Source organism: Manis pentadactyla, chromosome 15 (genome assembly GCF_030020395.1).
Source record: "Manis pentadactyla isolate mManPen7 chromosome 15, mManPen7.hap1, whole genome shotgun sequence".
Lineage (NCBI taxonomy): Eukaryota > Metazoa > Chordata > Mammalia > Pholidota > Manidae > Manis > Manis pentadactyla.
The window spans coordinates 76,465,567-76,537,655 of record NC_080033.1 but is presented as its reverse complement, the minus strand read 5'-3'; positions in this window follow the sequence as shown (position 1 = coordinate 76,537,655).

Below are 72,089 nucleotides of genomic sequence, written 5' to 3'. Positions count from 1 at the left end.
GTGTCATCCAGTTGATCTAGAAAACGCACAATAGAAAGCATCAAGAACACTGACTGGAAGTGATGCAGGATCCCCTTTTACCTGCTTTTGTAGAGCAGCTGAAAGCAGGGTTTCCAAGCTTGCAAGGACGGGAGCTCCCTCAGAACACTAACAGCAGTACTACCGTATGATCCAGCAACCACACTTGTGGGTATTGACCCAAAAGGACTAAAATCGGGCTCTCAACGAGACACCTGCACTCCATTGTTCACTGCAACGTGATTCTGAATAGCTAAGAGGTGGTAACAACCAAGATGCCCATCGACATATGAATGGGGAAAGAATATGTGGTTTATACATACAATGGAATCCAATTTATCCTTGAGAAAAGGAAATTTTGCAATATGCAACAACATGGATGAACCCCTTGAGAACATTAAATGAAACAAGCCAGTCACAGAAAGAGAAATACTGCATGAATACACTTAACATGTAGTATCTAAAGTAGTCAAATTCATATAACCAAATGGTGGAATGGTGTTGGCCAGGGTTAGGGTCATGGGAAATGCGGAGTTACTAAACAAGGAGTGTAAAGTCTCAGTTAAGGAAGATGAATAAACTCTGGAGATCTGCTGTACGGCACTGCCAACAATACTACATTAAACACTAAAAAAACATCTGGTAGACGGTAGGTCTTATGTTAACTCTTCTAGCCACAACAAATATTGTTTAAAAATCATGTGGAACAGAACTGGGACTTCTAGAAAGACAAATTGTAAATCATAAAAGTAACAGGTAAAAATTATGTTTAAAGCAGTTAAAGTCTCTAGAATTATCCTAAAGGTATACAGCTTTTTAAGAAATATTCATTCAGGACAACTGAGTATTTGTCGGTAAGAATAGTGAGTTTGTGGCATCTGAGGCATGACTTGTAACCTTACCTACCAAACCCATGCACTGCGCATCAGAAGCTCTACTTGGAGTGCTCTACTCCTGGGAGGTGCAGGCAGGGACAAAGTGGGTACCTTTCCTCACAGCTCTCATACGTAAAGAGCTAAAGGAAGGTACAGTGAAAAAAGCTCATCAAAGAGAGAATACTATTGAGAGGTAGAAATTGTATTTTTTTAGAACCAAATGGAAATCTTGGAGTTAAGAACCATAACCAAAATGTAGATTTGAGCTGGCAGAAGTAACCAGCAGCCAACTTAAAGCGAGATCCATGGAGACTATGGATTTTGCAGAACAGAGAGAAAAATTAATGAGTGAAGCAAAACGAAGAGCCACAGAGAAATGTGGGGCATCAATAAGTGCAGCCACACGTGCAATGCGAATACAAGCAGGATTGGAGAAAGGAACAGAAAAATATTTAAAGTATTTAATGGCAGAAAATTCCCAAAATGTGACCAAAAAGCAATACACACATCCAAGAAACTCTATAAATTCCAAGTAGCATACACACAAAGAGCACTCCATCTGGGCACATCATAGGCAAAATACCGAAAGCCAAAGATAAAGATCTTATAGGCAAAAAGAGAAAAATAACGTGGTATACATGTACACTCCAGTAAGCTTAACAGCTGACTTCTCATCAGACATGATAGCAGTTGGAAGGCAGTGGGGACAACATGTTCTCATTGCTGGAAGTAAAAACTCAAACAAGAATCTTATATCCAGCAAATTACCTTTCACAGATGAAGGTGAAAAAAGACATCCTTAGGTAAATAAAAACTGAGGAAACTTGTTGCTAGCTGACATGTCTTACAAGGAACATTAAAGGGAGAGAATTATTCAGCCATGAGAAATATGAAGTTCTGATACACACAACATGGGTGAAACCCTAAGTTTTCATGCTAACTGGAGGAAAACACAAAGATTCACACATTGTATGATTCTCACTTATAGGAAATGTCCAGAAGAGCCGAGCCTACAGGACAGAAAGTAGATTCGTGATTACCTACGGCTAGGGACAGTTCTCCCTTGTGTCATAATGAAAATATCTGAAAATTGATGGTAGCAATGGTGGCACAGCTCTGCGAATATACCAGCCACCACTCTATTGTGTATTTTAAGGGGATGAACTGTATGACATGTGAATTACACCTACACAAGGAATATAAATGCTACAGGAATTTCTTCAGACTGAATAATTAAATTAAATGAGACAGCTATCTGAATCCAAACAAACAGAAAACACAGGGAAATGTACTTCTATAGGTAATTATAAAAGTCAGTATAATTGCATACTTTTTCTCTTTACTTAATTCTCTCAAAGAATCCTAGCATCTCTCTTTCAAAGGAGCCTATATCCTCTCTGTCTCTCTCTGTTTATCTCTCTCTCAAAGAGCCAGCATGTATTGCTCTCTCTCTCTCAAAGGAACCCAGAATCTCTATCTCTCTGTCTCACTCTGTCTCTCTCTCAGAGAAGCCTAGCATCTCTCTCTCTCTCTCTCTCTCTAAGATTCTAGCATCTCTCTAATTCTCTCTCTCCCTAAGAAGCCTAGCACCACACTTTCCCTCTTTCAAAGGAGCATAACATCTCTCTATCTCTCCCTCTTTCCTCAAATAGACTAGAATCTCAGTCTTTCTATCTCTCTCTATTTCTCTCAAAGGAGCCTAGCATCCCTCAACCTCTCTCTCTCTCTAAGGAGCCTATCTTCTCTCTCCCTCTCTCTCTGTCTCTCTGTTTATCTCTCCCTCAAGGAGCCAGCGTGTATTGCTCTCACTCTCTCAAAGGAACTTAGAATCTCTATCTCTCTGCCTCACTCTGACTCTCTCTCTCTCAAAGAAGCCTAGCATCTCTCTCTCTCTCTCAAAGGATTCTAGCATCGCTCTCTTTCTCTCTCTCCCTAAGAAGCCTAGCATCACACTGTCTGTCTTTCAAAGGAGCCTATTATCTATCCGTCTACATTTCTCTCTTCCTCCCAAAGCAGACTAGACACTCTCTCTCTCACTCTCTCTCTCAAAGAAGCCTAACATCTCTCTCTATCTCTATCTCAACGGAGCCTACCAGCCCTCTCTCTCTCTCTTAAAGTAGAATAGCATCTCTCTCCCTCTCTCTCTGTCTCTCTCAAAGAAGTATAGTATATATACATATATATACATATATATATATATATCAAAGGATATTAGCATCTCACTTTCTCTGTCTCTGTAAGAGACCTTGCATCACACTCTTTCTCTTTCAAATATGCCCAGCATCTCTCTTTCTACCTTTCTCTCTTTCTCTCAAAGGAGACTAGAATCACTCTCCCTCACTCTGCCTCTCTCAAAGAATCCTTGCACATATAACTCTCTCTCTCTGAAAGGAGTCTAGCATCCCTATGTCTCTCACTCTCAAAGTAGAGTAGCATCTCTCTCTCTCTGTCTCTCAAAGGAGCTCAGCATCTCTCTCTCTCAATGGAGCCAAGCATCTCTCTCTCTTCCTCTCTCTCAAGAAGATTTGCATCTCTCTCTCTCTCTCACTCTCTCTCAAAGGAGCCTACAATCTCCCTGTCTTTCTATCTCCCTCTTTCTCTCAAAAGAGTCGAGCATCCCTCACTCTCTCTAACGAGTCTTTCATCTCTCTCTGTCTGTCTCTCTCTCTCGCAACGGAACCTAGCATGTATCTCTCTCTGTCTCTCTTTCAAAGGAGTCTAGCATCACTCTCTCTATCAAAGTAGCCTGGAGTCTCTCTGTCTCTCTATATCTTTCTTTCTCTAAAAGGAGCCTAGCATCTCTCTCTCTGTCTCTCCCGGGCTCTCTCTCTCTCTCTCTCAAAGAAGCCTAGCAAATCTATCCCGCTTTCTCTCTCTAAGGAGCCTAGCATATCTCTCCCTCCCTCTCTCTCAAAGTAGCCTAGCATATCTCTATCTCTCCCTCTCTCTTTGTCTCGAAGCAGCTTAGCATTTCTCTCCCTCTCTCTCGCTCTCAACAGTGTCAACCTTCTCACTCTTTCTCTCTCCAAGGAGTAAATCGTCTCTGCCTCTCCCTCCCTCCCCGTGAAAGTGTACTAGAATCCCTTTCTCTCTCTCTCTAAAGGGATTCTAGGATCTCTATCTTTCTCCATCTCGATAAGATACCTACAATCACACTCGCTCTCTTTCAAAGGAGACTAGCATCTCTCTCTCTCTCTCAAAGGATTCTAGCATCTCTCTCTTTCTCACTCTCACTAAGAAGACTAGCATCACACTCTCTCTCTTTCAAAAGAGCTTACCATCCCTCTGTCTAACTATCTCTCTTTACCTCAAAGGAGACTAGAATCTCCGTCTTTTTTCTCTCTTTATCTCCAAGGAGCCTAGCATCCCTCACTCTCTTTCTGTGTCTCTCAACGGAGCCTTGCATGTATCCCTTTATCTCTCTCATTCAAAGGAGCCGAGCATGTCTCTCTCTCTCGAAGGAGCCTAGCATATCTCTGTTACTGTATATCTCTCTTTCTCTCAAAGTAGCCTAGAATATCTCTCCCTCTCTCTCTCAAAGAAGCCAATCATCTCTCTCTCTGTCTCTCCCAAAGGAGCCTAGCAACTCCCTGTCTTTCTATCTCTCCTTCTCACAAAGGGGCCTATCATCTCTCAGTGTCTCTCTGTCTATCTCTCTCTCTAAGTTGTCTAGCATGTATCTCCCTCTCTCTCTCTCAAATGAGTCTAGTATCTCTCTCTCTTTCTCAAATGATCCTAGCATCTATCTCTTTCTCTCAAAGGTGTCTAGCATCTCTCTCTCTTTCTCACAGTAGTCTAGAATCTCTCTCTAAGAGTTGCATAGCATCTCTGTCTGTCTCTCTCTCTATAATAAGCCAAGCTTTTCTCTCTCTCTCTCAAATTAGTCTAGATACTCTCTCTTCACTGTCCCGCTGTCTCTCTCTGTAATGAGTCTAGCATCTCTCTCAAAGGAGCCTAGCATCTCTCTGTCTCTGTATATCTCTCTTACTCTCTAAGGAACCTAGAATCTCTCAACCCCCCTCTCTCTCTCTCAGAGTGGCCTATTATCCCTCTCTCTCTCTCACAAAAGAGCCTATCATCTCTCTCTGTGCATCTCTCTCTGTTTCTCTCTCTGTGAAAGGAGACTAGCATGTAACTCTCTCTCTCTTTCAAAAGAGACGAGCATCCCTCTCTCTCTCGAAGCATAGCATCTCTCTGTCTCTGTATATCTCTCTTTTCTCAAAGGAGCCTAGATTCTCTCTCTCTCTCACTCTCTCTCTCAAAGGAGACAACCATTACCCCCTCTCTCTCTCAAAGTAGACCAGCATCTCTCTCCCCCCTCTCTCTCTCAAAGAAGCCTAGCATATCTCTCTCTCTGTCCAAGGATTCTAGCATCTCACCCTTTATCTCTCTCCCTACGAAGCCTAGACTCACACTCTCCCTCTTTCAAAGGAGCCTAACATCTCTCTCTCTCTCTTTCTCTCAAAGGAGACTATAATCTCCCTGTATTTCTATCTCTCTCACTTTACCTATTATCCCAGGTTCCTGGGAATATGTCCCCATGGGACCATCTATGGGATGTCCAGATAGAAGGAATATTGGAAAAGCTTCCCACATACACCCAGAGAAATCTACCACTTCTCCCCAGAGTGGAGCTAAAGCCCCTGTGAGGAAGGAGCTATGGGGGAACACAAGGAGGGTAAAAATATCCACACTTTGGTAGGACGCCCAGGTCCTAAGTCTGTTCAAACTCACATTCGAATGTGGGGCTTGGTGTCATCCTTGATAACACAGCTGCCAGAAGAGTCATCCAGTTGATCTAGAAAACGCACAACAGAAAGCATCAAGAACACTGACTGGAAGTGATGCAGGATCCCCTTTTACCTGCTTTTGTAGAGCAGCTGAAAGCAGGGTTTCCAAGCTTGCAAGGACGGGAGCTCCCTCAGAACACTAACAGCAGAACTACCGTATGATCCAGCAACCACACTTGTGGGTATTGACCCAAAAGGACTAAAATCGGGCTCTCAACGAGACACCTGCACTCCATTGTTCACTGCAACGTGATTCTGAATAGCTAAGAGGTGGTAACAACAAAGATGCCCATCGACATATGAATGGGGAAAGAATATGTGGTTTATACATACAATGGAATCCAATTTATCCTTGAAAAAAGGAAATTTTGCAATATGCAACAACATGGATGAACCCCTTGAGAACATTAAATGAAACAAGCCAGTCACAGAAAGAGAAATACTGCATGAATACACTTAACATGTAGTATCTAAAGTAGTCAAATTCATATAACCAAATGGTGGAATGGTGTTGGCCAGGGTTAGGTCATGGGAAATGCGGAGTTACTAAACAAGGAGTGTAAAGTCTCAGTTAAGGAAGATGAATAAGCTCTGGAGATCTGCTGTACGGCACTGCCAACAATACTACATTAAACAGTAAAAAAAACATCTGGTAGACGGTAGGTCTTATGTTAACTCTTCTAGCCACAACAAATATTGTTTTAAAAATCATGTGGAAGAGGACTGGGACTTATAGAAAGACAAATTGTAAATCAACAAAGTAATAGGTAAACATTATTTTTAAAGCAGTTAAAGTCTCTAGAAGTTATCCTAAAGGTATACAGCATTTTAAGAAATATTCATTCAGGACAACTGAGTATTTGTCGGTAAGAATAGTGAGTTTGTGGCATCTGAGGCATGACTTGTAACCTTACCTACCAAACCCATGCACTGTTCATCAGAAGCTCTACTTGGAGTGCTCTACTCCTGGGAGGTGCAGGCAGGGACAAAGTGGGTACCTTTCCTCACAGCTCTCATACGTAAAGAGCTAAAGGAAGGTACAGTGAAAAAAGCTCATCAAAGAGAGAATACTATTGAGAGGTAGAAATTGTATTTTTTTAGAACCAAATGGAAATCTTGGAGTTAAGAACCATAACCAAAATGTAGATTTGAGCTGGCAGAAGTAACCAGCAGCCAACTTAAAGCGAGATCCATGGAGACTATGGATTTTGCAGAACAGAGAGAAAAATTAATGAGTGAAGCAAAACGAAGAGCCACAGAGAAATGTGGGGCATCAATAAGTGCAGCCACACGTGCAATGCGAATACAAGCAGGATTTTAGAAAGGAACAGAAAAATATTTAAAGTATTTAATGGCAGAAAATTCCCAAAATGTGACCAAGAAGCAATACACACATCCAAGAAACTCTATAAATTCCAAGTAGCATACACACAAAGAGCACTCCATCTGGGCACATCATAGGCAAAATACCGAAAGCCAAAGATAAAGATCTTATAGGCAAAAAGAGAAAAATAACGTGGTATACATGTACACTCCAGTAAGCTTAACAGCTGACTTCTCATCAGACATGATAGCAGTTGGAAGGCAGTGGGGACAACATGTTCTCATTGCTGGAAGTAAAAACTCAAACAAGAATCTTATATCCAGCAAATTACCTTTCACAGATGAAGGTGAAAAAAGACATCCTTAGGTAAATAAAAACTGAGGAAACTTGTTGCTAGCTGACATGTCTTACAAGGAACATTAAAGGGAGAGAATTATTCAGCCATGAGAAATATGAAGTTCTGATACACACAACATGGGTGAAACCCTAAGTTTTCATGCTAACTGGAGGAAAACACAAAGATTCACACATTGTATGATTCTCACTTATAGGAAATGTCCAGAAGAGCCGAGCCTACAGGACAGAAAGTAGATTCGTGATTATCTATGGCTAGGGACAGTTCTCCCTTGTGTCATAATGAAAATATCTGAAAATTGATGGTAGCAATGGTGGCACAGCTCTGCGAATATACCAGCCACCACTCTATTGTGTATTTTAAGGGGATGAACTGTATGACATGTGAATTATACCTACACAAGGAATATAAATGCTACAGGAATTTCTTCAGACTGAATAATTAAATTAAATGAGACAGCTATCTGAATCCAAACAAACAGAAAACACAGGGAAATGTACTTCTATAGGTAATTATAAAAGTCAGTATAATTGCATACTTTTTCTCTTTACTTAATTCTCTCAAAGAATCCTAGCATCTCTCTCTCAAAGGAGCCTATATCCTCTCTGTCTCTCTCTGTTTATCTCTCTCTCAAAGAGAAAGCATGTATTGCTCTCTCTCTCTCAAAGGAACCCAGAATCTCTATCTCTCTGTCTCACTCTGTCTCTCTCTCAGAGAAGCCTAGCATCTCTCTCTATCTCTCTCTCTCTCTAAGATTCTAGCATCTCTCTAATTCTCTCTCTCCCTTAGAAGCCTAGCACCACACTCTCCCTCTTTCAAAGGAGCATAACATCTCTCTATCTCTCCCTCTTTCCTCAAATAGACTAGAATCTCAGTCTTTCTATCTCTCTCTATTTCTCTCAAAGGAGCCTAGCATCCCTCAACCTCTCTCTCTCTCTAAGGAGCCTATCTTCTCTCTCCCTCTCTCTCTGTCTCTCTGTTTATCTCTCTCTCAAGGAGCCAGCGTGTATTGCTCTCACTCTCTCAAAGGAACTTAGAATCTCTATCTCTCTGCCTCACTCTGACTCTCTCTCTCTCAAAGAAGCCTAGCATCTCTCTCTCTCTCTCAAAGGATTCTAGCATCGCTCTCTTTCTCTCTCTCCCTAAGAAGCCTAGCATCACACTGTCTGTCTTTCAAAGGAGCCTATTATCTATCCGTCTACATTTCTCTCTTCCTCCCAAAGCAGACTAGACACTCTCTCTCTCACTCTCTCTCTCAAAGAAGCCTAACATCTCTCTCTATCTCTATCTCAACGGAGCCTACCAGCCCTCTCTCTCTCTCTTAAAGTAGAATAGCATCTCTCTCCCTCTCTCTCTGTCTCTCTCAAAGAAGTATAGTATATATACATATATATACATATATATATATATCAAAGGATATTAGCATCTCACTTTCTCTGACTCTGTAAGAGACCTTGCATCACACTCTTTCTCTTTCAAATCTGCCCAGCATCTCTCTTTCTACCTTTCTCTCTTTCTCTCAAAGGAGACTAGAATCACTCTCCCTCACTCTGCCTCTCTCAAAAAATCCTTGCATATATAACTCTCTCTCTCTGAAAGGAGTCTAGCATCCCTATGTCTCTCACTCTCAAAGTAGAGTAGCACCTCTCTCTCTCTCTGTCTCTCAAAGGAGCTCAGCATCTCTCTCTCTCAATGGAGCCAAGCATCTCTCTCTCTTCCTCTCTCTCAAGAAGATTTGCATCTCTCTCTCTCTCTCTCTCACTCTCTCTCAAAGGAGCCTACAATCTCCCTGTCTTTCTATCTCCCTCTTTCTCTCAAAAGAGCCGAGCATCCCTCACTCTCTCTAACGAGTCTTTCATCTCTCTCTGTCTGTCTCTCTCTCTCGCAACGGAACCTAGCATGTATCTCTCTCTGTCTCTCTTTCAAAGGAGTCTAGCATCACTCTCTCTATCAAAGTAGCCTGGAGTCTCTCTGTCTCTCTATATCTTTCTTTCTCTAAAAGGAGCCTAGCATCTCTCTCTCTGTCTCTCCCGGGCTCTCTCTCTCTCTCTCTCAAAGAAGCCTAGCAAATCTATCCCGCTTTCTCTCTCTAAGGAGCCTAGCATATCTCTCCCTCCCTCTCTCTCAAAGTAGCCTAGCATATCTCTATCTCTCCCTCTCTCTTTGTCTCGAAGCAGCTTAGCATTTCTCTCCCTCTCTCTCTCTCGCTCTCAACAGTGTCATCCTTCTCACTCTTTCTCTCTCCAAGGAGTAAATCGTCTCTCCCTCTCCCTCCCTCCCCATCAAAGTGTACTAGCATCCCTTTCTCTCTCTCTCTAAAGGGATTCTAGGATCTCTATCTTTCTCCATCTCGATAAGATACCTATCATCACACTCGCTCTCTTTCAAAGGAGACTAGCATCTCTCTCTCTCTCTCAAAGGATTCTAGCATCTCTCTCTTTCTCACTCTCACTAAGAAGACTAGCATCACACTCTCTCTCTTTCAAAAGAGCTTACCATCCCTCTGTCTAACTATCTCTCTTTACCTCAAAGGAGACTAGAATCTCCGTCTTTTTTCTCTCTTTCTCTCCAAGGAGCCTAGCATCCCTCACTCTCTCTCTGTGTCTCTCAACGGAGCCTTGCATGTATCCCTTTATCTCTCTCATTCAAAGGAGCCGAGCATGTCTCTCTCACTCGAAGGAGCCTAGCATATCTCTGTTACTGTATCTCTCTCTTTCTCTCAAAGTAGCCTAGAATATCTCTCCCTCTCTCTCTCAAAGAAGCCAATCATCTCTCTCTCTGTCTCTCCCAAAGGAGCCTAGCAACTCCCTGTCTTTCTATCTCTCCTTCTCACAAAGGGGCCTATCATCTCTCAGTGTCTCTCTGTCTATCTCTCTCTTTAAGTTGTCTAGCATGTATCTCCCTCTCTCTCTCTCAAATGAGTCTAGTATCTCTCTCTCTTTCTCAAATGATCCTAGCATCTATCTCTTTCTCTCAAAGGTGTCTAGCATCTCTCTCTCTTTCTCACAGTAGTCTAGAATCTCTCTCTAAGAGTTGCATAGCATCTCTGTCTGTCTCTCTCTCTATAATAAGCCAAGCTTTTCTCTCTCTCTCTCAAATTAGTCTAGATACTCTCTCTTCACTGTCCCGCTGTCTCTCTCTGTAATGAGTCTAGCATCTCTCTCAAAGGAGCCTAGCATCTCTCTGTCTCTGTATATCTCTCTTACTCTCTAAGGAACCTAGAATCTCTCAACCCCCCTCTCTCTCTCTCAGAGTGGCCTATTATCCCTCTCTCTCTCTCACAAAAGAGCCTATCATCTCTCTCTGTGCATCTCTCTCTGTTTCTCTCTCTGTGAAAGGAGACTAGCATGTAACTCTCTCTCTCTTTCAAAAGAGACTAGCATCCCTCTCTCTCTCTCGAAGCATAGCATCTCTCTGTCCCAGTATATCTCTCTTTTCTCAAAGGAGCCTAGATTCTCTCTCTCTCTCACTCTCTCTCTCAAAGGAGCCAACCATTACCCCCTCTCTCTCTCAAAGTAGACCAGCATCTCTCTCCCCCCTCTCTCTCTCAAAGAAGCCTAGCATATCTCTCTCTCTGTCCAAGGATTCTAGCATCTCACCCTTTATCTCTCTCCCTACGAAGCCTAGACTCACACTCTCCCTCTTTCAAAGGAGCCTAACATCTCTCTCTCTCTCTTTCTCTCAAAGGAGACTATAATCTCCCTGTATTTCTATCTCTCTCACTTTACCTATTATCCCAGTTTCCTGGGAATATGTCCCCATGGGACCATCTATGGGATGTCCAGATAGAAGGAATATTGGAAAAGCTTCCCACATACACCCAGAGAAATCTACCACTTCTCCCCAGAGTGGAGCTAAAGCCCCTGTGAGGAAGGAGCTATGGGGGAACACAAGGAGGGTAAAAATATCCACACTTTGGTTGGACGCCCAGGTTCTAAGTCTGTTCAAACTCACATTCGAATGTGGGGCTTGGTGTCATCCTTGATAACATAGCTGCCAGAAGAGTCATCCAGTTGATCTAGAAAACGCACAACAGAAAGCATCAAGAACACTGACTGGAAGTGATGCAGGATCCCCTTTTACCTGCTTTTGTAGAGCAGCTGAAAGCAGGGTTTCCAAGCTTGCAAGGACGGGAGCTCCCTCAGAACACTAACAGCAGAACTACCGTATGATCCAGCAACCACACTTGTGGGTATTGACCCAAAAGGACTAAAATCGGGCACTCAACGAGACACCTGCACTCCATTGTTCACTGCAACGTGATTCTGAATAGCTAAGAGGTGGTAACAACCAAGATGCCCATCGACATATGAATGGGGAAAGAATATGTGGTTTATACATACAATGGAATCCAATTCATCCTTGAAAAAAGGAAATTTTGCAATATGCAACAACATGGATGAACCCCTTGAGAACATTAAATGAAACAAGCCAGTCACAGAAAGAGAAATACTGCATGAATACACTTAACATGTAGTATCTAAAGTAGTCAAATTCATATAACCAAATGGTGGAATGGTGTTGGCCAGGGTTAGGTCATGGGAAATGCGGAGTTACTAAACAAGGAGTGTAAAGACTCAGTTAAGGAAGATGAATAAGCTCTGGAGATCTACTGTACAGCACTGCCAACAATACTACATTAAACACTAAAAAAAACATCTGGTAGACGGTAGGTCTTATGTTAACTCTTCTAGCCACAACAAATACTGTTTTAAAAATCATGTGGAAGAGGACTGGGACTTATAGAAAGACAAATTGTAAATCAACAAAGTAATAGGTAAAAATTATTTTTAAAGCAGTTAAAGTCTCTAGAAGTTATCCTAAAGGTATACAGCTTTTTAAGAAATATTCATTCAGGACAACTGAGTATTTGTCGGTAAGAATAGTGAGTTTGTGGCATCTGAGGCATGACTTGTAACCTTACCTACCAATCCCATGCACTGTTCATCAGAAGCTCTACTTGGAGTGCTCTACTCCTGGGAGGTGCAGGCAGGGACAAAGTGGGTACCTTTCCTCACAGCTCTCATACGTAAAGAGCTAAAGGAAGGTACAGTGAAAAAAGCTCATCAAAGAGAGAATACTATTGAGAGGTAGAAATTGTATTTTTTTAGAACCAAATGGAAATCTTGGAGTTAAGAACCATAACCAAAATGTAGATTTGAGCTGGCAGAAGTAACCAGCAGCCAACTTAAAGCGAGATCCATGGAGACTATGGATTTTGCAGAACAGAGAGAAAAATTAATGAGTGAAGCAAAACGAAGAGCCACAGAGAAATGTGGGGCATCAATAAGTGCAGCCACACGTGCAATGCGAATACAAGCAGGATTTTAGAAAGGAACAGAAAAATATTTAAAGTATTTAATGGCAGAAAATTCCCAAAATGTGACCAAGAAGCAATACACACATCCAAGAAACTCTATAAATTCCAAGTAGCATACACACAAAGAGCACTCCATCTGGGCACATCATAGGCAAAATACCGAAAGCCAAAGATAAAGATCTTATAGGCAAAAAGAGAAAAATAACGTGGTATACATGTACACTCCAGTAAGCTTAACAGCTGACTTCTCATCAGACATGATAGCAGTTGGAAGGCAGTGGGGACAACATGTTCTCATTGCTGGAAGTAAAAACTCAAACAAGAATCTTATATCCAGCAAATTACCTTTCACAGATGAAGGTGAAAAAAGACATCCTTAGGTAAATAAAAACTGAGGAAACTTGTTGCTAGCTGACATGTCTTACAAGGAACATTAAAGGGAGAGAATTATTCAGCCATGAGAAATATGAAGTTCTGATACACACAACATGGGTGAAACCCTAAGTTTTCATGCTAACTGGAGGAAAACACAAAGATTCACACATTGTATGATTCTCACTTATAGGAAATGTCCAGAAGAGCCGAGCCTACAGGACAGAAAGTAGATTCGTGATTACCTACGGCTAGGGACAGTTCTCCCTTGTGTCATAATGAAAATATCTGAAAATTGATGGTAGCAATGGTGGCACAGCTCTGCGAATATACCAGCCACCACTCTATTGTGTATTTTAAGGGGATGAACTGTATGACATGTGAATTACACCTACACAAGGAATATAAATGCTACAGGAATTTCTTCAGACTGAATAATTAAATTAAATGAGACAGCTATCTGAATCCAAACAAACAGAAAACACTGGTAAATGTACTTCTATAGGTAATTATAAAAGTCAGTATAATTGCATACTTTTTCTCTTTACTTAATTCTCTCAAAGAATCCTAGCATCTCTCTCTCAAAGGAGCCTATATCCTCTCTGTCTCTCTCTGTTTATCTCTCTCTCAAAGAGCCAGCATGTATTGCTCTCTCTCTCTCAAAGGAACCCAGAATCTCTATCTCTCTGTCTCACTCTGTCTCTCTCTCAGAGAAGCCTAGCATCTCTCTCTATCTCTCTCTCTCTCTAAGATTCTAGCATCTCTCTAATTCTCTCTCTCCCTTAGAAGCCTAGCACCACACTCTCCCTCTTTCAAAGGAGCATAACATCTCTCTATCTCTCCCTCTTTCCTCAAATAGACTAGAATCTCAGTCTTTCTATCTCTCTCTATTTCTCTCAAAGGAGCCTAGCATCCCTCAACCTCTCTCTCTCTCTAAGGAGCCTATCTTCTCTCTCCCTCTCTCTCTGTCTCTCTGTTTATCTCTCTCTCAAGGAGCCAGCGTGTATTGCTCTCACTCTCTCAAAGGAACTTAGAATCTCTATCTCTCTGTCTCACTCTGACTCTCTCTCTCTCAAAGAAGCCTTGCATCTCTCTCTCTCTCTCAAAGGATTCTAGCATCGCTCTCTTTCTCTCTCTCCCTAAGAAGCCTAGCATCACACTGTCTGTCTTTCAAAGGAGCCTATTATCTATCCGTCTACATTTCTCTCTTCCTCCCAAAGCAGACTAGACACTCTCTCTCTCACTCTCTCTCTCAAAGAAGCCTAACATCTCTCTCTATCTCTATCTCAACGGAGCCTACCAGCCCTCTCTCTCTCTCTTAAAGTAGAATAGCATCTCTCTCCCTCTCTCTCTGTCTCTCTCAAAGAAGTATAGTATATATACATATATATACATATATATATATATCAAAGGATATTAGCATCTCACTTTCTCTGTCTCTGTAAGAGACCTTGCATCACACTCTTTCTCTTTCAAATCTGCCCAGCATCTCTCTTTCTACCTTTCTCTCTTTCTCTCAAAGGAGACTAGAATCACTCTCCCTCACTCTGCCTCTCTCAAAGAATCCTTGCATATATAACTCTCTCTCTCTGAAAGGAGTCTAGCATCCCTATGTCTCTCACTCTCAAAGTAGAGTAGCATCTCTCTCTCTCTCTGTCTCTCAAAGGAGCTCAGCATCTCTCTCTCTCAATGGAGCCAAGCATCTCTCTCTCTTCCTCTCTCTCAAGAAGATTTGCATCTCTCTCTCTCTCTCTCTCACTCTCTCTCAAAGGAGCCTACAATCTCCCTGTCTTTCTATCTCCCTCTTTCTCTCAAAAGAGCCGAGCATCCCTCACTCTCTCTAACGAGTCTTTCATCTCTCTCTGTCTGTCTCTCTCTCTCGCAACGGAACCTAGCATGTATCTCTCTCTGTCTCTCTTTCAAAGGAGTCTAGCATCACTCTCTCTATCAAAGTAGCCTGGAGTCTCTCTGTCTCTCTATATCTTTCTTTCTCTAAAAGGAGCCTAGCATCTCTCTCTCTGTCTCTCCCGGGCTCTCTCTCTCTCTCTCTCAAAGAAGCCTAGCAAATCTATCCCGCTTTCTCTCTCTAAGGAGCCTAGCATATCTCTCCCTCCCTCTCTCTCAAAGTAGCCTAGCATATCTCTATCTCTCCCTCTCTCTTTGTCTCGAAGCAGCTTAGCATTTCTCTCCCTCTCTCTCTCTCGCTCTCAACAGTGTCATCCTTCTCACTCTTTCTCTCTCCAAGGAGTAAATCGTCTCTCCCTCTCCCTCCCTCCCCATCAAAGTGTACTAGCATCCCTTTCTCTCTCTCTCTAAAGGGATTCTAGGATCTCTATCTTTCTCCATCTCGATAAGATACCTATCATCACACTCGCTCTCTTTCAAAGGAGACTAGCATCTCTCTCTCTCTCTCAAAGGATTCTAGCATCTCTCTCTTTCTCACTCTCACTAAGAAGACTAGCATCACACTCTCTCTCTTTCAAAAGAGCTTACCATCCCTCTGTCTAACTATCTCTCTTTACCTCAAAGGAGACTAGAATCTCCGTCTTTTTTCTCTCTTTCTCTCCAAGGAGCCTAGCATCCCTCACTCTCTCTCTGTGTCTCTCAACGGAGACTTGCATGTATCCCTTTATCTCTCTCATTCAAAGGAGCCGAGCATGTCTCTCTCACTCGAAGGAGCCTAGCATATCTCTGTTACTGTATCTCTCTCTTTCTCTCAAAGTAGCCTAGAATATCTCTCCCTCTCTCTCTCAAAGAAGCCAATCATCTCTCTCTCTGTCTCTCCCAAAGGAGCCTAGCAACTCCCTGTCTTTCTATCTCTCCTTCTCACAAAGGGGCCTATCATCTCTCAGTGTCTCTCTGTCTATCTCTCTCTCTAAGTTGTCTAGCATGTATCTCCCTCTCTCTCTCTCAAATGAGTCTAGTATCTCTCTCTCTTTCTCAAATGATCCTAGCATCTATCTCTTTCTCTCAAAGGTGTCTAGCATCTCTCTCTCTTTCTCACAGTAGTCTAGAATCTCTCTCTAAGAGTTGCATAGCATCTCTGTCTGTCTCTCTCTCTATAATAAGCCAAGCTTTTCTCTCTCTCTCTCAAATTAGTCTAGATACTCTCTCTTCACTGTCCCGCTGTCTCTCTCTGTAATGAGCCTAGCATCTCTCTCAAAGGAGCCTAGCATCTCTCTGTCTCTCTATATCTCTCTTACTCTCTAAGGAACCTAGAATCTCTCAACCCCCCCCTCTCTCTCTCAGAGTGGCCTATTATCCCTCTCTCTCTCTCACAAAAGAGCCTATCATCTCTCTCTGTGCATCTCTCTCTGTTTCTCTCTCTGTGAAAGGAGACTAGCATGTAACTCTCTCTCTCTTTCAAAAGAGACTAGCATCCCTCTCTCTCTCTCGAAGCATAGCATCTCTCTGTCTCTGTATATCTCTCTTTTCTCAAAGGAGCCTAGATTCTCTCTCTCTCTCACTCTCTCTCTCAAAGGAGCCAACCATTACCCCCTCTCTCTCTCAAAGTAGACCAGCATCTCTCTACCCCATCTCTCTCTAAAAGAAGCCTAGCATATCTCTCTCTCTGTCCAAGGATTCTAGCATCTCACCCTTTATCTCTCTCCCTACGAAGCCTAGACTCACACTCTCCCTCTTTCAAAGGAGCCTAACATCTCTCTCTCTCTCTTTCTCTCAAAGGAGTCTATAATCTCCCTGTATTTCTATCTCTCTCACTTTACCTATTATCCCAGGTTCCTGGGAATATGTCCCCATGGGACCATCTATGGGATGTCCAGATAGAAGGAATATTGGAAAAGCTTCCCACATACACCCAGAGAAATCTACCACTTCTCCCCAGAGTGGAGCTAAAGCCCCTGTGAGGAAGGAGCTATGGGGGAACACAAGGAGGGTAAAAATATCCACACTTTGGTTGGACGCCCAGGTTCTAAGTCTGTTCAAACTCACATTCGAATGTGGGGCTTGGTGTCATCCTTGATAACATAGCTGCCAGAAGAGTCATCCAGTTGATCTAGAAAACGCACAACAGAAAGCATCAAGAACACTGACTGGAAGTGATGCAGGATCCCCTTTTACCTGCTTTTGTAGAGCAGCTGAAAGCAGGGTTTCCAAGCTTGCAAGGACGGGAGCTCCCTCAGAACACTAACAGCAGAACTACCGTATGATCCAGCAACCACACTTGTGGGTATTGACCCAAAAGGACTAAAATCGGGCTCTCAACGAGACACCTGCACTCCATTGTTCACTGCAACGTGATTCTGAATAGCTAAGAGGTGGTAACAACCAAGATGCCCATCGACATATGAATGGGGAAAGAATATGTGGTTTATACATACAATGGAATCCAATTTATCCTTGAGAAAAGGAAATTTTGCAATATGCAACAACATGGATGAACCCCTTGAGAACATTAAATGAAACAAGCCAGTCACAGAAAGAGAAATACTGCATGAATACACTTAACATGTAGTATCTAAAGTAGTCAAATTCATATAACCAAATGGTGGAATGGTGTTGGCCAGGGTTAGGTCATGGGAAATGCGGAGTTACTAAACAAGGAGTGTAAAGTCTCAGTTAAGGAAGATGAATAAGCTCTGGAGATCTGCTGTACAGCACTGCCAACAATACTACATTAAACACTAAAAAAAACATCTGGTAGACGGTAGGTCTTATGTTAACTCTTCTAGCCACAACAAATATTGTTTTAAAAATCATGTGGAAGAGGACTGGGACTTATAGAAAGACAAATTGTAAATCAACAGAGTAATAGGTAAAAATTATTTTTAAAGCAGTTAAAGTCTCTAGAAGTTATCCTAAAGGTATACAGCATTTTAAGAAATATTCATTCAGGACAACTGAGTATTTGTCGGTAAGAATAGTGAGTTTATGGCATCTGAGGCATGACTTGTAACCTTACCTACCAAACCCATGCACTGTGTATCAGAAGCTCTACTTGGAGTGCTCTACTCCTGGGAGGTGCAGGCAGGGACAAAGTGGGTACCTTTCCTCACAGCTCTCATACGTAAAGAGCTAAAGGAAGGTACAGTGAAAAAAGCTCATCAAAGAGAGAATACTATTGAGAGGTAGAAATTGTATTTTTTTAGAACCAAATGGAAATCTTGGAGTTAAGAACCATAACCAAAATGTAGATTTGAGCTGGCAGAAGTAACCAGCAGCCAACTTAAAGCGAGATCCATGGAGACTATGGATTTTGCAGAACAGAGAGAAAAATTAATGAGTGAAGCAAAACGAAGAGCCACAGAGAAATGTGGGGCATCAATAAGTGCAGCCACACGTGCAATGCGAATACAAGCAGGATTGGAGAAAGGAACAGAAAAATATTTAAAGTATTTAATGGCAGAAAATTCCGAAAATGTGACCAAAAAGCAATACACACATCCAAGAAACTCTATAAATTCCAAGTAGCATACACACAAAGAGCACTCCATCTGGGCACATCATAGGCAAAATACCGAAAGCCAAAGATAAAGATCTTATAGGCAAAAAGAGAAAAATAACGTGGTATACATGTACACTCCAGTAAGCTTAACAGCTGACTTCTCATCAGACATGATAGCAGTTGGAAGGCAGTGGGGACAACATGTTCTCATTGCTGGAAGTAAAAACTCAAACAAGAATCTTATATCCAGCAAATTACCTTTCACAGATGAAGGTGAAAAAAGACATCCTTAGGTAAATAAAAACTGAGGAAACTTGTTGCTAGCTGACATGTCTTACAAGGAACATTAAAGGGAGATAATTATTCAGCCATGAGAAATATGAAGTTCTGATACACACAACATGGGTGAAACCCTAAGTTTTCATGCTAACTGGAGGAAAACACAAAGATTCACACATTGTATGATTCTCACTTATAGGAAATGTCCAGAAGAGCCGAGCCTACAGGACAGAAAGTAGATTCGTGATTACCTACGGCTAGGGACAGTTCTCCCTTGTGTCATAATGAAAATATCTGAAAATTGATGGTAGCAATGGTGGCACAGCTCTGCGAATATACCAGCCACCACTCTATTGTGTATTTTAAGGGGATGAACTGTATGACATGTGAATTACACCTACACAAGGAATATAAATGCTACAGGAATTTCTTCAGACTGAATAATTAAATTAAATGAGACAGCTATCTGAATCCAAACAAACAGAAAACACTGGTAAATGTACTTCTATAGGTAATTATAAAAGTCAGTATAATTGCATACTTTTTCTCTTTACTTAATTCTCTCAAAGAATCCTAGCATCTCTCTCTCAAAGGAGCCTATATCCTCTCTGTCTCTCTCTGTTTATCTCTCTCTCAAACAGCCAGCATGTATTGCTCTCTCTCTCTCAAAGGAACCCAGAATCTCTATCTCTCTGTCTCACTCTGTCTCTCTCTCAGAGAAGCCTAGCATCTCTCTCTATCTCTCTCTCTCTCTAAGATTCTAGCATCTCTCTAATTCTCTCTCTCCCTTAGAAGCCTAGCACCACACTCTCCCTCTTTCAAAGGAGCATAACATCTCTCTATCTCTCCCTCTTTCCTCAAATAGACTAGAATCTCAGTCTTTCTATCTCTCTCTATTTCTCTCAAAGGAGCCTAGCATCCCTCAACCTCTCTCTCTCTCTAAGGAGCCTATCTTCTCTCTCCCTCTCTCTCTGTCTCTCTGTTTATCTCTCTCTCAAGGAGCCAGCGTGTATTGCTCTCACTCTCTCAAAGGAACTTAGAATCTCTATCTCTCTGTCTCACTCTGACTCTCTCTCTCTCAAAGAAGCCTAGCATCTCTCTCTCTCTCTCAAAGGATTCTAGCATCGCTCTCTTTCTCTCTCTCCCTAAGAAGCCTAGCATCACACTGTCTGTCTTTCAAAGGAGCCTAATATCTATCCGTCTACATTTCTCTCTTCCTCCCAAAGCAGACTAGACACTCTCTCTCTCACTCTCTCTCTCAAAGAAGCCTACCATCTCTCTCTCTCTCTATCTCAAAGGAGCCTACCAGCCCTCTCTCTCTCTCTCTCTTAAAGTAGAATAGCATCTCTCTCCCTCTCTCTCTGTCTCTCTCAAAGAAGTATCGTATATATACATATATATATATATATCAAAGGATATTAGCATCTCACTTTCTCTGTCTCTGTAAGAGACCTTGCATCACACTCTTTCTCTTTCAAATCTGCCCAGCATCTCTCTTTCTACCTTTCTCTCTTTCTCTCAAAGGAGACTAGAATCACTCTCCCTCACTCTGCCTCTCTCAAAGAATCCTTGCATATATAACTCTCTCTCTCTGAAAGGAGTCTAGCATCCCTATGTCTCTCACTCTCAAAGTAGAGTAGCATCTCTCTCTCTCTGTCTCTCAAAGGAGCTCAGCATCTCTCTCTCTCAATGGAGCCAAGCATCTATCTCATCCTCTCTCTCAAGAAGATTTGCATCTCTCTCTCTCTCTCTCTCTCTCTCTCTCTCTCTCTCTCAAAGGAGCCTACAATCTCCCTGTCTTTCTATCTCCCTCTTTCTCTCAAAAGAGCCGAGCATCCCTCAATCTCTATCCCTCTCTCTACCGAGTCTTTCATCTCTCTCTGTCTGTCTCTCTCTCTCGCAACGGAACCTAGCATGTATCTCTCTCTGTCTCTCTTTCAAAGGAGTCTAGCATCACTCTCTCTATCAAAGTAGCCTGGAGTCTCTCTGTCTCTCTATATCTTTCTTTCTCTAAAAGGAGCCTAGCATCTCTCTCTCTCTGTCTCTCCCGGGCTCTCTCTCTCTCTCTCAAAGAAGCCTAGCAAATCTATCCCGCTTTCTCTCTCTAAGGAGCCTAGCATATCTCTCCCTCCCTCTCTCTCAAAGTAGCCTAGCATATCTCTATCTCTCCCTCTCTCTTTGTCTCGAAGCAGCTTAGCATTTCTCTCCCTCTCTCTCTCTCGCTCTCAGCAGTGTCAACCTTCTCACTCTTTCTCTCTCCAAGGAGTAAATCATCTCTCCCTCTCCCTCCCGCCCCGTCAAAGGGTACTAGAATCCCTTTCTCTCTCTCTCTAAAGGGATTCTAGGATCTCTATCTTTCTCCATCTCGATAAGATACCTACCATCACACTCGCTCTCTTTCAAAGGAGACTAGCATCTCTCTCTCTCTCTCAAAGGATTCTAGCATCTCTCTCTTTCTCACTCTCACTAAGAAGACTAGCATCACACTCTCTCTTTCAAAAGAGCTTACCATCTCTCTGTCTAACTATCTCTCTTTTTCTCAAAGGAGACTAGAATCTCCGTCTTTTTTCTCTCTTTCTCTCCAAGGAGCCTAGCATCCCTCACTCTCTCTCTGTGTCTCTCAACGGAGCCTTGCATGTATCCCTTTATCTCTCTCATTCAAAGGAGCCGAGCATGTCTCTCTCTCTCGAAGGAGCCTAGCATATCTCTGTTACTGTATATCTCTCTTTCTCTCAAAGTAGCCTAGAATATCTCTCCCTCTCTCTCTCAAAGAAGCCAATCATCTCTCTCTCTGTCTCTCCCAAAGGAGCCTAGCAACTCCCTGTCTTTCTATCTCTCCTTCTCACAAAGGGGCCTATCATCTCTCAGTGTCTCTCTGCCTATCTCTCTCTCTAAGTTGTCTAGCATGTATCTCCCTCTCTCTCTCTCAAATGAGTCTAGTATCTCTCTCTCTTTCTCAAATGATCCTAGCATCTATCTCTTTCTCTCAAAGGTGTCTAGCATCTCTCTCTCTTTCTCACAGTAGTCTAGAATCTCTCTCTAAGAGTTGCATAGCATCTCTGTCTGTCTCTCTCTCTATAATAAGCCAAGCTTTTCTCTCTCTCTCTCAAATTAGTCTAGATACTCTCTCTTCACTGTCCCGCTGTCTCTCTCTGTAATGAGCCTAGCATCTCTCTCAAAGGAGCCTAGCATCTCTCTGTCTCTGTATATCTCTCTTACTCTCTAAGGAACCTAAAATCTCTCAACCCCCTCTCTCTCTCTCAGAGTGGCCTATTATCCCTCTCTCTCTCTCACAAAAGAGCCTATCATCTCTCTCTGTGCATCTCTCTCTGTTTCTCTCTCTGTGAAAGGAGACTAGCATGTAACTCTCTCTCTCTTTCAAAAGAGACTAGCATCCCTCCCTCTCTCGAAGCATAGCATCTCTCTGTCTCTGTTTATCTCTCTTTTCTCAAAGGAGCCTAGATTCTCTCTCTCTCACTCTCTCTCTCAAAGGAGACAACCATTACCCCCTCTCTCTCTCAAAGTAGACCAGCATCTCTCTACCCCCTCTCTCTCTCAAAGAAGCCTAGCATATCTCTCTCTCTGTCCAAGGATTCTAGCATCTCACCCTTTATCTCTCTCCCTACGAAGCCTAGACTCACACCCTCCCTCTTTCAAAGGAGCCTAACATCTCTCTCTCTCTCTTTCTCTCAAAGGAGACTATAATCTCCCTGTATTGCTATCTCTCTCACTTTACCTATTATCCCAGGTTCCTGGGAATATGTCCCCATGGGACCGACTATGGGATGTAAAGATAGAAGGAATATTGGAAAAGCTTCCCACATACACCCAGAGAAATCTACCACTTCTCCCCAGAGTGGAGCTAAAGCCCCTGTGAGGAAGGAGCTATGGGGGAACACAAGGAGGGTAAAAATATCCACACTTTGGTTGGACGCCCAGGTTCTAAGTCTGTTCAAACTCACATTCGAATGTGGGGCTTGGTGTCATCCTTGATAACATAGCTGCCAGAAGAGTCATCCAGTTGATCTAGAAAACGCACAACAGAAAGCATCAAGAACACTGACTGGAAGTGATGCAGGATCCCCTTTTACCTGCTTTTGTAGAGCAGCTGAAAGCAGGGTTTCCAAGCTTGCAAGGACGGGAGCTCCCTCAGAACACTAACAGCAGAACTACCGTATGATCCAGCAACCACACTTGTGGTTATTGACCCAAAAGGACTAAAATCGGGCTCTCAACGAGACACCTGCACTCCATTGTTCACTGCAACGTGATTCTGAATAGCTAAGAGGTGGTAACAACCAAGATGCCCATCGACATATGAATGGGGAAAGAATATGTGGTTTATACATACAATGGAATCCAATTTATCCTTGAGAAAAGGAAATTTTGCAATATGCAACACCATGGATCAAACCCTTGAGAACATTAAATGAAACAAGCCAGTCACAGAAAGAGAAATACTGCATGAATACACTTAACATGTTGTATCTAAAGTAGTCAAATTCATATAACCAAATGGTGGAATGGTGTTGGCCAGGTTTAGGGTCATGGGAAATGCGGAGTTACTAAACAAGGAGTGTAAAGTCTCAGTTAAGGAAAATGAAAAAACTCTGGAGATCTGCTGTACGGCACTGCCAACAATACTACATTAAACACTAAAAAAAACATCTGGTAGACGGTAGGTCTTATGTTAACTCTTCTAGCCACAACAAATATTGTTTAAAAATCATGTGGAAGAGGACTGGGACTTCTAGAAAGACAAATTGTAAATCAACAAAGTAATAGGTAAAAATTATTTTTAAGGCCGTTATAGTCTCTAGAAGTTATCCTAAAGGTATACAGCATTTTAAGAAATATTCATTCATTACAACTGAGTATTTGTCGGTAAGAATAGTGAGTTTATGGCATCTGAGGCATGACTTGTAACCTTACCTACCAAACCCATGCACTGTGTATCAGAAGCTCTACTTGGAGTGCTCTACTCCTGGGAGGTGCAGGCAGGGACAAAGTGGGTACCTTTCCTCACAGCTCTCATACGTAAAGAGCTAAAGGAAGGTACAGTGAAAAAAGCTCATCAAAGAGATAATACTATTGAGAGGTAGAAATTGTATTTTTTTAGAACCAAATGGAAATCTTGGAGATAAGAACCATAACCAAAATGTAGATTTGAGCTGGCAGAAGTAACCAGCAGGCAACTTAAAGCGAGATCCATGGAGACTATGGATTTTGCAGAACAGAGAGAAAAATTAATGAGTGAAGCAAAACGAAGAGCCACAGAGAAATGTGGGGCATCAATAAGTGCAGCCACACGTGCAATGCGAATACAAGCAGGATTGGAGAAAGGAACAGAAAAATATTTAAAGTATTTAATGGCAGAAAATTCCGAAAATGTGACCAAAAAGCAATACACACATCCAAGAAACTCTATAAATTCCAAGTAGCATACACACAAAGAGCACTCCATCTGGGCACATCATAGGCAAAATACCGAAAGCCAAAGATAAAGATCTTATAGGCAAAAAGAGAAAAATAACGTGGTATACATGTACACTCCAGTAAGCTTAACAGCTGACTTCTCATCAGACATGATAGCAGTTGGAAGGCAGTGGGGACAACATGTTCTCATTGCTGGAAGTAAAAACTCAAACAAGAATCTTATATCCAGCAAATTACCTTTCACAGATGAAGGTGAAAAAAGACATCCTTAGGTAAATAAAAACTGAGGAAACTTGTTGCTAGCTGACATGTCTTACAAGGAACATTAAAGGGAGATAATTATTCAGCCATGAGAAATATGAAGTTCTGATACACACAACATGGGTGAAACCCTAAGTTTTCATGCTAACTGGAGGAAAACACAAAGATTCACACATTGTATGATTCTCACTTATAGGAAATGTCCAGAAGAGCCGAGCCTACAGGACAGAAAGTAGATTCGTGATTACCTACGGCTAGGGACAGTTCTCCCTTGTGTCATAATGAAAATATCTGAAAATTGATGGTAGCAATGGTGGCACAGCTCTGCGAATATACCAGCCACCACTCTATTGTGTATTTTAAGGGGATGAACTGTATGACATGTGAATTATACCTACACAAGGAATATAAATGCTACAGGAATTTCTTCAGACTGAATAATTAAATTAAATGAGACAGCTATCTGAATCCAAACAAACAGAAAACACAGGGAAATGTACTTCTATAGGTAATTATAAAAGTCAGTATAATTGCATACTTTTTCTCTTTACTTAATTCTCTCAAAGAATCCTAGCATCTCTCTCTCAAAGGAGCCTATATCCTCTCTGTCTCTCTCTGTTTATCTCTCTCTCAAAGAGCCAGCATGTATTGCTCTCTCTCTCTCAAAGGAACCCAGAATCTCTATCTCTCTGTCTCACTCTGTCTCTCTCTCAGAGAAGCCTAGCATCTCTCTCTATCTCTCTCTCTCTCTAAGATTCTAGCATCTCTCTAATTCTCTCTCTCCCTTAGAAGCCAAGCACCACACTCTCCCTCGTTCAAAGGAGCATAACATCTCTCTTTCTCTCCCTCTTTCTCTCAAATAGACTAGAATCTCAGTCTTTCTATCTCTCTCTATTTCTCTCAAAGGAGCCTAGCATCCCTCAACCTCTCTCTCTCTCTAAGGAGCCTATCTTCTCTCTCCCTCTCTCTCTGTCTCTCTGTTTATCTCTCTCTCAAGGAGCCAGCGTGTATTGCTCTCACTCTCTCAAAGGAACTTAGAATCTCTATCTCTCTGTTTCACTCTGACTCTCTCTCTCTCAAAGAAGCCTAGCGTCTCTCTCTCTCTCTCAAAGGATTCTAGCATCGCTCTCTTTCTCTCTCTCCCTAACAAGCCTAGCATCACACTGTCTGTCTTTCAAAGGAGCCTAATATCTATCCGTCTACATTTCTCTCTTCCTCCCAAAGCAGACTATACACTCTCTCTCTCACTCTCTCTCTCAAAGAAGCCTACCATCTCTCTCTATCTCTATCTCAACGGAGCCTACCAGCCCTCTCTCTCTCTCTTAAAGTAGAAGAGCATCTCTTTCCCTCTCTCTCTGTCTCTCTCAAAGAAGTATATTATATATCCATATATATATACATATATATATATATATATATATATATATATATATATATATATATATATATATATATATATCAAAGGATATTAACATCTCACTTTCTCTGTCTCCGTAAGAGACCTTGCATCACACTCTTTCTCTTTCAAATCTGCCCAGCATCTCTCTTTCTACCTTTCTCTCTTTCTCTCAAAGGAGACTAGAATCACTCTCCCTCACTCTGCCTCTCTCAAAGAATCCTTGCATATATAACTCTCTCTCTCTGAAAGGAGTCTAGCGTCCCTATGTCTCTCACTCTCAAAGTAGAGTAGCATCTCTCTCTCTGTCTCTCAAAGGAGCTCAGCATCTCTCTCTCTCAATGGAGCCAAGCATCTCTCTCTCTTCCTCTCTCTCAAGAAAATTTGCATCTCTCTCTCTCTCTCTCTCACTCTCTCTCAAAGGAGCCTACAATCTCCCTGTCTTTCTATCTCCCTCTTTCTCTCAAAAGAGCCGAGCATCCCTCACTCTCTCTAACGAGTCTTTCATCTCTCTCTGTCTGTCTCTCTCTCTCGCAATGGAACCTAGCATGTATCTCTCTCTGTCTCTCTTTCAAAGGAGTCTAGCATCACTCTCTCTATCAAAGTAGCCTGGAGTCTCTCTGTCTCTCTATATCTTTCTTTCTCTAAAAGGAGCCTAGCATCTCTCTCTCTGTCTCTCCCGGGCTCTCTCTCTCTCTCTCTCAAAGAAGCCTAGCAAATCTATCCCGCTTTCTCTCTCTAAGGAGCCTAGCATATCTCTCCCTCCCTCTCTCTCAAAGTAGCCTAGCATATCTCTATCTCTCCCTCTCTCTTTGTCTCGAAGCAGCTTAGCATTTCTCTCCCTCTCTCTCTCTCGCTCTCAACAGTGTCATCCTTCTCACTCTTTCTCTCTCCAAGGAGTAAATCGTCTCTCCCTCTCCCTCCCTCCCCGTCAAAGTGTACTAGCATCCCTTTCTCTCTCTCTCTAAAGGGATTCTAGGATCTCTATCTTTCTCCATCTCGATAAGATACCTATCATCACACTCGCTCTCTTTCAAAGGAGACTAGCATCTCTCTCTCTCTCTCAAAGGATTCTAGCATCTCTCTCTTTCTCACTCTCACTAAGAAGACTAGCATCACACTCTCTCTCTTTCAAAAGAGCTTACCATCCCTCTGTCTAACTATCTCTCTTTACCTCAAAGGAGACTAGAATCTCCGTCTTTTTTCTCTCTTTCTCTCCAAGGAGCCTAGCATCCCTCACTCTCTCTCTGTGTCTCTCAACGGAGCCTTGCATGTATCCCTTTATCTCTCTCATTCAAAGGAGCCGAGCATGTCTCTCTCACTCGAAGGAGCCTAGCATATCTCTGTTACTGTATCTCTCTCTTTCTCTCAAAGTAGCCTAGAATATCTCTCCCTCTCTCTCTCAAAGAAGCCAATCATCTCTCTCTCTGTCTCTCCCAAAGGAGCCTAGCAACTCCCTGTCTTTCTATCTCTCCTTCTCACAAAGGGGCCTATCATCTCTCAGTGTCTCTCTGTCTATCTCTCTCTCTAAGTTGTCTAGCATGTATCTCCCTCTCTCTCTCTCAAATGAGTCTAGTATCTCTCTCTCTTTCTCAAATGATCCTAGCATCTATCTCTTTCTCTCAAAGGTGTCTAGCATCTCTCTCTCTTTCTCACAGTAGTCTAGAATCTCTCTCTAAGAGTTGCATAGCATCTCTGTCTGTCTCTCTCTCTATAATAAGCCAAGCTTTTCTCTCTCTCTCTCAAATTAGTCTAGATACTCTCTCTTCACTGTCCCGCTGTCTCTCTCTGTAATGAGCCTAGCATCTCTCTCAAAGGAGCCTAGCATCTCTCTGTCTCTGTATATCTCTCTTACTCTCTAAGGAACCTAGAATCTCTCAACCCCCCTCTCTCTCTCTCAGAGTGGCCTATTATCCCTCTCTCTCTCTCACAAAAGAGCCTATCATCTCTCTCTGTGCATCTCTCTCTGTTTCTCTCTCTGTGAAAGGAGACTAGCATGTAACTCTCTCTCTCTTTCAAAAGAGACTAGCATCCCTCTCTCTCTCTCGAAGCATAGCATCTCTCTGTCTCTGTATATCTCTCTTTTCTCAAAGGAGCCTAGATTCTCTCTCTCTCTCACTCTCTCTCTAAAAAGGAGCCAACCATTACCCCCTCTCTCTCTCAAAGTAGACCAGCATCTCTCTCCCCCCTCTCTCTCTCAAAGAAGCCTAGCATATCTCTCTCTCTGTCCAAGGATTCTAGCATCTCACCCTTTATCTCTCTCCCTACGAAGCCTAGACTCACACTCTCCCTCTTTCAAAGGAGCCTAACATCTCTCTCTCTCTCTTTCTCTCAAAGGAGACTATAATCTCCCTGTATTTCTATCTCTCTCACTTTACCTATTATCCCAGGTTCCTGGGAATATGTCCCCATGGGACCATCTATGGGATGTCCAGATAGAAGGAATATTGGAAAAGCTTCCCACATACACCCAGAGAAATCTACCACTTCTCCCCAGAGTGGAGCTAAAGCCCCTGTGAGGAAGGAGCTATGGGGGAACACAAGGAGGGTAAAAATATCCACACTTTGGTTGGAAGCCCAGGTTCTAAGTCTGTTCAAACTCACATTCGAATGTGGGGCTTGGTGTCATCCTTGATAACATAGCTGCCAGAAGAGTCATCCAGTTGATCTAGAAAACGCACAACAGAAAGCATCAAGAACACTGACTGGAAGTGATGCAGGATCCCCTTTTACCTGCTTTTGTAGAGCAGCTGAAAGCAGGGTTTCCAAGCTTGCAAGGACGGGAGCTCCCTCAGAACACTAACAGCAGAACTACCGTATGATCCAGCAACCACACTTGTGGGTATTGACCCAAAAGGACTAAAATCGGGCACTCAACGAGACACCTGCACTCCATTGTTCACTGCAACGTGATTCTGAATAGCTAAGAGGTGGTAACAACCAAGATGCCCATCGACATATGAATGGGGAAAGAATATGTGGTTTATACATACAATGGAATCCAATTCATCCTTGAAAAAAGGAAATTTTGCAATATGCAACAACATGGATGAACCCCTTGAGAACATTAAATGAAACAAGCCAGTCACAGAAAGAGAAATACTGCATGAATACACTTAACATGTAGTATCTAAAGTAGTCAAATTCATATAACCAAATGGTGGAATGGTGTTGGCCAGGGTTAGGTCATGGGAAATGCGGAGTTACTAAACAAGGAGTGTAAAGACTCAGTTAAGGAAGATGAATAAGCTCTGGAGATCTACTGTACAGCACTGCCAACAATACTACATTAAACACTAAAAAAAACATCTGGTAGACGGTAGGTCTTATGTTAACTCTTCTAGCCACAACAAATACTGTTTTAAAAATCATGTGGAAGAGGACTGGGACTTATAGAAAGACAAATTGTAAATCAACAAAGTAATAGGTAAAAATTATTTTTAAAGCAGTTAAAGTCTCTAGAAGTTATCCTAAAGGTATACAGCTTTTTAAGAAATATTCATTCAGGACAACTGAGTATTTGTCGGTAAGAATAGTGAGTTTGTGGCATCTGAGGCATGACTTGTAACCTTACCTACCAATCCCATGCACTGTTCATCAGAAGCTCTACTTGGAGTGCTCTACTCCTGGGAGGTGCAGGCAGGGACAAAGTGGGTACCTTTCCTCACAGCTCTCATACGTAAAGAGCTAAAGGAAGGTACAGTGAAAAAAGCTCATCAAAGAGAGAATACTATTGAGAGGTAGAAATTGTATTTTTTTAGAACCAAATGGAAATCTTGGAGTTAAGAACCATAACCAAAATGTAGATTTGAGCTGGCAGAAGTAACCAGCAGCCAACTTAAAGCGAGATCCATGGAGACTATGGATTTTGCAGAACAGAGAGAAAAATTAATGAGTGAAGCAAAACGAAGAGCCACAGAGAAATGTGGGGCATCAATAAGTGCAGCCACACGTGCAATGCGAACACAAGCAGGATTGGAGAAAGGAACAGAAAAATATTTAAAGTATTTAATGGAAGAAAATTCCCAAAATGTGACCAAGAAGCAATACACACATCCAAGAAACTCTATAAATTCCAAGTAGCATACACACAAAGAGCACTCCATCTGGGCACATCATAGGCAAAATACCGAAAGCCAAAGATAAAGATCTTATAGGCAAAAAGAGAAAAATAACGTGGTATACATGTACACTCCAGTAAGCTTAACAGCTGACTTCTCATCAGACATGATAGCAGTTGGAAGGCAGTGGGGACAACATGTTCTCATTGCTGGAAGTAAAAACTCAAACAAGAATCTTATATCCAGCAAATTACCTTTCACAGATGAAGGTGAAAAAAGACATCCTTAGGTAAATAAAAACTGAGGAAACTTGTTGCTAGCTGACATGTCTTACAAGGAACATTAAAGGGAGAGAATTATTCAGCCATGAGAAATATGAAGTTCTGATACACACAACATGGGTGAAACCCTAAGTTTTCATGCTAACTGGAGGAAAACACAAAGATTCACACATTGTATGATTCTCACTTATAGGAAATGTCCAGAAGAGCCGAGCCTACAGGACAGAAAGTAGATTCGTGATTACCTACGGCTAGGGACAGTTCTCCCTTGTGTCATAATGAAAATATCTGAAAATTGATGGTAGCAATGGTGGCACAGCTCTGCGAATATACCAGCCACCACTCTATTGTGTATTTTAAGGGGATGAATTGTATGACATGTGAATTACACCTACACAAGGAATATAAATGCTACAGGAATTTCTTCAGACTGAATAATTAAATTAAATGAGACAGCTATCTGAATCCAAACAAACAGAAAACACTGGTAAATGTACTTCTATAGGTAATTATAAAAGTCAGTATAATTGCATACTTTTTCTCTTTACTTAATTCTCTCAAAGAATCCTAGCATCTCTCTCTCAAAGGAGCCTATATCCTCTCTGTCTCTCTCTGTTTATCTCTCTCTCAAAGAGCCAGCATGTATTGCTCTCTCTCTCTCAAAGGAACCCAGAATCTCTATCTCTCTGTCTCACTCTGTCTCTCTCTCTCAGAGAAGCCTAGCATCTCTCTCTCTCTCTCTCTCTCTCTCTCTCAAAGGAGCCTACAATCTCCCTGTCTTTCTATCTCCCTCTTTCTCTCAAAAGAGCCGAGCATCCCTCACTCTCTATCCCTCTCTCTACCGAGTCTTTCATATCTCTCTGTCTGTCTCTCTCTCTCGCAACGGAACCTAGCAGGTATCTCTCTCTGTCTCTCTTTCAAAGGAGTCTAGCATCACTCTCTCTATCAAAGTAGCCTGGAGTCTCTCTGTCTCTCTATATCTTTCTTTCTCTAAAAGGAGCCTAGCATCTCTCTCTCTGTCTCCCCCGGCTCTCTCTCTCTCTCTCAAAGAAGCCTAGCAAATCTATCCCGCTTTCTCTCTCTAAGGAGCCTAGCATATCTCTCCCTCCCTCTCTCTCAAAGTAGCCTAGCATATCTCTATCTCTCCCTCTCTCTTTGTCTCGAAGCAGCTTAGCATTTCTCTCCCTCTCTCTCTCTCGCTCTCAACAGTGTCAACCTTCTCACTCTTTCTCTCTCCAAGGAGTAAATCGTCTCTCCCTCTCCCTCCCTCCCCGTCAAAGTGTACTAGAATCCCTTTCTCTCTCTCTCTAAAGGGATTCTAGGATCTCTATCTTTCTCCATCTCGATAAGATACCTATCATCACACTCGCTCTCTTTCAAAGGAGACTAGCATCTCTCTCTCTCTCTCAAAGGATTCTAGCATCTCTCTCTTTCTCACTCTCACTAAGAAGACTAGCATCACACTCTCTCTCTTTCAAAAGAGCTTACCATCCCTCTGTCTAACTATCTCTCTTTATCTCAAAGGAGACTAGAATCTCCGTCTTTTTTCTCTCTTTCTCTCAAAGGAGCCTAACATCCCTCACTCTCTCTCTGTGTCTCTCAACGGAGCCTTGCATGTATCCCTTTATTTCTCTCATTCAAAGGAGCCGAGCATGTCTCTCTCACTCGAAGGAGCCTAACATATCTCTGTTACTGTATCTCTCTCTTTCTCTCAAAGTAGCCTAGAATATCTCTCCCTCTCTCTCTCAAAGAAGCCAATCATCTCTCTCTCTGTCTCTCCCAAAGGAGCCTAGCAACTCCCTGTCTTTCTATCTCTCCTTCTCACAAAGGGGCCTATCATCTCTCAGTATCTCTCTGTCTATCTCTCTCTCTAAGTTGTCTAGCATGTATCTCCCTCTCTCTCTCTCAAATGAGTCTAGTATCTCTCTCTCTTTCTCAAATGATCCTAGCATCTATCTCTTTCTCTCAAAGGTGTCTAGCATCTCTCTCTCTTTCTCACAGTAGTCTAGAATCTCTCTCTAAGAGTTGCATAGCATCTCTGTCTGTCTCTCTCTCTATAATAAGCCAAGCTTTTCTCTCTCTCTCTCAAATTAGTCTAGATACTCTCTCTTCACTGTCCCGCTGTCTCTCTCTGTAATGAGCCTAGCATCTCTCTCAAAGGAGCCTAGCATCTCTCTGTCTCTGTATATCTCTCTTACTCTCTAAGGAACCTAGAATCTCTCAACCGCCCTCTCTCTCTCTCTCAGAGTGGCCTATTACCCTCTCTCTCTCTCACAAAAGAGCCTATCATCTCTCTCTGTGCATCTCTCTCTGTTTCTCTCTCTGTGAAAGGAGACTAGCATGTAACTCTCTCTCTCTTTCAAAAGAGACTAGCATCCCTCTCTCTCTCGAAGCATAGCATCTCTCTGTCTCTGTATATCTCTCTTTTCTCAAAGGAGCCTAGATTCTCTCTCTCTCTCTCTCTCTCTCTCTCTCTCTCTCTCTCTCTCTCTCAAAGGAGCCAACCATTACCCCCTCTCTCTCTCAAAGTAGACCAGCATCTCTCTCCCCCCTCTCTCTCTCAAAGAAGCCTAGCATATCTCTCTCTGTCCAAGGATTCTAGCATCTCACCCTTTATCTCTCTCCCTACGAAGCCTAGACTCACACTCTCCCTCTTTCAAAGGAGCCTAACATCTCTCTCTCTCTCTTTCTCTCAAAGGAGACTATAATCTCCCTGTATTTCTATCTCTCTCACTTTACCTATTATCCCAGGTTCCTGGGAATATGTCCCCATGGGACCATCTATGGGATGTCCAGATAGAAGGAATATTGGAAAAGCTTCCCACATACACCCAGAGAAATCTACCACTTCTCCCCAGAGTGGAGCTAAAGCCCCTGTGAGGAAGGAGCTATGGGGGAACACAAGGAGGGTAAAAATATCCACACTTTGGTTGGACGCCCAGGTTCTAAGTCTGTTCAAACTCACATTCGAATGTGGGGCTTGGTGTCATCCTTGATAACATAGCTGCCAGAAGAGTCATCCAGTTGATCTAGAAAACGCACAACAGAAAGCATCAAGAACACTGACTGGAAGTGATGCAGGATCCCCTTTTACCTGCTTTTGTAGAGCAGCTGAAAGCAGGGTTTCCAAGCTTGCAAGGACGGGAGCTCCCTCAGAACACTAACAGCAGAACTACCGTATGATCCAGCAACCACACTTGTGGGTATTGACACAAAAGGACTAAAATCGGGCACTCAACGAGACACTTGCACTCCATTGTTCACTGCAACGTGATTCTGAATAGCTAAGAGGTGGTAACAACCAAGATGCCCATCGACATATGAATGGGGAAAGAATATGTGGTTTATACATACAATGGAATCCAATTTATCCTTGAAAAAAGGAAATTTTGCAATATGCAACAACATGGATGAACTCCTTGAGAACATTAAATGAAACAAGCCAGTCACAGAAAGAGAAATACTGCATGAATACACTTAACATGTAGTATCTAAAGTAGTCAAATTCATATAACCAAATGGTGGAATGGTGTTGGCCAGGGTTAGGTCATGGGAAATGCGGAGTTACTAAACAAGGAGTGTAAAGTCTCAGTTAAGGAAGATGAATAAGCTCTGGAGATCTGCTGTACAGCACTGCCAACAATACTACAGTAAACACTAAAAAAAACATCTGGTAGACGGTAGGTCTTATGTTAACTCTTCTAGCCACAACAAATATTGTTTTAAAAATCATGTGGAAGGGGACTGGGACTTATAGAAAGACAAATTGTAAATCAACAAAGTAATAGGTAAAAATTATTTTTAAAGCAGTTAAAGTCTCTAGAAGTTATCCTAAAGGTATACAGCATTTTAAGAAATATTCATTCAGGACAACTGAGTATTTGTCGGTAAGAATAGTGAGTTTATGGCATCTGAGGCATGACTTGTAACCTTACCTACCAAACCCATGCACTGTGCATCAGAAGCTCTACTTGGAGTGCTCTACTCCTGGGAGGTGCAGGCAGGGACAAAGTGGGTACCTTTCCTCACAGCTCTCATACGTAAAGAGCTAAAGGAAGGTACAGTGAAAAAAGCTCATCAAAGAGAGAATACTATTGAGAGGTAGAAATTGTATTTTTTTAGAACCAAATGGAAATCTTGGAGTTAAGAACCATAACCAAAATGTGGATTTGAGCTGGCAGAAGTAACCAGCAGCCAACTTAAAGCGAGATCCATGGAGACTATGGATTTTGCAGAACAGAGAGAAAAATTAATGAGTGAAGCAAAACGAAGAGCCACAGAGAAATGTGGGGCATCAATAAGTGCAGCCACACGTGCATTGCGAATACAAGCAGGATTGGAGAAAGGAACAGAAAAATATTTAAAGTATTTAATGGCAGAAAATTCCCAAAATGTGACCAAAAAGCAATACATACATCCAAGAAACTCTATAAATTCCAAGTAGCATACACACAAAGAGCACTCCATCTGGGCACATCATAGGCAAAATACCGAAAGCCAAAGATAAAGATCTTATAGGCAAAAAGAGAAAAATAAAGTGATATACATGTACACTCCAGTAAGCTTAACAGCTGACTTCTCATCAGACATGATAGCAGTTGGAAGGCAGTGGGGACAACATGTTCTCATTGCTGGAAGTAAAAACTCAAACAAGAATCTTATATCCAGCAAATTACCTTTCACAGATGAAGGTGAAAAAAGACATCCTTAGGTAAATAAAAACTGAGGAAACTTGTTGCTAGCTGACATGTCTTACAAGGAACATTAAAGGGAGAGAATTATTCAGCCATGAGAAATATGAAGTTCTGATACACACAACATGGGTGAAACCCTAAGTTTTCATGCTAACTGGAGGAAAACACAAAGATTCACACATTGTATGATTCTCACTTATAGGAAATGTCCAGAAGAGCCGAGCCTACAGGACAGAAAGTAGATTCGTGATTACCTACGGCTAGGGACAGTTCTCCCTTGTGTCATAATGAAAATATCTGAAAATTGATGGTAGCAATGGTGGCACAGCTCTGCGAATATACCAGCCACCACTCTATTGTGTATTTTAAGGGGATGAATTGTATGACATGTGAATTACACCTACACAAGGAATATAAATGCAACAGGAATTTCTTCAGACTGAATAATTAAATTAAATGAGACAGCTATCTGAATCCAAACAAACAGAAAACACTGGTAAATGTACTTCTATAGGTAATTATAAAAGTCAGTATAATTGCATACTTTTTCTCTTTACTTAATTCTCTCAAAGAATCCTAGCATCTCTCTCTCAAAGGAGCCTATATCCTCTCTGTCTCTCTCTGTTTATCTCTCTCTCAAAGAGCCAGCATGTATTGCTCTCTCTCTCTCAAAGGAACCCAGAATCTCTATCTCTCTGTCTCACTCTGTCTCTCTCTCAGAGAAGCCTAGCATCTCTCTCTATCTCTCTCTCTCTAAGATTCTAGCATCTCTCAAATTCTCTCTCTCCCTTAGAAGCCTAGCACCACACTCTCCCTCTTTCAAAGGAGCATAACATCTCTCTATCTCTCCCTCTTTCCTCAAATAGACTAGAATCTCAGTCTTTCTATCTCTCTCTATTTCTCTCAAAGGAGCCTAGCATCCCTCAACCTCTCTCTCTCTCTAAGGAGCCTATCTTCTCTCTCCCTCTCTCTCTGTCTCTCTGTTTATCTCTCTCTCAAGGAGCCAGCGTGTATTGCTCTCACTCTCTCAAAGGAACTTAGAATCTCTATCTCTCTGTCTCACTCTGACTCTCTCTCTCTCAAAGAAGCCTAGCATCTCTCTCTCTCTCTCAAAGGATTCTAGCATCGCTCTCTTTCTCTCTCTCCCTAAGAAGCCTAGCATCACACTGTCTGTCTTTCAAAGGAGCCTATTATCTATCCGTCTACATTTCTCTCTTCCTCCCAAAGCAGACTAGACACTCTCTCTCTCACTCTCTCTCTCAAAGAAGCCTAACATCTCTCTCTATCTCTATCTCAACGGAGCCTACCAGCCCTCTCTCTCTCTCTTAAAGTAGAATAGCATCTCTCTCCCTCTCTCTCTGTCTCTCTCAAAGAAGTATAGTATATATACATATATATACATATATATATATATATATCAAAGGATATTAGCATCTCACTTTCTCTGACTCTGTAAGAGACCTTGCATCACACTCTTTCTCTTTCAAATCTGCCCAGCATCTCTCTTTCTACCTTTCTCTCTTTCTCTCAAAGGAGAGTAGAATCACTCTCCCTCACTCTGCCTCTCTCAAAAAATCCTTGCATATATAACTCTCTCTCTCTGAAAGGAGTCTAGCATCCCTATGTCTCTCACTCTCAAAGTAGAGTAGCATCTCTCTCTCTCTGTCTCTCAAAGGAGCTCAGCATCTCTCTCTCTCAATGGAGCCAAGCATCTCTCTCTCTTCCTCTCTCTCAAGAAAATTTGCATCTCTCTCTCTCTCTCTCTCACTCTCTCTCAAAGGAGCCTACAATCTCCCTGTCTTTCTATCTCCCTCTTTCTCTCAAAAGAGCCGAGCATCCCTCACTCTCTCTAACGAGTCTTTCATCTCTCTCTGTCTGTCTCTCTCTCTCGCAATGGAACCTAGCATGTATCTCTCTCTGTCTCTCTTTCAAAGGAGTCTAGCATCACTCTCTCTATCAAAGTAGCCTGGAGTCTCTCTGTCTCTCTATATCTTTCTTTCTCTAAAAGGAGCCTAGCATCTCTCTCTCTGTCTCTCCCGGGCTCTCTCTCTCTCTCTCTCAAAGAAGCCTAGCAAATCTATCCCGCTTTCTCTCTCTAAGGAGCCTAGCATATCTCTCCCTCCCTCTCTCTCAAAGTAGCCTAGCATATCTCTATCTCTCCCTCTCTCTTTGTCTCGAAGCAGCTTAGCATTTCTCTCCCTCTCTCTCTCTCGCTCTCAACAGTGTCATCCTTCTCACTCTTTCTCTCTCCAAGGAGTAAATCGTCTCTCCCTCTCCCTCCCTCCCCGTCAAAGTGTACTAGCATCCCTTTCTCTCTCTCTCTAAAGGGATTCTAGGATCTCTATCTTTCTCCATCTCGATAAGATACCTATCATCACACTCGCTCTCTTTCAAAGGAGACTAGCATCTCTCTCTCTCTCTCAAAGGATTCTAGCATCTCTCTCTTTCTCACTCTCACTAAGAAGACTAGCATCACACTCTCTCTCTTTCAAAAGAGCTTACCATCCCTCTGTCTAACTATCTCTCTTTACCTCAAAGGAGACTAGAATCTCCGTCTTTTTTCTCTCTTTCTCTCCAAGGAGCCTAGCATCCCTCACTCTCTCTCTGTGTCTCTCAACGGAGCCTTGCATGTATCCCTTTATCTCTCTCATTCAAAGGAGCCGAGCATGTCTCTCTCACTCGAAGGAGCCTAGCATATCTCTGTTACTGTATCTCTCTCTTTCTCTCAAAGTAGCCTAGAATATCTCTCCCTCTCTCTCTCAAAGAAGCCAATCATCTCTCTCTCTGTCTCTCCCAAAGGAGCCTAGCAACTCCCTGTCTTTCTATCTCTCCTTCTCACAAAGGGGCCTATCATCTCTCAGTGTCTCTCTGTCTATCTCTCTCTCTAAGTTGTCTAGCATGTATCTCCCTCTCTCTCTCTCAAATGAGTCTAGTATCTCTCTCTCTTTCTCAAATGATCCTAGCATCTATCTCTTTCTCTCAAAGGTGTCTAGCATCTCTCTCTCTTTCTCACAGTAGTCTAGAATCTCTCTCTAAGAGTTGCATAGCATCTCTGTCTGTTTCTCTCTCTATAATAAGCCAAGCTTTTCTCTCTCTCTCTCAAATTAGTCTAGATACTCTCTCTTCACTGTCCCGCTGTCTCTCACTGTAATGAGCCTAGCATCTCTCTCAAAGGAGCCTAGCATCTCTCTGTCTCTGTATATCTCTCTTACTCTCTAAGGAACCTAGAATCTCTCAACCCCCCTCTCTCTCTCTCAGAGTGGCCTATTATCCCTCTCTCTCTCTCACAAATGAGCCTATCATCTCTCTCTGTGCATCTCTCTCTGTTTCTCTCTCTGTGAAAGGAGACTAGCATGTAACTCTCTCTCTCTTTCAAAAGAGACTAGCATCCCTCTCTCTCTCTCGAAGCATAGCATCTCTCTGTCTCTGTATATCTCTCTTTTCTCAAAGGAGCCTAGATTCTCTCTCTCTCTCACTCTCTCTCTCAAAGGAGCCAACCATTACCCCCTCTCTCTCTCAAAGTAGACCAGCATCTCTCTCCCCCCTCTCTCTCTCAAAGAAGCCTAGCATATCTCTCTCTCTGTCCAAGGATTCTAGCATCTCACCCTTTATCTCTCTCCCTACGAAGCCTAGACTCACACTCTCCCTCTTTCAAAGGAGCCTAACATCTCTCTCTCTCTCTTTCTCTCAAAGGAGACTATAATCTCCCTGTATTTCTATCTCTCTCACTTTACCTATTATCCCAGGTTCCTGGGAATATGTCCCCATGGGACCATCTATGGGATGTCCAGATAGAAGGAATATTGGAAAAGCTTCCCACATACACCCAGAGAAATCTACCACTTCTCCCCAGAGTGGAGCTAAAGCCCTTGTGAGGAAGGAGCTATGGGGGAACACAAGGAGGGTAAAAATATCCACACTTTGGTTGGACGCCCAGGTTCTAAGTCTGTTCAAACTCACATTCGAATGTGGGGCTTGGTGTCATCCTTGATAACATAGCTGCCAGAAGAGTCATCCAGTTGATCTAGAAAACGCACAACAGAAAGCATCAAGAACACTGACTGGAAGTGATGCAGGATCCCCTTTTACCTGCTTTTGTAGAGCAGCTGAAAGCAGGGTTTCCAAGCTTGCAAGGACGGGAGCTCCCTCAGAACACTAACAGCAGAACTACCATATGATCCAGCAACCACACTTGTGGGTATTGACCCAAAAGGACTAAAATCGGGCTCTCAACGAGACACCTGCACTCCATTGTTCACTGCAACGTGATTCTGAATAGCTAAGAGGTGGTAACAACCAAGATGCCCATCGACATATGAATGGGGAAAGAATATGTGGTTTATACATACAATGGAATCCAATTTATCCTTGAGAAAAGGAAATTTTGCAATATGCAACAACATGGATGAACCCCTTGAGAACATTAAATGAAACAAGCCAGTCACAGAAAGAGAAATACTGCATGAATACACTTAACATGTAGTATCTAAAGTAGTCAAATTCATATAACCAAATGGTGGAATGGTGTTGGCCAGGGTTAGGTCATGGGAAATGCGGAGTTACTAAACAAGGAGTGTAAAGTCTCAGTTAAGGAAGATGAATAAGCTCTGGAGATCTGCTGTACAGCACTGCCAACAATACTACATTAAACACTAAAAAAAACATCTGGTAGATGGTAGGTCTTATGTTAACTCTTCTAGCCACAACAAATATTGTTTTAAAAATCATGTGGAAGAGGACTGGGACTTATAGAAAGACAAATTGTAAATCAACAGAGTAATAGGTAAAAATTATTTTTAAAGCAGTTAAAGTCTCTAGAAGTTATCCTAAAGGTATACAGCATTTTAAGAAATATTCATTCAGGACAACTGAGTATTTGTCGGTAAGAATAGTGAGTTTATGGCATCTGAGGCATGACTTGTAACCTTACCTACCAAACCCATGCACTGTGTATCAGAAGCTCTACTTGGAGTGCTCTACTCCTGGGAGGTGCAGGCAGGGACAAAGTGGGTACCTTTCCTCACAGCTCTCATACGTAAAGAGCTAAAGGAAGGTACAGTGAAAAAAGCTCATCAAAGAGAGAATACTATTGAGAGGTAGAAATTGTATTTTTTTAGAACCAAATGGAAATCTTGGAGTTAAGAACCATAACCAAAATGTAGATTTGAGCTGGCAGAAGTAACCAGCAGCCAACTTAAAGCGAGATCCATGGAGACTATGGATTTTGCAGAACAGAGAGAAAAATTAATGAGTGAAGCAAAACGAAGAGCCACAGAGAAATGTGGGGCATCAATAAGTGCAGCCACACGTGCAATGCGAATACAAGCAGGATTGGAGAAAGGAACAGAAAAATATTTAAAGTATTTAATGGCAGAAAATTCCCAAAATGTGACCAAAAAGCAATACACACATCCAAGAAACTCTATAAATTCCAAGTAGCATACACACAAAGAGCACTCCATCTGGGCACATCATAGGCAAAATACCGAAAGCCAAAGATAAAGATCTTATAGGCAAAAAGAGAAAAATAACGTGGTATACATGTACACTCCAGTAAGCTTAACAGCTGACTTCTCATCAGACATGATAGCAGTTGGAAGGCAGTGGGGACAACATGTTCTCATTGCTGGAAGTAAAAACTCAAACAAGAATCTTATATCCAGCAAATTACCTTTCACAGATGAAGGTGAAAAAAGACATCCTTAGGTAAATAAAAACTGAGGAAACTTGTTGCTAGCTGACATGTCTTACAAGGAACATTAAAGGGAGAGAATTATTCAGCCATGAGAAATATGAAGTTCTGATACACACAACATGGGTGAAACCCTAAGTTTTCATGCTAACTGGAGGAAAACACAAAGATTCACACATTGTATGATTCTCACTTATAGGAAATGTCCAGAAGAGCCGAGCCTACAGGACAGAAAGTAGATTCGTGATTACCTACGGCTAGGGACAGTTCTCCCTTGTGTCATAATGAAAATATCTGAAAATTGATGGTAGCAATGGTGGCACAGCTCTGCGAATATACCAGCCACCACTCTATTGTGTATTTTAAGGGGATGAACTGTATGACATGTGAATTACACCTACACAAGGAATATAAATGCTACAGGAATTTCTTCAGACTGAATAATTAAATTAAATGAGACAGCTATCTGAATCCAAACAAACAGAAAACACTGGTAAATGTACTTCTATAGGTAATTATAAAAGTCAGTATAATTGCATACTTTTTCTCTTTACTTAATTCTCTGAAAGAATCCTAGCATCTCTCTCTCAAAGGAGCCTATATCCTCTCTGTCTCTCTCTGTTTATCTCTCTCTCAAAGAGCCAGCATGTATTGCTCTCTCTCTCTCAAAGGAACCCAGTATCTCTATCTCTCTGTCTCACTCTGTCTCTCTCTCAGAGAAGCCTAGCATCTCTCTCTATCTCTCTCTCTCTAAGATTCTAGCATCTCTCAAATTCTCTCTCTCCCTTAGAAGCCTAGCACCACACTCTCCCTCTTTCAAAGGAGCATAACATCTCTCTATCTCTCCCTCTTTCCTCAAATAGACTAGAATCTCAGTCTTTCTATCTCTCTCTATTTCTCTCAAAGGAGCCTAGCATCCCTCAACCTCTCTCTCTCTCTAAGGAGCCTATCTTCTCTCTCCCTCTCTCTCTGTCTCTCTGTTTATCTCTCTCTCAAGGAGCCAGCGTGTATTGCTCTCACTCTCTCAAAGGAACTTAGAATCTCTATCTCTCTGTCTCACTCTGACTCTCTCTCTCTCAAAGAAGCCTAGCATCTCTCTCTCTCTCTCAAAGGATTCTAGCATCGCTCTCTTTCTCTCTCTCCCTAAGAAGCCTAGCATCACACTGTCTGTCTTTCAAAGGAGCCTAATATCTATCCGTCTACATTTCTCTCTTCCTCCCAAAGCAGACTAGACACTCTCTCTCTCACTCTCTCTCTCAAAGAAGCCTACCATCTCTCTCTATCTCTATCTCAAAGGAGGCTACCAGCCCTCTCTCTCTCTCTCTCTTAAAGTAGAATAGCATCTCTCTCCCTCTCTCTCTGTCTCTCTCAAAGAAGTATCGTATATATACATATATATATATATCAAAGGATATTAGCATCTCACTTTCTCTGTCTCCGTAAGAGACCTTGCATCACACTCTTTCTCTTTCAAATCTGCCTAGCATCTCTCTTTCTACCTCTCTCTCTTTCTCTCAAAGGAGACTAGAATCACTCTCCCTCACTCTGCCTCTCTCAAAGAATCCTTGCATATATAACTCTCTCTCTCTGAAAGGAGTCTAGCGTCCCTATGTCTCTCACTCTCAAAGTAGAGTAGCATCTCTCTCTCTGTCTCTCAAAGGAGCTCAGCATCTCTCTCTCTCAATGGAGCCAAGCATCTCTCTCTCTTCCTCTCTCTCAAGAAGATTTGCATCTCTCTCTCTCTCTCTCTCTCTCTCTCTCTCTCTCTCTCTCTCTCTCAAAGGAGCCTACAATCTCCCTGTCTTTCTATCTCCCTCTTTCTCTCAAAAGAGCCGAGCATCCCTCACTCTCTCTAACGAGTCTTTCATCTCTCTCTGTCTGTCTCTCTCTCTCGCAACGGAACCTATCATGTATCTCTCTCTGTCTCTCTTTCAAAGGAGTCTAGCATCACTCTCTCTATCAAAGTAGCCTGGAGTCTCTCTGTCTCTCTATATCTTTCTTTCTCTAAAAGGAGCCTAGCATCTCTCTCTCTGTCTCTCTCGGGCTCTCTCTCTCTCTCTCAAAGAAGCCTAGCAAATCTATCCCGCTTTCTCTCTCTAAGGAGCCTAGCATATCTCTCCCTCCCTCTCTCTCAAAGTAGCCTAGCATATCTCTATCTCTCCCTCTCTCTTTGTCTCGAAGCAGCTTAGCATTTCTCTCCCTCTCTCTCTCTCGCTCTCAACAGTGTCAACCTTCTCACTCTTTCTCTCTCCAAGGAGTAAATCGTCTCTCCCTCTCCCTCCCTCCCCGTCAAAGTGTACTAGCATCCCTTTCTCTCTCTCTCTAAAGGGATTCTAGGATCTCTATCTTTCTCCATCTCGATAAGATACCTACCATCACACTCGCTCTCTTTCAAAGGAGACTAGCATCTCTCTCTCTCTCTCAAAGGATTCTAGCATCTCTCTCGTTCTCACTCTCACTAAGAAGACTAGCATCACACTCTCTCTCTTTCAAAAGAGCTTACCATCCCTCTGTCTAACTATCTCTCTTTATCTCAAAGGAGACTAGAATCTCCATCTTTTTTCTCTCTTTCTCTCAAAGGATCCTAGCATCCCTCACTCTCTCTCTGTGTCTCTCAACGGAGACTTGCATGTATCCCTTTATCTCTCGCATTCAAAGGAGCCGAGCATGTCTCTCTCACTCGAAGGAGCCTAGCATATCTCTGTTACTGTATATCTCTCTTTCTCTCAAAGTAGCCTAGAATATCTCTCCCTCTCTCTCTCAAAGAAGCCAATCATCTCTCTCTCTGTCTCTCTCAAAGGAGCCTAGCAACACCCTGTCTTTCTATCTCTCCTTCTCACAAAGGGGCCTATCATCTCTCAGTGTCTCTCTGTCTATCTCTCTCTCTAAGTTGTCTAGCATGTATCTCCCTCTCTCTCTCTCAAATGAGTCTAGTATCTCTCTCTCTTTCTCAAATGATCCTAGCATCTATCTCTTTCTCTCAAATGTGTCTAGCATCTCTCTCTCTTTCTCACAGTAGTCTAGAATCTCTCTCTAAGAGTTGCATAGCATCTCTGTCTGTCTCTCTCTCTATAATAAGCCAAGCTTTTCTCTCTCTCTCTCAAATTAGTCTAGATACTCTCTCTTCACTGTCCCGCTGTCTCTCTCTGTAATGATCCTAGCATCTCTCTCAAAGGAGCCTAGCATCTCTCTGTCTCTGTATATCTCTCTTACTCTCTAAGGAACCTAGAATCTCTCAAACCCCTCTCTCTCTCTCAGAGTGGCCTATTATCCCTCTCTCTCTCTCACACAAAAGAGCCTATCATCTCTCTCTGTGCATCTCTCTCTGTTTCTCTCTCTGTGAAAGGAGACTAGCATGTAACTCTCTCTCTCTTTCGAAAGAGACTAGCATCCCTCTCTCTCTCGAAGCATAGCATCTCTCTGTCTCTGTTTATCTCTCTTTTCTCAAAGGAGCCTAGATTCTCTCTCTCTCTCACTCTCTCTCTCAAAGGAGACAACCATTACCCCCTCTCTCTCTCAAAGTAGACCAGCATATCTCTACCCCCTCTCTCTCTCAAAGAAGCCTAGCATATCTCTCTCTCTGTCCAAGGATTCTAGCATCTCACCCTTTATCTCTCTCCCTACGAAGCCTAGACTCACACTCTCCCTCTTTCAAAGGAGCCTAACATCTCTCTCTCTCTGTTTCTCTCAAAGGAGACTATAATCTCCCTGTATTGCTATCTCTCTCACTTTACCTATTATCCCAGGTTCCTGGGAATATGTCCCCATGGGACCGTCTATGGGATGTCCAGATAGAAGGAATATTGGAAAAGCTTCCCACATACACCCAGAGAAATCTACCACTTCTCCCCAGAGTGGAGCTAAAGCCCCTGTGAGGAAGGAGCTATGGGGGAACACAAGGAGGGTAAAAATATCCACACTTTGGTTGGACGCCCAGGTTCTAAGTCTGTTCAAACTCACATTCGAATGTGGGGCTTGGTGTCATCCTTGATAACATAGCTGCCAGAAGAGTCATCCAGTTGATCTAGAAAACGCACAACAGAAAGCATCAAGAACACTGACTGGAAGTGATGCAGGATCCCCTTTTACCTGCTTTTGTAGAGCAGCTGAAAGCAGGGTTTCCAAGCTTGCAAGGACGGGAGCTCCCTCAGAACACTAACAGCAGAACTACCGTATGATCCAGCAACCACACTTGTGGGTATTGACCCAAAAGGACTAAAATCGGGCTCTCAACGAGACACCTGCACTCCATTGTTCACTGCAACGTGATTCTGAATAGCTAAGAGGTGGTAACAACCAAGATGTCCATCGACATATGAATGGGGAAAGAATATGTGGTTTATACATACAATGGAATCCAATTTATCCTTGAGAAAAGGAAATTTTGCAATATGCAACAACATGGATGAACCCCTTGAGAACATTAAATGAAACAAGCCAGTCACAGAAAGAGAAATACTGCATGAGTACACTTAACATGTAGTATCTAAAGTAGTCAAATTCATATAACCAAATGGTGGAATGGTGTTGGCCAGGTTTAGGGTCATGGGAAATGCGGAGTTACTAAACAAGGAGTGTAAAGTCTCAGTTAAGGAAGATGAATAAACTCTGGAGATCTGCTGTACGGCACTGCCAACAATACTACATTAAACACTAAAAAAAACATCTGGTAGACGGTAGGTCTTATGTTAACTCTTCTAGCCACAACAAATATTGTTGAAAAATCATGTGGAAGAGGACTGGGACTTCTAGAAAGACAAATTGTAAATCAACAAAGTAATAGGTAAAAATTATTTTTAAAGCAGTTAAAGTCTCTAGAAGTTATCCTAAAGGTATACAGCATTTTAAGAAATATTCATTCAGGACAACTGAGTATTTGTCGGTAAGAATAGTGAGTTTGTGGCATCTGAGGCATGACTTGTAACCTTACCTACCAAACCCATGCACTGTGTATCAGAAGCTCTACTTGGAGTGCTCTACTCCTGGGAGGTGCAGGCAGGGACAAAGTGGGTACCTTTCCTCACAGCTCTCATAACTAAAAGAGCTAAAGGAAGGTACAGTGAAAAAAGTTCATCAAAGAGAGAATACTATTGAGAGGTAGAAATTGTATTTTTTTAGAACCAAATGGAAATCTTGGAGTTAAGAACCATAACCAAAATGTAGATTTGAGGTGGCAGAAGTAACCAGCAGCCAACTTAAAGCGAGATCCATGGAGACTATGGATTTTGCAGAACAGAGAGAAAAATTAATGAGTGAAGCAAAACGAAGAGCCACAGAGAAATGTGGGGCATCAATAAGTGCAGCCACACGTGCAATGCGAATACAAGCAGGATTGGAGAAAGGAACAGAAAAATATTTAAAGTATTTAATGGCAGAAAATTCCCAAAATGTGACCAAAAAGCAATACATACATCCAAGAAACTCTATAAATTCCAAGTAGCATACAAACAAAGAGCACTCCATCTGGGCACATCATAGGCAAAATACCGAAAGCCAAAGATAAAGATCTTATAGGCAAAAAGAGAAAAATAAAGTGATATACATGTACACTCCAGTAAGCTTAACAGCTGACTTCTCATCAGACATGATAGCAGTTGGAAGGCAGTGGGGACAACATGTTCTCATTGCTGGAAGTAAAAACTCAAACAAGAATCTTATATCCAGCAAATTACCTTTCACAGATGAAGGTGAAAAAAGACATCCTTAGGTAAATAAAAACTGAGGAAACTTGTTGCTAGCTGACATGTCTTACAAGGAACATTAAAGGGAGAGAATTATTCAGCCATGAGAAATATGAAGTTCTGATACACACAACATGGGTGAAACCCTAAGTTTTCATGCTAACTGGAGGAAAACACAAAGATTCACACATTGTATGATTCTCACTTATAGGAAATGTCCAGAAGAGCCGAGCCTACAGGACAGAAAGTAGATTCGTGATTACCTACGGCTAGGGACAGTTCTCCCTTGTGTCATAATTAAAATATCTGAAAATTGATGGTAGCAATGGTGGCACAGCTCTGCGAATATACCAGCCACCACTCTATTGTGTATTTTAAGGGGATGAACTGTATGACATGTGAATTACACCTACACAAGGAATATAAATGCTACAGGAATTTCTTCAGACTGAATAATTAAATTAAATGAGACAGCTATCTGAATCCAAACAAACAGAAAACACTGGTAAATGTACTTCTATAGGTAATTATAAAAGTCAGTATAATTGCATACTTTTTCTCTTTACTTAATTCTCTCAAAGAATCCTAGCATCTCTCTCTCAAAGGAGCCTATATCCTCTCTGTCTCTCTCTGTTTATCTCTCTCTCAAAGAGCCAGCATGTATTGCTCTCTCTCTCTCTCAAAGGAACCCAGAATCTCTATCTCTCTGTCTCACTCTGTCTCTCTCTCAGAGAAGCCTAGCATCTCTCTCTCTCTCTCTCTCTCTAAGATTCTAGCATCTCTCAAATTCTCTCTCTCCCTTAGAAGCCAAGCACCACACTCTCCCTCGTTCAAAGGAGCATAACATCTCTCTATCTCTCCCTCTTTCTCTCAAATAGACTAGAATCTCAGTCTTTCTATCTCTCTCTATTTCTCTCAAAGGAGCTTAGCATCCCTCAACCTCTCTCTCTCTCTAAGGAGCCTATCTTCTCTCTCCCTCTCTCTCTGTCTCTCTGTTTATCTCTCTCTCAAGGAGCCAGCGTGTATTGCTCTCACTCTCTCAAGGGAACTTAGAATCTCTATCTCTCTGTTTCACTCTGACTCTCTCTCTCTCAAAGAAGCCTAGCATCTCTCTCTCTCTCTCAAAGGATTCTAGCATCGCTCTCTTTCTCTCTCTCCCTATCAAGCCTAGCATCACACTGTCTGTCTTTCAAAGGAGCCTAATATCTATCCGTCTACATTTCTCTCTTCCTCCCAAAGCAGACTAGACACTCTCTCTCTCACTCTCTCTCTCAAAGAAGCCTACCATCTCTCTCTATCTCTATCTCAACGGAGCCTACCAGCCCTCTTTCTCTCTCTTAAAGTAGAATAGCATCTCTTTCCCTCTCTCTCTGTCTCTCTCAAAGAAGTATATTATATATACATATATATATACATATATATATATATATACATATATATATATATATACATATATATATATATATATATATATATATATATATATATATATATATATATATATATATATATATATATAATCAAAGGATATTAGCATCTCACTTTCTCTGTCTCCGTAAGAGACCTTGCATCACACTCTTTCTCTTTCAAATCTGCCCAGCATCTCTCTTTCTACCTTTCTCTCTTTCTCTCAAAGGAGACTAGAATCACTCTCCCTCACTCTGCCTCTCTCAAAGAATCCTTGCATATATAACTCTCTCTCTCTGAAAGGAGTCTAGCGTCCCTATGTCTCTCACTCTCAAAGTAGAGTAGCATCTCTCTCTCTCTGTCTCTCAAAGGAGCTCAGCATCTCTCTCTCTCAATGGAGCCAAGCATCTCTCTCTCTTCCTCTCTCTCAAGAAGATTTGCATCTCTCTCTCTCTCTCTCTCTCTCTCTCTCTCTCTCTCTCTCTCTCAAAGGAGCCTACAATCTCCCTGTCTTTCTATCTCCCTCTTTCTCTCAAAAGAGCCGAGCATCCCTCACTCTCTCTAACGAGTCTTTCATCTCTCTCTGTCTGTCTCTCTCTCTCGCAACGGAACCTATCATGTATCTCTCTCTGTCTCTCTTTCAAAGGAGTCTAGCATCACTCTCTCTATCAAAGTAGCCTGGAGTCTCTCTGTCTCTCTATATCTTTCTTTCTCTAAAAGGAGCCTAGCATCTCTCTCTCTGTCTCTCTCGGGCTCTCTCTCTCTCTCTCAAAGAAGCCTAGCAAATCTATCCCGCTTTCTCTCTCTAAGGAGCCTAGCATATCTCTCCCTCCCTCTCTCTCAAAGTAGCCTAGCATATCTCTATCTCTCCCTCTCTCTTTGTCTCGAAGCAGCTTAGCATTTCTCTCCCTCTCTCTCTCTCGCTCTCAACAGTGTCAACCTTCTCACTCTTTCTCTCTCCAAGGAGTAAATCGTCTCTCCCTCTCCCTCCCTCCCCGTCAAAGTGTACTAGCATCCCTTTCTCTCTCTCTCTAAAGGGATTCTAGGATCTCTATCTTTCTCCATCTCGATAAGATACCTACCATCACACTCGCTCTCTTTCAAAGGAGACTAGCATCTCTCTCTCTCTCTCAAAGGATTCTAGCATCTCTCTCGTTCTCACTCTCACTAAGAAGACTAGCATCACACTCTCTCTCTTTCAAAAGAGCTTACCATCCCTCTGTCTAACTATCTCTCTTTATCTCAAAGGAGACTAGAATCTCCATCTTTTTTCTCTCTTTCTCTCAAAGGAGCCTAGCATCCCTCACTCTCTCTCTGTGTCTCTCAACGGAGACTTGCATGTATCCCTTTATCTCTCTCATTGAAAGGAGCCGAGCATGTCTTTCTCACTCGAAGGAGCCTAGCATATCTCTGTTACTGTATATCTCTCTTTCTCTCAAAGTAGCCTAGAATATCTCTCCCTCTCTCTCTCAAAGAAGCCAATCATCTCTCTCTCTGTCTCTCTCAAAGGAGCCTAGCAACACCCTGTCTTTCTATCTCTCCTTCTCACAAAGGGGCCTATCATCTCTCAGTGTCTCTCTGTCTATCTCTCTCTCTAAGTTGTCTAGCATGTATCTCCCTCTCTCTCTCTCAAATGAGTCTAGTATCTCTCTCTCTTTCTCAAATGATCCTAGCATCTATCTCTTTCTCTCAAATGTGTCTAGCATCTCTCTCTCTTTCTCACAGTAGTCTAGAATCTCTCTCTAAGAGTTGCATAGCATCTCTGTCTGTCTCTCTCTCTATAATAAGCCAAGCTTTTCTCTCTCTCTCTCAAATTAGTCTAGATACTCTCTCTTCACTGTCCCGCTGTCTCTCTCTGTAATGATCCTAGCATCTCTCTCAAAGGAGCCTAGCATCTCTCTGTCTCTGTATATCTCTCTTACTCTCTAAGGAACCTAGAATCTCTCAAACCCCTCTCTCTCTCTCAGAGTGGCCTATTATCCCTCTCTCTCTCACACAAAAGAGCCTATCATCTCTCTCTGTGCATGTCTCTCTGTTTCTCTCTCTGTGAAAGGAGACTAGCATGTAACTCTCTCTCTCTTTCAAAAGAGACTAGCATCCCTCTCTCTCTCGAAGCATAGCATCTCTCTGTCTCTGTATATCTCTCTTTTCTCAAAGGAGCCTAGATTCTCTCTCTCTCTCACTCTCTCTCTCAAAGGAGCCAACCATTACCCCCTCTCTCTCTCAAAGTAGACCAGCATCTCTACCCCCTCTCTCTCTCAAAGAAGCCTAGCATATCTCTCTCTCTCTCCAAGGATTCTAGCATCTCACCCTTTATCTCTCTCCCTACGAAGCCTAGACTCACACTCTCCCTCTTTCAAAGGAGCCTAACATCTCTCTCTCTCTCTTTCTCTCAAAGGAGACTATAATCTCCCTGTATTGCTATCTCTCTCACTTTACCTATTATCCCAGGTTCCTGGGAATATGTCCCCATGGGACCGTCTATGGGATGTCCAGATAGAAGGAATATTGGAAAAGCTTCCCACATACACCCAGAGAAATCTACCACTTCTCCCCAGAGTGGAGCTAAAGCCCCTGTGAGGAAGGAGCTATGGGGGAACACAAGGAGGGTAAAAATATCCACACTTTGGTTGGACGCCCAGGTTCTAAGTCTGTTCAAACTCACATTCGAATGTGGAGCTTGGTGTCATCCTTGATAACATAGCTGCCAGAAGAGTCATCCAGTTGATCTAGAAAACGCACAACAGAAAGCATCAAGAACACTGACTGGAAGTGATGCAGGATCCCCTTTTACCTGCTTTTGTAGAGCAGCTGAAAGCAGGGTTTCCAAGCTTGCAAGGACGGGAGCTCCCTCAGAACACTAACAGCAGAACTACCGTATGATCCAGCAATCACACTTGTGGGTATTGACCAAAAAGGACTAAAATCGGGCTCTCAACGAGACACCTGCACTCCATTGTTCACTGCAACGTGATTCTGAATAGCTAAGAGGTGGTAACAACCAAGATGTCCATCGACATATGAATGGGGAAAGAATATGTGGTTTATACATACAATGGAATCCAAATTATCCTTGAGAAAAGGAAATTTTGCAATATGCAACAACATGGATGAACCCCTTGAGAACATTAAATGAAACAAGCCAGTCACAGAAAGAGAAATACTGCATGAATACACTTAACATGTAGTATCTAAAGTAGTCAAATTCATATAACCAAATGGTGGAATGGTGTTGGCCAGGTTTAGGGTCATGGGAAATGCGGAGTTACTAAACAAGGAGTGTAAAGTCTCAGTTAAGGAAGATGAATAAACTCTGGATATCTGCTGTACGGCACTGCCAACAATACTACATTAAACACTAAAAAAAACATCTGGTAGACGGTAGGTCTTATGTTAACTCTTCTAGCCACAACAAATATTGTTTAAAAATCATGTGGAAGAGGACTGGGACTTCTAGAAAGACAAATTGTAAATCAACAAAGTAATAGGTAAAAATTATTTTTAAAGCAGTTAAAGTCTCTAGAAGTTATCCTAAAGGTATACAGCATTTTAAGAAATATTCATTCAGGACAACTGAGTATTTGTCGGTAAGAATAGTGAGTTTGTGGCATCTGAGGCATGACTTGTAACCTTACCTACCAAACCCATGCACTGTGTATCAGAAGCTCTACTTGGAGTGCTCTACTCCTGGGAGGTGCAGGCAGGGACAAAGTGGGTACCTTTCCTCACAGCTCTCATACGTAAAGAGCTAAAGGAAGGTACAGTGAAAAAAGCTCATCAAAGAGAGAATACTATTGAGAGGTAGAAATTGTATTTTTTTAGAACCAAATGGAAATCTTGGAGTTAAGAACCATAACCAAAATGTAGATTTGAGGTGGCAGAAGTAACCAGCAGCCACCTTAAAGCGAGATCCATGGACACTATGGATTTTGCAGAACAGAGAGAAAAATTAATGAGTGAAGCAAAACGAAGAGCCACAGAGAAATGTGGGGCATCAATAAGTGCAGCCACACGTGCAATGCGAATACAAGCAGGATTGGAGAAAGGAACAGAAAAATATTTAAAGTATTTAATGGCAGAAAATTCCCAAAATGTGACCAAAAAGCAATACATACATCCAAGAAACTCTATAAATTCCAAGTAGCATACACACAAAGAGCACTCCATCTGGGCACATCATAGGCAAAATACCGAAAGCCAAAGATAAAGATCTTATAGGCAAAAAGAGAAAAATAAAGTGATATACATGTACACTCCAGTAAGCTTAACAGCTGACTTATCCTCAGACATGATAGCAGTTGGAAGGCAGTGCGGACAACATGTTCTCATTGCTGGAAGTAAAAACTCAAACAAGAATCTTATATCCAGCAAATTACCTTTCACAGATGAAGGTGAAAAAAGACATCCTTAGGTAAATAAAAACTGAGGAAACTTGTTGCTAGCTGACATGTCTTACAAGGAACATTAAAGGGAGAGAATTATTCAGCCATGAGAAATATGAAGTTCTGATACACACAACATGGGTGAAACCCTAAGTTTTCATGCTAACTGGAGGAAAACACAAAGATTCACACATTGTATGATTCTCACTTATAGGAAATGTCCAGAAGAGCCGAGCCTACAGGACAGAAAGTAGATTCGTGATTACCTACGGCTAGGGACAGTTCTCCCTTGTGTCATAATGAAAATATCTGAAAATTGATGGTAGCAATGGTGGCACAGCTCTGCGAATATACCAGCCACCACTCTATTGTGTATTTTAAGGGGATGAATTGTATGACATGTGAATTACACCTACACAAGGAATATAAATGCTACAGGAATTTCTTCAGACTGAATAATTAAATTAAATGAGACAGCTATTTGAACCCAAACAAACAGAAAACACTGGGAAATGTACTTCTATAGGTAATTATAAAAGTCAGTATAATTGCATACTTTTTCTCTTTACTTAATTCTCTCAAAGAATCCTAGCATCTCTCTCTCAAAGGAGCCTATATCCTCTCTGTCTCTCTCTGTTTATCTCTCTCTCAAAGAGCCAGCATGTATTGCTCTCTCTCTCTCAAAGGAACCCAGAATCTCTATCTCTCTGTCTCACTCTGTCTCTCTCTCAGAGAAGCCTAGCATCTCTCTCTCTCTCTCTCTCTCTAAGATTCTAGCATCTCTCAAATTCTCTCTCTCCCTAAGAAGCCTAGCACCACACTCTCCCTCTTTCAAAGGAGCATAACGTCTCTCTATCTCTCCCTCTTTCTCTCAAATAGACTAGAATCTCAGTCTTTCTATCTCTCTCTATTTCTCTCAAAGGAGCCTAGCATCCCTCAACCTCTCTCTCTCTCTAAGGAGCCTATCTTCTCTCTCCCTCTCTCTCTGTCTCTCTGTTTATCTCTCTCTCAAGGAGCCAGCGTGTATTGCTCTCACTCTCTCAAAGGAACTTAGAATCTCTATCTCTCTGTCTCACTCTGACTCTCTCTCTCTCAAAGAAGCCTAGCATCTCTCTCTCTCTCTCAAAGGATTCTAGCATCGCTCTCTTTCTCTCTCTCCCTAAGAAGCCTAGCATCACACTGTCTGTCTTTCAAAGGAGCCTAATATCTATCCGTCTACATTTCTCTCTTCCTCCTAAAGCAGACTAGACACTCTCTCTCTCACTCTCTCTCTCAAAGAAGCCTACCATCTCTCTCTATCTCTATCTCAAAGGAGCCTACCAGCCCTCTCTCTCTCTCTCTCTTAAAGTAGAATAGCATCTCTCTCCCTCTCTCTCTGTCTCTCTCAGAGAAGTATTGTATATATACATATATATACATATATATATATCAAAGGATATTAGCATCTCACTTTCTCTGTCTCCGTAAGAGACCTTGCATCACACTCTTTCTCTTTCAAATCTGCCCAGCATCTCTCTTTCTACCTTTCTCTCTTTCTCTCAAAGGAGACTAGAATCACTCTCCCTCACTCTGCCTCTCTCAAAGAATCCTTGCATATATAACTCTCTCTCTCTGAAAGGAGTCTAGCATCCCTATGTCTCTCACTCTCAAAGTAGAGTAGCATCTCTCTCTCTCTGTCTCTCCAAGGAGCTCAGCATCTCTCTCTCTCAATGGAGCCAAGCATCTCTCTCTCTTCCTCTCTCTCAAGATTTGCATCTCTCTCTCTCTCACTCTCTCTCTCTCTCAAAGGAGCCTACAATCTCCCTGTCTTTCTATCTCCCTCTTTCTCTCAAAAGAGCCGAGCATCCCTCACTCTCTATCCCTCTCTCTAACGAGTCTTTCATCTCTCTCTGTCTGTCTCTCTCTCTCGCAACGGAACCTAGCATGCATCTCTCTCTGTCTCTCTTTCAAAGGAGTCTAGCATCACTCTCTCTATCAAAGTAGCCTGGAGTCTCTCTGTCTCTCTATATCTTTCTTTCTCTAAAAGGAGCCTAGCATCTCTCTCTCTGTCTCTCCCGTGCTCTCTCTCTCTCTCTCTCAAAGAAGCCTAGCAAATCTATCCCGCTTTCTCTCTCTAAGGAGCCTAGCATATCTCTCCCTCCCTCTCTCTCAAAGTAGCCTAGCATATCTCTATCTCTCCCTCTCTCTTTGTCTCGAAGCAGCTTAGCATTTCTCTCCCTCTCTCTCTCTCGCTCACAACAGTGTCAACCTTCTCACTCTTTCTCTCTCCAAGGAGTAAATCGTCTCTCCCTCTCCCTCCCTCCCCATCAAAGTGTACTAGCATCCCTTTCTCTCTCACTCTAAAGGGATTCTAGGATCTCTATCTTTCTCCATCTCGATAAGATACCTACCATCACACTCGCTCTCTTTCAAAGGAGACTATCATCTCTCTCTCTCTCAAAGGATTCTAGCATCTCTCTCTTTCTCACTCTCACTAAGAAGACTAGCATCACACTCTCTCTCTTTCAAAAGAGCTTACCATCTCTCTGTCTAACTATCTCTCTTTTTCTCAAAGGAGACTAGAATCTCCGTCTTTTTTCTCTCTTTCTCTCCAAGGAGCCTAGCATCCCTCACTCTCTCTCTGTGTCTCTCAACGGAGCCTTGCATGTATCCCTTTATCTCTCTCATTCAAAGGAGCCGAGCATGTCTCTCTCTCTCGTAGGAGCCTAGCGTATCTCTGTTACTGTATATCTCTCTTTCTCTCAAAGTAGCCTAGAATATCTCTCCCTCTCTCTCTCAAAGAAGCCAATCATCTCTCTCTCTGTCTCTCCCAAAGGAGCCTAGCAACTCCCTGTCTTTCTATCTCTCCTTCTCACGAAGTGGCCTATCATCTCTCAGTGTCTCTCTGTCTATCTCTCTCTAAGTTGTCTAGCATGTATCTCCCTCTCTCTCTCTCAAATGAGTCTAGTATCTCTCTCTCTTTCTCAAATGATCCTAGCATCTATCTCTTTCTCTCAAAGGTGTCTTGCATCTCTCTCTCTTTCTCACAGTAGTCTAGAATCTCTCTCTAAGAGTTGCATAGCATCTCTGTCTGTCTCTCTCTCTATAATAAGCCAAGCTTTTCTCTCTCTCTCTCAAATTAGTCTAGATACTCTCTCTTCACTGTCCCGCTGTCTCTCTCTGTAATGAGCCTAGCATCTCTCTCAAAGGAGCCTAGCATCTCTCTGTCTCTGTATATCTCTCTTACTCTCTAAGGAACCTAGAATCTCTCAAACCCCCTCTCTCTCTCTCAGAGTGGCCTATTATCCCTCTCTCTCTCTCACAAAAGAGCCTATCATCTCTCTCTGTGCATCTCTCTCTGTTTCTCTCTCTGTGAAAGGAGACTAGCATGTAACTCTCTCTCTCTTTCAAAAGAGACTAGCATCCCTCTCTCTCTCGAAGCATAGCATCTCTCTGTCTCTGTATATCTATCTTTTCTCAAAGGAGCCTAGATTCTCTCTCTCTCTCACTCTCTCTCTCAAAGGAGACAACCATTAACCCCTCTCTCTCTCAATGTTGACCTGCATCTCTCTACGCCCTCTCTCTCTCAAAGAAGCCTAGCATATCTCTCTCTCTGTCCAAGGATTCCAGAATCTCACCCTTTATCTCTCTCCCTACGAAGCCTAGACTCACACTCTCCCTCTTTCAAAGGAGCCTAACATCTCTCTCTCTCTCTTTCTCTCAAAGGAGACTATAATCTCCCTGTATTTCTATCTCTCTCACTTTACCTATTATCCCAGGTTCCTGGGAATATGTCCACATGGGACCATCTATGGGATGTCCACATAGAAGGAATATTGGAAAAGCTTCCCACATACACCCAGAGAAATCTACCAGTTCTCCCCAGAGTGGAGCTAAAGCCCCTGTGAGGAAGGAGCTATGGGGGAACACAAGGAGGGTAAAAATATCCACACTTTGGTTGGACGCCCAGGTTCTAAGTCTGTTCAAACTCACATTCGAATGTGGGGCTTGGTGTCATCCTTGATAACAGCTGCCAGAAGAGTCATCCAGTTGATCTAGAAAACGCACAACAGAGAGCATCAAGAACACTGACTGGAAGTGATGCATGATCCCCTTTTACCTGCTTTTGTAGAGCAGCTGAAAGCAGGGTTTCCAAGCTTGCAAGAACGGGAGCTCCCTCAGAACACTAACAGCAGAACTACCGTATGATCCAACAACCACACTTGTGGGTATTGACCCAAAAGGACTAAAATCGGGCTCTCAACGAGACACCTGCACTCCATTGTTCACTGCAACGTGATTCTGAATAGCTAAGAGGTGGTAACAACCAAGATGCCCATCGACATATGAATGGGGAAAGAATATGTGGTTTATACATACAATGGAATCCAATTTATCCTTGAGAAAAGGAAATTTTGCAATATGCAACAACATGGATGAACCCCTTGAGAACATTAAATGAAACAAGCCAGTCACAGAAAGAGAAATACTGCATGAATACACTTAACATGTAGTATCTAAAGTAGTCAAATTCATATAACCAAATGGTGGAATGGTGTTGGCCAGGTTTAGGGTCATGGGAAATGCGGAGTTACTAAACAAGGAGTGTAAAGTCTCAGTTAAGGAAGATGAATAAACTCTGGAGATCTGCTGTACGGCACTGCCAACAATACTACATTAAACACTAAAAAAAACATCTGGTAGACGGTAGGTCTTATGTTAACTCTTCTAGCCACAACAAATATTGTTTAAAAATCATGTGGAAAAGGACTGGGACTTCTAGAAAGACAAATTGTAAATCAACAAAGTAATAGGTAAAAATTATTTTTAAAGCAGTTAAAGTCTCTAGAAGTTATCCTAAAGGTATACAGCATTTTAAGAAATATTCATTCAGGACAACTGAGTATTTGTCGGTAAGAATAGTGAGTTTGTGGCATCTGAGGCATGACTTGTAACCTTACCTACCAAACCCATGCACTGTGTATCAGAAGCTCTACTTGGAGTGCTCTACTCCTGGGAGGTGCAGGCAGGGACAAAGTGGGTACCTTTCCTCACAGCTCTCATGACTAAAAGAGCTAAAGGAAGGTACAGTGAAGAAAGTTCATCAAAGAGAGAATACTATTGAGAGGTAGAAATTGTATTTTTTTAGAACCAAATGGAAATCTTGGAGTTAAGAACCATAACGAAAATGTAGATTTGAGCTGGCAGAAGTAACCAGCAGCCAACTTAAAGCGAGATCCATGGAGACTATGGATTTTGCAGAACAGACAGAAAAATTAATGAGTGAAGCAAAACGAAGAGCCACAGAGAAATGTGGGGCATCAATAAGTGCAGCCACACGTGCAATGCGAATACAAGCAGGATTGGAGAAAGGAACAGAAAAGTATTTAAAGTATTTAATGGCAGAAAATTCCCAAAATGTGACCAAAAAGCAATACATACATCCAAGAAACTCTATAAATTCCAAGTAGCATACACACAAAGAGCACTCTATCTGGGCACATCATAGGCAAAATACCGAAAGCCAAAGATAAAGATCTTATAGGCAAAAAGAGAAAAATAAAGTGATATACATGTACACTCCAGTAAGCTTAACAGCTGACTTATCCTCAGACATGATAGCAGTTGGAAGGCAGTGGGGACAACATGTTCTCATTGCTGGAAGTAAAAACTCAAACAAGAATCTTATATCCAGCAAATTACCTTTCACAGATGAAGGTGAAAAAAGACATCCTTAGGTAAATAAAAACTGAGGAAACTTGTTGCTAGCTGACATGTCTTACAAGGAACATTAAAGGGAGAGAATTATTCAGCCATGAGAAATATGAAGTTCTGATACACACAACATGGGTGAAACCCTAAGTTTTCATGCTAACTGGAGGAAAACACAAAGATTCACACATTGTATGATTCTCACTTATAGGAAATGTCCAGAAGAGCCGAGCCTACAGGACAGAAAGTAGATTCGTGATTACCTACGGCTAGGGACAGTTCTCCCTTGTGTCATAATGAAAATATCTGAAAATTGATGGTAGCAATGGTGGCACAGCTCTGCGAATATACCAGCCACCACTCTATTGTGTATTTTAAGGGGATGAATTGTATGACATGTGAATTACACCTACACAAGGAATATAAATGCTACAGGAATTTCTTCAGACTGAATAATTAAATTAAATGAGACAGCTATCTGAATCCAAACAAACAGAAAACACTGGTAAATGTACTTCTATAGGTAATTATAAAAGTCAGTATAATTGCATACTTTTTCTCTTTACTTAATTCTCTCAAAGAATCCTAGCATCTCTCTCTCAAAGGAGCCTATATCCTCTCTGTCTCTCTCTGTTTATCTCTCTCTCAAAGAGCCAGCATGTATTGCTGTCTCTCTCTCAAAGGAACCCAGAATCTCTATCTCTCTGTCTCACTCTGTCTCTCTCTCAGAGAAGCCTAGCATCTCTCTCTCTCTCTCTCTCTCTCTCTAAGATTCTAGCAACTCTCAAATTCTCTCTCTCCCTAAGAAGCCTAGCACCACACTCTCCCTCTTTCAAAGGAGCATAACATCTCTCTATCTCTCCCTCTTTCCTCAAATAGACTAGAATCTCAGTCTTTCTATCTCTCTCTATTCCTCTCAAAGGAGCCTAGCATCCCTCAACCTCTCTCTCTCTCTAAGGAGCCTATCTTCTCTCTCCCTCTCTCTCTGTCTCTCTGTTTATCTCTCTCTCAAGGAGCCAGCGTGTATTGCTCTCAATCTCTCAAAGGAACTTAGAATCTCTATCTCTCTGTCTCACTCTGACTCTCTTTCTCAAAGAAGCCTAGCATCTCTCTCTCTCTCAAAGGATTCTAGCATCGCTCTCTTTCTCTCTCTCCCTAAGAAGCCTAGCATCACACTGTCTGTCTTTCAAAGGAGCCTAATATCTATCCGTCTACATTTCTCTCTTCCTCCCAAAGCAGACTAGACACTCTCTCTCTCACTCTCTCTCTCAAAGAAGCCTACCATCTCTCTCTATCTCTATCTCAAAGGAGCCTATCAGCCCTCTCTCTCTCTCTCTCTTAAAGTAGAATAGCATCTCTCTCCCTCTCTCTCTGTCTCTCTCAAAGAAGTATAGTATATATAAATATATATATATATATAAATATCAAAGGATATTAGCATCTCACTTACTCTGTCTCCGTAAGAGACCTTGCATCACACTCTTTCTCTTTCAAATTTGCCCAGCATCTATCTTTCTACCTTTCTCTCTTTCTCTCAAAGGAGACTAGAATCACTCTCCCTCACTCTGCCTCTCTCAAAGAATCCTTGCATATATAACTCTCTCTCTCTGAAAGGAGTCTAGCATCCCTATGTCTCTCACTCTCAAAGTAGAGTAGCATCTCTCTCTCTCTGTCTCTCAAAGGAGCTCAGCATCTCTCTCTCTCAATGGAGCCAAGCATCTCTCTCTCTTCCTCTCTCTCAAGAAGATTTGCATCTCTCTCTCTCTCTCTCTCTCTCAAAGGAGCCTACAATCTACCTGTATTTCTATCTCCCTCTTTCTCTCAAAAGAGCCGAGCATCCCTCACTCTCTATCCCTCTCTCTAACGAGTCTTTCATCTCTCTCTGTCTGTCTCTCTCTCTCGCAACGGAACATAGCATGCATCTCTCTCTGTCTCTCTTTCAAAGGAGTCTAGCATCACTCTCTCTATCAAAGTAGCCTTGAGTCTCTCTGTCTCTCTATATCTTTCTTTCTCTAAAAGGAGCCTAGCATCTCTCTCTGTGTCTCTCCCGGGCTCTCTCTCTCTCTCTCTCAAAGAAGCCTAGCAAATCTATCCCGCTTTCTCTCTCTAAGGAGCCTAGCATATCTCTCCCTCCCTCTCTCTCAACGTAGCCTAGCATATCTCTATCTCTCCCTCTCTCTTTGTCTCGAAGCAGCTTAGCATTTCTCTCCCTCTCTCTCTCTCGCTCTCAACAGTGTCAACCTTCTCACTCTTTCTCTCTCCAAGGAGTAAATCGTCTCTCCCTCTCCCTCCCTCCCCGTCAAAGTGTACTAGCATCCCTTTCTCTCTCACTCTAAAGGGATTCTAGGATCTCTATCTTTCTCCATCTCGATAAGATACCTACCATCACACTCGCTCTCTTTCAAAGGAGACTAGCATCTCTGTCTCTCTCTCTCAAAGGATTCTAGCATCTCTCTCTTTCTCACTCTCACTAAGAAGACTAGCATCACACTCTCTCTTTCAAAAGAGCTTACCATCTCTCTGTCTAACTATCTCTCTTTCTCTCAAAGGAGCCTAGCATCCCTCACTCTCTCTCTGTGTCTCTCAACGGAGCCTTGCATGTATCCCTTTATCTCTCTCATTCAAAGGAGCCGAGCATGTCTCTCTCTCTCGAAGGTGCCTAGCATATCTCTGTTACTGTATATCTCTCTTTCTCTCAAAGTAGCCTAGAATATCTCTCCCTCTCTCTCTCAAAGAAGTCAATCATCTCTCTCTCTGTCTCTCCCAAAGGAGCCTAGCAACTCCCTGTCTTTCTATCTCTCCTTCTCACAAAGGGGCCTATCATCTCTCAGTGTCTCTCTGTCTATCTCTCTCTAAGTTGTCTAGCATGTATCTCCCTCTCTCTCTCTCAAATGAGTCTAGAATCTCTCCCTCTTTCTCAAATGATCCTAGCATCTATCTCTTTCTCTCAAAGGTGTCTTGCATCTATCTCTCTTTCTCACAGTAGTCTAGAATCTCTCTAAGAGTTGCATAGCATCTCTGTCTGTCTCTCTCTCTATAATAAGCCAAGCTTTTCTCTCTCTCTCTCAAATTAGTCTAGATACTCTCTCTTCACTGTCCCGCTGTCTCTCTCTGTAATGAGCCTAGAATCTCTCTCAAAGGAGCCTAGCATCTCTCTGTCTCTGTATATCTCTCTTACTCTCTAAGGAACCTAGAATCTCTCAACCCCCCTCTCTCTCTCTCAGAGTGGCCTATTATCCCTCTCTCTCTCTCACAAAAGAGCCTATCATCTCTCTCTGTGCATCTCTCTCTGTTTCTCTCTCTGTGAAAGGAGACAGGCATGTAACTCTCTCTCTCTTTCAAAAGAGACTAGCATCCCTCTCTCTCTCGAAGCATAGCATCTCTCTGTCTCTGTATATCTCTCTTTTCTTAAAGGAGCCTAGACTCTCTCTCTCTCTCACTCTCTCTCTCAAAGGAGCCAACCATTACCCCCTCTCTCTCTCAAAGTAGACCAGCATCTCTCTACCCCCTCTCTCTCTCAAAGAAGCCTAGCATATCTCTCTCTATTTCCAAGGATTCTAGCATCTCACCCTTTATCTCTCTCCCTACGAAGCCTAGACTCACACTCTCCCTCTTTCAAAGGAGCCTAACATCTCTCTCTCTCTCTCTTTCTCTCAAAGGAGACTATAATCTCCCTGTATTTCTATCTCTCTCACTTTACCTATTATCCCAGGTTCCTGGGAATATGTCCCCATGGGACCATCTATGGGATGTCCAGATAGAAGGAATATTGGAAAAGCTTCCCACATACACCCAGAGAAATCTACCAGTTCTCCCCAGAGTGGAGCTAAAGCCCCTGTGAGGAAGGAGCTATGGGGGAACACAAGGAGGGTAAAAATATCCACACTTTGGTTGGACGCCCAGGTTCTAAGTCTGTTCAAACTCACATTCGAATGTGGGGCTTGGTGTCATCCTTGATAACATAGCTGCCAGAAGAGTCATCCAGTTGATCTAGAAAACGCACAACAGAAAGCATCAGGAACACTGACTGGAAGTGATGCAGGATCCCATTTTACCTGCTTTTGTAGAGCAGCTGAAAGCAGGGTTTCCAAGCTTGCAAGAACGGGAGCTCCCTCAGAACACTAACAGCAGAACTACCGTATGATCCAGCAACCACACTTGTGGGTATTGACCCAAAAGGACTAAAATCGGGCTCTCAACGAGACACCTGCACTCCATTGTTCACTGCAACGTGATTCTGAATAGCTAAGAGGTGGTAACAACCAAGATGCCCATCGACATATGAATGGGGAAAGAATATGTGGTTTATACATACAATGGAATCCAATTTATCCTTGAGAAAAGGAAATTTTGCAATATGCAACAACATGGATGAACCCCTTGAGAACATTAAATGAAACAAGCCAGTCACAGAAAGAGAAATACTGCATGAATACACTTAACATGTAGTATCTAAAGTAGTCAAATTCATATAACCAAATGGTGGAATGGTGTTGGCCAGGTTTAGGGTCATGGGAAATGCGGAGTTACTAAACAAGGAGTGTAAAGTCTCAGTTAAGGAAGATGAATAAACTCTGGAGATCTGCTGTACGGCACTGCCAACAATACTACATTAAACACTAAAAAAAACATCTGGTAGACGGTAGGTCTTATGTTAACTCTTCTAGCCACAACAAATATTGTTTAAAAATCATGTGGAAGAGGACTGGGACTTCTAGAAAGACAAATTGTAAATCAACAAAGTAATAGGTAAAAATTATTTTTAAAGCAGTTAAAGTCTCTAGAAGTTATCCTAAAGGTATACAGCATTTTAAGAAATATTCATTCAGGACAACTGAGTATTTGTCGGTAAGAATAGTGAGTTTGTGGCATCTGAGGCATGACTTGTAACCTTACCTACCAAACCCATGCACTGTGTATCAGAAGCTCTACTTGGAGTGCTCTACTCCTGGGAGGTGCAGGCAGGGACAAAGTGGGTACCTTTCCTCACAGCTCTCATACGTAAAGAGCTAAAGGAAGGTACAGTGAAAAAAGTTCATCAAAGAGAGAATACTATTGAGAGGTAGAAATTGTATTTTTTTAGAACCAAATGGAAATCTTGGAGTTAAGAACCAAAACCAAAATGTAGATTTGAGCTGGCAGAAGTAACCAGCAGCCAACTTAAAGCGAGATCCATGGAGACTATGGATTTTGCAGAACAGAGAGAAAAATTAATGAGTGAAGCAAAACGAAGAGCCACAGAGAAATGTGGGGCATCAATAAGTGCAGCCACACGTGCAATGCGAATACAAGCAGGATTGGAGAAAGGAACAGAAAAATATTTAAAGTATTTAATGGCAGAAAATTCCCAAAATGTGACCAAAAAGCAATACATACATCCAAGAAACTCTATAAATTCCAAGTAGCATACACACAAAGAGCACTCCATCTGGGCACATCATAGGCAAAATACCGAAAGCCAAAGATAAAGATCTTATAGGCAAAAAGAGAAAAATAAAGTGATATACATGTACACTCCAGTAAGCTTAACAGCTGACTTATCCTCAGACATGATAGCAGTTGGAAGGCAGTGGGGACAACATGTTCTCATTGCTGGAAGTAAAAACTCAAACAAGAATCTTATATCCAGCAAATTACCTTTCACAGATGAAGGTGAAAAAAGACATCCTTAGGTAAATAAAAACTGAGGAAACTTGTTGCTAGCTGACATGTCTTACAAGGAACATTAAAGGGAGAGAATTATTCAGCCATGAGAAATATGAAGTTCTGATACACACAACATGGGTGAAACCCTAAGTTTTCATGCTAACTGGAGGAAAACACAAAGATTCACACATTGTATGATTCTCACTTATAGGAAATGTCCAGAAGAGCCGAGCCTACAGGACAGAAAGTAGATTCGTGATTACCTACGGCTAGGGACAGTTCTCCCTTGTGTCATAATGAACATATCTGAAAATTGATGGTAGCAATGGTGGCACAGCTCTGCGAATATACCAGCCACCACTCTATTGTGTATTTTAAGGGGATGAATTGTATGACATGTGAATTACACCTACACAAGGAATATAAATGCTACAGGAATTTCTTCAGACTGAATAATTAAATTAAATGAGACAGCTATCTGAATCCAAACAAACAGAAAACACTGGGAAATGTACTTCTATAGGTAATTATAAAAGTCAGTATAATTGCATACTTTTTCTCTTTACTTAATTCTCTCAAAGAATCCTAGCATCTCTCTCTCAAAGGAGCCTATATCCTCTCAGTTTCTCTCTGTTTATCTCTCTCTCAAAGAGCCAGCATGTATTGTTCTATCTCTCTCAAAAGAACCCAGAATCTCTATCTCTCTGTCTCACTCTGTCTCTCTCTCAGAGAAGCCTAGCATCTCTCTCTCTCTCTCTCTCTCTAAGATTCTAGCATCTCTCAAATTCTCTCTCTCCCTTAGAAGCCTAGCACCACACTCTCCCTCGTTCAAAGGAGCATAACATCTCTCTATCTCTCCCTCTTTCTCTCAAATAGACTAGAATCTCAGTCTTTCTATCTCTCTCTATTTCTCTCAAAGGAGCCTAGCATCCCTCAACCTCTCTCTCTCTCTAAGGAGCCTATCTTCTCTCTCCCTCTCTCTCTGTCTCTCTGTTTATCTCTCTCTCTCAAGGAGCCAGCGTGTATTGCTCTCACTCTCTCAAAGGAACTTAGAATCTCTATCTCTCTGTCTCACTCTGACTCTCTCTCTCTCAAAGAAGCCTAGCATCTCTCTCTCTCTCTCAAAGGATTCTAGCATCGCTCTCTTTCTCTCTCTCCCTAAGAAGCCTAGCATCACACTGTCTGTCTTTCAAAGGAGCCTAATATCTATCCGTCTACATTTCTCTCTTCCTCCCAAAGCAGACTAGACACTCTCTCTCTCACTCTCTCTCTCAAAGAAGCCTACCATCTCTCTCTCTCTCTATCTCAAAGGAGCCTACCAGACCTCTCTCTCTCTCTCTCTTAAAGTAGAATAGCATCTCTCTCCCTCTCTCTCTGTCTCTCTCAAAGAAGTATAGTATATATATATATATACATATATATATATCAAAGGATATTATCATCTCACTTTCTCTGTCTCTGTAAGAGACCTTGCAGCACACTCTTTCTCTTTCAAATCTGCCCAGCATCTCTCTTTCTACCTTTCTCTCTTTCTCTCAAAGGAGACTAGAGTCACTCTCCCTCACTCTGCCTCTCTCAAAGAATCCTTGCATATATAACTCTCTCTGAAAGGAGTCTAGCATCCCTATGTCTCTCACTCTCAAAGTAGAGTAGCATCTCCTCTCTCTCTCTCTCTCTCTCTCTCTCTCTCTCTCTCTCTCTCTCAAAGGAGCCTACAATCTCCCTGTCTTTCTATCTCCCTCTTTCTCTCAAAAGAGCCGAGCATCCCTCACTCTCTCTAACGAGTCTTTCATCTCTCTCTGTCTGTCTCTCTCTCTCGCAACGGAACCTAGCATGTATCTCTCTCTGTCTCTCTTTCAAAGGAGTCTAGCATCACTCTCTCTATCAAAGTAGCCTGGAGTCTCTCTGTCTCTCTATATCTTTCTTTCTCTAAAAGGAGCCTAGCATCTCTCTCTCTGTCTCTCCCGGGCTCTCTCTCTCTCTCTCTCAAAGAAGCCTAGCAAATCTATCCCGCTTTCTCTCTCTAAGGAGCCTAGCATATCTCTCCATCCCTCTCTCTCAAAGTAGCCTAGCATATCGCTATCTCTCCCTCGCTCTTTGTCTCGAAGCAGCTTAGCATTTCTCTCCCTCTCTCTCTCTCGCTCACAACAGTGTCAACCTTCTCACTCTTTCTCTCTCCAAGGAGTAAATCGTCTCTCCCTCTCCCTCCCTCCCCGTCAAAGTGTACTAGCATCCCTTTCTCTCTCACTCTAAAGGGATTCTAGGATCTCTATCTTTCTCCATCTCGATAAGATACGTACCATCACACTCGCTCTCTTTCAAAGGAGACTAGCATCTCTCTCTCTCTCTCTCTCAAAGGATTCTAGCATCTCTCTCTTTCTCACTCTCACTAAGAAGACTATCATCACACTCTCCCTTTCAAAAGAGCTTACCATCTCTCTGTCTAACTATCTCTCTTTTTCTCAAAGGAGACTAGAATCTCCGTCTTTTTTCTCTCTTTCTCTCAAAGGAGCCTAGCATCCCTCACTCTCTCTCTGTGTCTCTCAACGGAGCCTTGCATGTATCCCTTTATCTCTCTCATTCAAAGGAGCCGAGCATGTCTCTCTCTCTCGAAGGAGCCTAGCGTATCTCTGTTACTGTATATCTCTCTTTCTCACAAAGTAGCCTAGAATATCTCTCCCTATCTCTCTCAAAGAAGCCAATCATCTCTCTCTCTGTCTCTCCCAAAGGAGCCTAGCAACTCCCTGTCTTTCTATCTCTAATTCTCACAAAGGGGCCTATCATCTCTCAGCGTCTCTCTGTCTATCTCTCTCTCTAAGTTGTCTAGCATGTATCTCCCTCTCTCTCTCTCAAATGAGTCTAGTATCTCTCTCTCTTTCTCAAATGATCCTAGCATCTATCTCTTTCTCTCAAAGGTGTCTTGCATCTCTCTCTCTTTCTCACAGTAGTATAGAATCTCTCTCTAAGAGTTGCATAGCTTCTCTGTCTGTCTCTCTCTCTATAATAAGCCAAGCTTTTCTCTCTCTCTCTCAAATTAGTCTAGATACTCTCTCTTCACTGTCCCGCTGTCTCTCTCTGTAATGAGCCTAGCATCTCTCTCAAAGGAGCCTAGCATCTCTCTGTCTCTGTATATCTCTCTTACTCTCTAAGGAACCTAGAATCTCTCAAACCCCCTCTCTCTCTCTCAGAGTGGCCTATTATCCCTCTCTCTCTCTCACAAAAGAGCCTATCATCTCTCTCTGTGCATCTCTCTCTGTTTCTCTCTCTGTGAAAGGAGACTAGCATGTAACTCTCTCTCTCTTTCAAAAGAGACTAGCATCCCTCTCTCTCTCGAAGCATAGCATCTCTCTGTCTCTGTATATCTCTCTTTTCTCAAAGGAGCCTAGATTCTCTCTCTCTCTCACTCTCTCTCTCAAAGGAGTCAACCATTACCCCCTCTCTCTCTCAAAGTTGACCTGCATCCCTCTACCCCCTCTCTCTCTCAAAGAAGCCTAGCATATCTCTCTCTCTGTCCAAGGATTCCAGAATCTCACCCTTTATCTCTCTCCCTACGAAGCCTAGACTCACACTCTCCCTCTTTCAAAGGAGCCTAACATCTCTCTCTCTCTCTTTCTCTCAAAAGAGACTATAATCTCCCTGTATTTCTATCTCTCTCACTTTACCTATTATCCCAGGGTCCTGGGAATATGTCCCCATGGGACCATCTATGGGATGTCCAGATAGAAGGAATATTGCAAAAGCTTCCCACATACACCCAGAGAAATCTACCAGTTCTCCCCAGAGTGGAGCTAAAGCCCCTGTGAGGAAGGAGCTATGGGGGAACACAAGGAGGGTAAAAATATCCACACTTTGGTTGGACGCCCAGGTTCTAAGTCTGTTCAAACTCACATTCAAATGTGGGGCTTGGTGTCATCCTTGATAACATAGCTGCCAGAAGAGTCATCCAGTTGATCTAGAAAACGCACAACAGAAAGCATCAAGAACACTGACTGGAAGTGATGCAGGATCCCCTTTTACCTGCTTTTGTAGAGCAGCTGAAAGCAGGGTTTCCAAGCTTGCAAGGACGGGTGCTCCCTCAGAACACTAACAGCAGAACTACCGTATGATCCAGCAACCACACTTGTGGGTATTGACCCAAAAGGACTAAAATCGGGCTCTCAACGAGACACCTGCACTCCATTGTTCACTGCAACGTGATTCTGAATAGCTAAGAGGTGGTAACAACCAAAATGCCCATCGACATATGAATGGGGAAAGAATATGTGGTTTATACATACAATGGAATCCAATTTATCCTTGAGAAAAGGAAATTTTGCAATATGCAACAACATGGATGAACCCCTTGAGAACATTAAATGAAACAAGCCAGTCACAGAAAGAGAAATACTGCATGAATACACTTAACATGTAGTATCTAAAGTAGTCAAATTCATATAACCAAATGGTGGAATGGTGTTGGCCAGGTTTAGGGTCATGGGAAATGCGGAGTTACTAAACAAGGAGTGTAAAGTCTCAGTTAAGGAAGATGAATAAACTCTGGAGATCTGCTGTACGGCACTGCCAACAATACTACATTAAACACTAAAAAAAACATCTGGTAGACGGTAGGTCTTATGTTAAGTCTTCTAGCCACAACAAATATTGTTGAAAAATCATGTGGAAGAGGACTGGGACTTCTAGAAAGACAAATTGTATATCAACAAAGTAATAGGTAAAAATTATTTTTAAAGCAGTTAAAGTCTCTAGAAGTTATCCTAAAGGTATACAGCATTTTAAGAAATATTCATTCAGGACAACTGAGTATTTGTCGGTAAGAATAGTGAGTTTGTGGCATCTGAGGCATGACTTGTAACCTTACCTACCAAACCCATGCACTGTGTATCAGAAGCTCTACTTGGAGTGCTCTACTCCTGGGAGGTGCAGGCAGGGACAAAGTGGGTACCTTTCCTCACAGCTCTCATACGTAAAGAGCTAAAGGAAGGTACAGTGAAAAAAGCTCATCAAAGAGAGAATACTATTGAGAGGTAGAAATTGTATTTTTTTAGAAGCAAATGGAAATCTTGGAGTTAAGAACCATAACCAAAATGTAGATTTGAGCTGGCAGAAGTAACCAGCAGCCAACTTAAAGCGAGATCCATGGAGACTATGGATTTTGCAGAACAGAGAGAAAAATTAATGAGTGAAGCAAAACGAAGAGCCACAGAGAAATGTGGGGCATCAATAATTGCAGCCACACGTGCAATGCGAATACAAGCAGGATTGGAGAAAGGAACAGAAAAATATTTAAAGTATTTAATGGCAGAAAATTCCCAAAATGTGACCAAAAAGCAATACATACATCCAAGAAACTCTATAAATTCCAAGTAGCATACACACAAAGAGCACTCCATCTGGGCACATCATAGGCAAAATACCGAAAGCCAAAGATAAAGATCTTATAGGCAAAAAGAGAAAAATAAAGTGATATACATGTACACTCCAGTAAGCTTAACAGCTGACTTCTCATCAGACATGATAGCAGTTGGAAGGCAGTGGGGACAACATGTTCTCATTGCTGGAAGTAAAAACTCAAACAAGAATCTTATATCCAGCAAATTACCTTTCACAGATGAAGGTGAAAAAAGACATCCTTAGGTAAATAAAAACTGAGGAAACTTGTTGCTAGCTGACATGTCTTACAAGGAACATTAAAGGGAGAGAATTATTCAGCCATGAGAAATATGAAGTTCTGATACACACAACATGGGTGAAACCCTAAGTTTTCATGCTAACTGGAGGAAAACACAAAGATTCACACATTGTATGATTCTCACTTATAGGAAATGTCCAGAAGAGCCGAGCCTACAGGACAGAAAGTAGATTCGTGATTACCTACGGCTAGGGACAGTTCTCCCTTGTGTCATAATGAAAATATCTGAAAATTGATGGTAGCAATGGTGGCACAGCTCTGCGAATATACCAGCCACCACTCTATTGTGTATTTTAAGGGGATGAATTGTATGACATGTGAATTACACCTACACAAGGAATATAAATGCTACAGGAATTTCTTCAGACTGAATAATTAAATTAAATGAGACAGCTATCTGAATCCAAACAAACAGAAAACACTGGGAAATGTACTTCTATAGGTAATTATAAAAGTCAGTATAATTGCATACTTTTTCTCTTTACTTAATTCTCTCAAAGAATCCTAGCATCTCTCTCTCAAAGGAGCCTATATCCTCTCTGTCTCTCTCTGTTTATCTCTCTCTCAAAGAGCCAGCATGTATTGCTCTCTCTCTCTCAAAGGAACCCAGAATCTCTATCTCTCTGTCTCACTCTGTCTCTCTCTCTCAGAGAAGCCTAGCATCTCTCTCTCTCTCTCTCTCTCTCTCTCTAAGATTCTAGCATCTCTCAAATTCTCTCTCTCCCTAAGAAGCCTAGCACCACACTCTCCCTCTTTCAAAGGAGCATAACATCTCTCTATCTCTCCCTCTTTCCTCAAATAGACTAGAATCTCAGTCTTTCTATCTCTCTCTATTTCTCTCAAAGGAGCCTAGCATCCCTCAACCTCTCTCTCTCTCTAAGGAGCCTATCTTCTCTCTCCCTCTCTCTCTGTCTCTCTGTTTATCTCTCTCTCAAGGAGCCAGCGTGTATTGCTCTCACTCTCTCAAAGGAACTTAGAATCTCTATCTCTCTGTCTCACTCTGACTCTCTCTCTCTCAAAGAAGCCTAGCATCTCTCTCTCTCTCTCAAAGGATTCTAGCATCGCTCTCTTTCTCTCTCTCCCTAAGAAGCCTAGCATCACACTGTCTGTCTTTCAAAGGAGCCTAATATCTATCCGTCTACATTTCTCTCTTCCTCCCAAAGCAGACTAGACACTCTCTCTCTCACTCTCTCTCTCAAAGAAGCCTACCATCTCTCTCTCTCTCTATCTCAAAGGAGCCTACCAGCCCTCTCTCTCTCTCTCTCTTAAAGTAGAATAGCATCTCTCTCCCTCTCTCTCTGTCTCTCTCAAAGAAGTATAGTATATATACATATATATACATATATATATATCAAAGGATATTAGCATCTCACTTTCTCTGTCTCCGTAAGAGACCTTGCATCACACTCTTTCTCTTTCAAATCTGCCCAGCATCTCTCTTTCTACATTTCTCTCTTTCTCTCAAAGGAGACTAGAATCACTCTCCCTCATTCTGCCTCTCTCAAAGAATCCTTGCATATATAACTCTCTCTCTCTGAAAGGAGTCTAGCATCCCTATGTCTCTCACTCTCAAAGGAGCTCAGCATCTCTCTCTCTCAATGGAGCCAAGCATCTCTCTCTCTTCCTCTCTCTCAAGAAGATTTGCATCTCTCTCTTTCTCTCTCTCTCTCTCTCTCTCTCAAAGGAGCCTACAATCTCCCTGTCTTTCTATCTCCCTCTTTCTCTCAAAAGAGCCGAGCATCCCTCACTCTCTCTCCCTCTCTCTAACGAGTCTTTCATCTCTCTCTGTCTGTCTCTCTCTCTCGCAACGGAACCTAGCATGTATCTCTCTCTGTCTCTCTTTCAAAGGAGTCTAGCATCACTCTCTCTATCAAAGTAGCCTGCAGTCTCTCTGTCTCTCTATATCTTTCTTTCTCTAAATGGAGCCTAGCATCTCTCTCTCTGTCTCTCCCGGGCTCTCTCTCTCTCTCTCTCAAAGAAGCCTAGCAAATCTATCCCGCTTTCTCTCTCTAAGGAGCCTAGCATATCTCTCCCTCCCTCTCTCTCAAAGTAGCCTAGCATATCTCTATCTCTCCCTCTCTCTTTGTCTCGAAGCAGCTTAGCATTTCTCTCCCTCTCTCTCTCTCGCTCTCAACAGTGTCAACCTTCTCACTCTTTCTCTCTCCAAGGAGTAAATCGTCTCTCCCTCTCCCTCCCTCCCCGTCAAAGTGTACTAGCATCCCTTTCTCTCTCTCTCTAAAGGGATTCTAGGATCTCTATCTTTCTCCATCTCGATAGGATACCTACCATCACACTCGCTCTCTTTCAAAGGAGACTAGCATCTCTCTCTCTCTCTCAAAGGATTCTAGCATCTCTCTCTTTCTCACTCTCACTAAGAAGACTAGCATCACACTCTCTCTCTTTCAAAAGAGCTTACCATCTCTCTGTCTAACTATCTCTCTTTTTCTCAAAGGAGACTAGAATCTCCGTCTTTTTTCTCTCTTTCTCTCAAAGGAGCCTAGCATCCCTCACTCTCTCTCTGTGTCTCTCAACGGAGCCTTGTATGTATCCCTTTATCTCTATCATTCAAAGGAGCCGAGCATGTCTCTCTCTCTCTCGAAAGAGCCTAGCATATCTCTGTTACTTTATATCTCTCTTTCTCTCAAAGTAGCCTAGAATATCTCTCCCTCTCTCTCTCAAAGAAGCCAATCATCTCTCTCTCTGTCTCTCCCAAAGGAGCCTAGCAACTCCCTGTCTTTCTATCTCTCCTTCTCACAAAGGGGCCTATCATCTCTCAGTGTCTCTCTGTCTATCTCTCTCTAAGTTGTCTAGCATGTATCTCCCTCTCTCTCTCTCAAATGAGTCTAGTATCTCTCTCTCTTTCTCAAATGATCCTAGCATCTATCTCTTTCTCTCAAAGGTGTCTAACATCTCTCTCTCTTTCTCACAGTAGTCTGGAATCTATCTCTAAGAGTTGCATAGCATCTCTGTCTGCCTCTCTCTCTATAATAAGCCAAGCTTTTCTCTCTCTCTCTCAAATTAGTCTAGATACTCTC